This window comes from Anomalospiza imberbis, chromosome 5 (genome assembly GCF_031753505.1).
Source record: "Anomalospiza imberbis isolate Cuckoo-Finch-1a 21T00152 chromosome 5, ASM3175350v1, whole genome shotgun sequence".
Lineage (NCBI taxonomy): Eukaryota > Metazoa > Chordata > Aves > Passeriformes > Viduidae > Anomalospiza > Anomalospiza imberbis.
In genome coordinates, this window is record NC_089685.1 from 44,346,774 (window position 1) to 44,407,721 (window position 60,948).

Below are 60,948 nucleotides of genomic sequence, written 5' to 3' on the forward strand. Positions count from 1 at the left end.
GCAGTGTCATACAGATGTTGCAGAAAAGACCTAATTTTATTTATTCTAGGCTGAATCTGAAATAACATTAGACTTATTTGTTTGTGGAAGTTTGAATGTGATTCTGGTAAGTATGATAACTTTTACTCAAAGATGTGTTGAAACTTAGGAGCCTAACTTTTTTAAGGCAGTCACTCTTTCATTTCTCTTTCAACTACTGCTTTTTTCCCCAGCTTGTAACATCATTTAGGAATGCAGTATGTAGAAATGTTCTGGTTTGAAAGCAAAACCAGTGAGAGACTCCAAGTCAGAAATACAATTTATTAGGAAAAGAGAAACGAAACAAAATACATGCAATAATACAAAAGAAAAATCACTGACAGAGTCAGAAGACAACCTGACACCCTTTTGGCCAGCATGTTGGTAGCAGTCCAAACTGGAATGGCTGCAGTCCTCCTGGAGTTGTGGTTCTGTTGGAGCAGTGATCCTGTAGAAAGGTGTAGTCTTCCTCTGAGGGTCCAGTGGAAAACCCCAGATATTCCTCTTGGGAACCAGTGGAAAGGCTGCCTCTGATGTCCCCAAAACCCAGATTATATCCAGTTAGGAATGCTTGGCTCCTCCCACTGGGCAGAGCATCTCACAATGGGATGTTATAATTCTTATCAGTCACACAGTGACATTCAATAGCCTACTATCAGCAGATGTCTCCCCTGAGAGAGGATGGGTGAAAGAGATAAGGAAAACTGCTCACTTAACAGAAGACAGCTGCTACACAGATGGTAATGGAATATATCTTCTCAATCTGGGACAAGAAAAAAGGATGATACAACTCTGGAGAGTTTAAGCTTTTGCAGTATCTAAGCAGAGGGTTGGGAGTAGGAGGGTCTCTGAATACCCAGGGTCTAAGTATTTTCTTCAAATTTTAAAATGGATGATGTCTGCAGAAACAAAAGGGATTTACTTTCTGAAGGTGAAGTCATAAAATTGCACCTGACAAGCATGAAGAACTTCACATTGAAAGTAATTATTGATATAAGCAAGTGACATAACTCTGTGATACAGAGTGTTTTAGTGAACCAGACCCTTGAGGAAGGACAATGGTCTCATTCTGATGAACAGGTCTTTGAAAGCCATCACGAACATGTGTGAGCATTATTATGACCTTCTGATCTCCCTGAGCCTTGGGCACATCTGTTAACACCCAAAATCTGCAAGCCATCTCCTGCAGTATCTTTCTTCATGCTATATTTGATCCAGGCTAGCCAACCAAATCAGTTTTTAAAACAATGTAATAGCATTCCTGCCACCTGATGCGTTTTCCTGCAAGCAGATGCTGTACCAGATGTGGGTGTGGAACTTTGTTTTTATAAAGTTTGAAAGAACATCCCAAGTACGTGATTGCACAGTCCATTCTGCCCAAGACAGCCTTCATAAATCATGTTTATACAGGCATTAGAGAAGGCTGTTGGGGAAGGAGCACAGGCATTTCTTAAATGCAGGGTGCAGGCAGAGTTGTGCCTCTCAGCTCTGCACAGGCACAGTGCAAAATCTGAGTCCATGCTGCAGTGTGTGCTGGGGATCCCTCGGTCCCAGGCAGCCAAAAGCAGAGGTAAGTGGGAAGCAAGGCCCAGAATCTCTGAATTTTCTGAATTCAGAATTCTCTGAATGCTCAAGGCATTTGGCAACCTGCTAGGTTGCCAGCAGGCATGAGCACTCTCCTCAGGGCACAGTTTACCATGGCAGGTGTCAGACACTCAAAGGCAGCCCCACACTGATGCTTTGGCTGTTCCTTGCAGCATAGCCAATAGCCTGGGGAAGCTTTCAGCTTGTGCTGAATGCCCGTCAGCCAGATCAGTACTGCCCTGTCATCACTGCAGCAGGAGGTAAAATCCATGCCCTGACTTTTCCCTTGCAAAATAAAGCCTGTGCTGGAGGTCAGTGTTGTCAGACACAGAGCACACTCAGTCATGATCCCATCTATGGGCACAAGACCCCTGGCAGACAGGAAGAGACCTGGAGAGCCATGGCAGCGTAGTCTTGGTGCTATCGCCTCAGCATTGGTTCACATTCACTGGTCCTACACCTCATCTTCCCCCTTTTCTGGCCCCTGTGTTACCTGTCCTACTTCCAAATTAAGCTTTCGCTTTACATTTTCATCATCACACACATGACAGGAAAATAGATTTCTACAACTGTATGTGAAGCCTCAGTTTATTGATTGCAGGTGTGAGTCCCTAGCTCTTGGAAAGCTGCATTAAATGTAGTCTATCACCAGAATATATTTGTTCTGGAGCAATGATCTCCATAGCACATTCCTATGCACACAGCTTTCCTGATTTGTGAAGCACCTGCTCTAAAAATGCTACTGTTATACAAGAGCCTGTACCTCACATATGATCTGCAAGAGAGAAAAGAACTAAGTGTAAAGATAATCTTGCTTGTGGCAAAATGAAGGGGATCACAGCAGTTACCCAAAGGGGGAGAAAAAAGGTAAGAATATCAAACTTAGATTGTTTAGTATCATTGGCACTGATGGAGAGAAAACAAAAAAATGTTGACAAAACAAATACTGTTTTCATCAGGAGTCTGAATGATTTGTATTCAGAAGTTAATGAAATTCAGTCAAAACCACACTACCATGACAAAGTTGTCTTTTACACATGAGGAAAGCAGTGAGACTTTACTATCTATTTGTGCTTCAAGCTAGACAGTCAGGTCCTCTAGGTTGCCTGGAGAAACCATATTGAGTGTGAGTAGAACAACCATGCTCAGGTAAAGCTCTGGAAAGGAACTGCTCTCTTCCAGAGGATCACAACTCTTAAAGTTCATTCTGATGCCTGTGGTCATGACTATCATCTGCACCCATTCTCAGCCATCCCAGGGAGAAAGCTGTAGGTGAAATGGGTCTTGATTCAGGGATGTGTTCCCTCCTGTACTTTTCAATGTAAGGTTTAGCCACTTCCCACACCTGCGGAACAAGAATGTGAAACAACAGAGTCAGAGGCAAAGAAAAGGTCAGCTAAGACATCAATGCATCAGTTCACAAAACTCTGAAGAAAAGTTATGGTGTGGGATATGTTGTATGGGAGGATCAGAACCAGACAAGCAGATATAGCAAGGTTTAGGGAAAAGCATGTGAAGGTAGTTGACAATGGATGGGAAAGAATACAGCTCCAATGGGACAAGGTGAAAGGATTCAAGGCAAAAATACTTTATCTTGTCTTGTTACCAGGCTAATGCTCTGCGTGCAATAGCTGGGAGAGAGTCACTGCCACTTGCTACAAAACTACCTGACCATGAAGAGGGTTGGGCAGCAAAAACAGCAGCTAGCATGGACAAAGAAAAAGGGTTCTAGACAATCCTATGCACAAGCCAAAAGCCAGCACTCGCCTTCTGCTCCACGAGCAGCCTGTGAGCTGCTTCAATGTCTGGGGCCATGAAGCGATCCTTTATCCAGGGCCTGTAACGAGACATTGGGCAAACATTAACCCCCACTGGCAGCAGCTGCTCTCCAGGCAGGCAACCTCTGGGGAAAGTGTTTATCTGATCTTACCTCACCACGGAGCGCACAAGGTCGTAGACCTTCTCCAATGGGGTTGTCGTTCTCAGAGGGCGGAGGAATTCAATGCCCTGGCAGGCGGCGAGCAGCTCAATAGCCAGAACTAGGAAGCCAGAGCAGCCAAAGGGATGTTTGGCAGGTACAGCTCAAGGTGAGGTTTCCTGTCTAAAGCTATCCCTGGCCTTTGTTCTCACTAATATGATATGGTTCAGGCAATGTGCCAAACGAGTGGATCCACACCCTCCAGAGAGCCAGCTCAGTGGCAGGATCATTTCATGGGTGATGCTGAGGGCAGTATCCAGCATTTCAGCAAGCAGATTTTGGGTGTTGTTGTACAGACCTTTCAAGTGTACCAGGAACTCCTGATCACCAGAGTCTTAAATCCCTAGGAATCTCTTCTAGCGTAACTTGAACACTCAAATTAATGTCCATCATAAATCAGAAAGCTTCTTTTGAACTGAGAAAAGAGGAGCCTGAGCTAAAAATGAAAGTTCTCCCTCTAAGCTTGCCAGAGCGCACATGAAAACAGCAGGAAAATGACAGCGCTTTGGAAGAGAGTCTTCTGTCTGGAGAAGTTTGCATTGTATCTGCCCACCTTACAGCTGATCATTATTGGTATTAGCCCCTCATTTTCATGATTCAAAGTCTGTCCGGAAATCAGAATTTTAATTTTACCTTGTTCCACATGTTCAATAACTCTCAAAGCTTTTCTTGCAGCCCATCCTCCCATGGACACGTGATCCTCTGTAGCAGCACTGGTTGAGAGAGAATCCACAGAAGAGGGGTGGCACAAGGCTTTGTTCTCAGACACTGCAAAAACCCAACACAATGAATGAAGGACAGAATAGGCATGAGACAGCAGAAGCAATGGACAGCATGTAGATAAGGGCCTGTCCGTCACCTTGGGTCCAACTACTGCTCCTCTTTCGAGGATGCATCAGCATTTTACCTGGACTGAGTAATTTGCAATAACCAACTGAATACTACCATTGCCTCTGAAAACACTAACCAACAGCAGTCTTTAAATGCAAATATTAACCAAATATGGAACAACAGCTCACTCTTCACTCCCTTATCTCCAGTTTGAGTTGCTGTGGCTCAAAGGCCTGGAGGAAACTGAAGAAGAAGAGCAGACAGCATAACTGAAACACAGGCCTGGTTCTGCCTGTTGCTCTGGGGCAACTCTCTGTAAAGACCAAAAACCCTCTGGTTTTGGTCACGAAGATCACCCCTCCCCTGCTTTCAAGAATACAGCTAGAGATCAGCATCTGGTCTGCTCATTGCAGCTGAGGCACTTTCAGAACTTCCTCTAGAAAGATGGGGGAATGCAATACAAACCCTCTCCCTCCCTCACCTCACTACAAAGCTGCCCATGTCCCTGAGGGTGACATACTCCTGCTTTGAAAGCCAGGTGTATGGTCTGGAGTAAATTCTCATTCTGCACCCAAAAGCAACAGGCAAATGGTTGCAGGAGAGGCCTTAGGAACCATTCAATGACAATTTGAGGTTGAGAACTGCTCTTTAAAAGAGAAAAAATGAAGTCTGCATTCACAGCACTCTGGCTGCACTCGGCCTTTTCTTTCTGAAGCTCAGTGGGGTGCTGTGTAATGCTCTCGCCAAATTAGCGAATTCAGAAAAGCAACAGGAGCGACAGAGAGGTGGTGACACCAATTGCAAATAGGCTGGAGTGACAGTCTAGGACCAGAGCCCAGCTGGCACATTCAGGCAGGTGATGGCAGGTCCCAGAGAGGCTGCATGTGATCACTGCAAACAGCTCGGTCTGGCAGGCACAGAGCTGCTGGAGCGGGGGCAGACGGACACATCCAGTGGTGTTGCAAAATATCTGCAATTTTTTTCAGATTTATCTATTAACCCTGGGAGTGAAAAACATTAGCTGGTACACAAACAACCCAGAAACTGGTAGAGTGATTTGAAAAGTATTGGTGATTAACAAAGAAGTTAAGAAACATAAAAGGAACTCAAACTTCAGATAAAATCCTGGCTGTATGGATCAGGATGAGATGATTTTGACCCATGGACTTCTAGTGTCAGCGGAGGCAGGGCTGTAATTTTCATTTCCCACAGCAGAAATCACAAACACCCCAGAATCTGTCACCCCAGAATGCAGAAGTGTGCAATGAAATCTGAAGCCATGCAACCAGCTGAAGCCTGGAGCCATCCTAAACTCTCCCCAGCCAAAGGTAAAGCTTCCAGCCCTTAAGCAAGGGCAGGAGCATTCAGCTCTCTTCCAGACCCATTTCCCAAACCAGCCTCTAAACAGGGTTCCTTTAGCCCACTGATTTAGTTAATTCATTTGTTTTTCTGCAGAATGTTTATCTACACATTTAACTGATATCCTCTGTTCCTGTGTTCATTTGTAACTTTTAAAATTTACTCTCTCCTCATAGCATGTTTATATTGGCTCATGCTTCCCTGAACCTGTGAACTGTAGTATACCAGCAGCCAGCAGGCTTCTTGTTGCCTCAGCCATGAGTACTAGAGGAAAAACTGAAGTGATGTTTAATTTCAGTGTGCTCCTCTGCAAACTCTGCTCTTTTGAGGACTGTGGGGTCTGATACTGATGTGCAGACCAGGCTGTCAAGTGGAGACAGCCCAGTACTGAAGACATCAAGCCACCTTTGAGACAAGCCTTCATACCAAAGTCCACTAAGAGTTTGCATGCTTAGAGCACTGAACATGCCCCAAGGGTTGGTGCAGAATAAGGAAGGCTGAACTGAAATAATTGCAGCTACACCCAACGTTCATACTTGACAAGACAGCACAGAACACATGGAGAAGAGAGAGAAAACAGGAGCCACATACCTTTGTGTCTCCTATCAGACTGCATCTGTCTTGAAAAAAAATCAGTCTTTCTAGCTTGCTCTCTCTATGGTATTGCTCAAACACTCACCCAGGGCAGCTGCTGTGCAGTGCGCAATCATGAAGCCTGAGTTCAGACCTCCTTCAGTGACTAAAAATGCAGGCAGTTCACTGAGTGAGGGGTTGCAGAGCCTCTCAATTCTTCTTTCACTAATTGCAGCGAGTTCATGCACACCAATTGCTAAATAGTCCAGAGCCTACAGAAGAAGATCTCATTAAACCAGAAGAAAAAAACAAACCAGAAAAAGTTTTTTTTTCATTTCTTCAAATGCTGAATTACCTTTGCAGGATATTCACCATGAAAATTTCCTCCAGAAATGGTCTCTTCTCTTTCAGCAAACACCATCTTTAAGGAGAAGTTAAGGCCCACATGAGTGAAATACAGTTTACATGAGTGATATCTGCCAGTAATCAGAATATCTTAACTGAAAGAATGTTTGTGCCAATAGGCTTTTATTTGCAAGTACATTATATTGCATCCACACTTCCACTTTTCAGGAAGTGAAGACACAATCTCAATTTTGACATGTATTTTTTTCAAATAAGCTACATAAAACAAGGTCTTTGATCGAGGGTGCAAAAAAACCCAGCTGTTCAGATCCTAGCATAGATTTTCAGTTCCTTGATAGATTCTTTCCATGGAAGTTATGATTTTGGCACTTAATTAGTCCAAATTAGAATTGGACTAATTCCAATTCAAAGAATTGGATTAGATTCTAAAATGGTAAAAAGATGTTTAGAAGATTAAAAGCAATAATGCTTATCAGCAGTTGATATGATGCTGTGTACAGCATCATTACAGTGCTGACAGAAATGCAGCCCTGCATCACAGAGCTGACAGAAATCCTTCAATGCTGTCATAGGAAAAGGAAGAGAGGTTGCTGTTGCAAACAATAGCAATTATTGACCAAAGCCAGTTATGACATTTTTTGCCTCCAGTGTGAGTAACTATACTGAAGAAAAGAATAAAAAAGGCCAAGCAGAATTTAATATAGTAATAAAGTAATTGAAAAGATACAGGGTTGTCCGTGGCACTGTTTATTTCCGTCTTCATTATGTCCTTCACAAAAGCAATTGTATCATTTACAATTCCATGGACCTAGAACAAAGGACATTGGTATCTGAGCTTAGTATCTGCACTTAGTTCACCTTCAGGATGCTGACTGCACTGCAGGGACCCTCTTTCCCACTATCCCACTTGACTTTCACACATGGAAGACTGTCTTAGATTTGCTTTTAACATCAGGAGCATCACTGCCAATCCTAGACACTTCAAAGGTGGTATTTACTATTATTATGGCAGTTTTGCCAAAAGAGTAATCTGAATATTACATTCTTTATATATTTGGGTTGGTTTACCTAAATGGAAGGTATTTATTCAGTGGCAGAAATGTTATGAGGGAAGACGTATCCTTACAAAGACTCACAGAAAACAAAACCTCTTATTAGTTAATTAACTTTCATTAATTCCACTGGTTTAGTAGCTTTGCTCCTGTTAAAACGCATAGGATTGAGCTCTTCCAGTATGTCTGAGATACTACATTCTGTTGGCTTTTGGAAGCACCCAGTTCATGTTATTAGCACCAAGGCAGAAGAAAATCCCTACAAAATCTGCAAGCATGGAAAGCAGCAGTTTCCCTCTGCTTCCGACCTCTGGCCTCTTCCAGATCTGGACACAGCTTTGTTAGATGCTGCCTGATATGTACATGCATGTGATCAACAAATTGCATGTCTCCATTAACACTACTGTGAAGCAAAGAAGAAGCAAAATAAAGCCACTTCCTCTAACAGTGTCAGACAGCACATAACTGACTGTATTTCTGAGGTGGAAATTTCCCCATCATTTATCTATTGTTATGGAAGGATCTAAAAGTCAGTCTTTACCTGAGGGCAGCAGCGCATTGTGTACGCGTCCTGAACCCGGTCACAGAATCTATGGCTCTCTAGAAGACACAAGGAGGGCAAAACCCAAATATTGCTTACACAAAAGCACTGTGTCCTGTTGAAGGACCCAGCCTGTCCTGGTAACCTGAGAGGGTGAAGGTTAAGATTGTTCACCTGCTATTTCTGATGGATGATGGTCAGAATCTAGAAGGGACCTGAATCGAAAGGCCACTTCAGCCTGCCCTTGATGCGGGCGCACCGCATGGATATCTAGTAAGACAAGTTAGACTGTCAGGCTGTGCCTCTCTTGTCAGGAGCTGTTAAGCAAACAGACAGGGAGGGCCCAGTACCCACCAGTGTCAAAGGCCCTCGTTGTACCCTTCAGGACTTCCAGTGTAAGGGCAGCAATGATGTCAGCTTGCCTCGCTATAGCTCCGGCTCTTTCAACCGCCTCACATCCCAGCGAGGTGATCATTTGTGTTCCATTGATGAGGGCCAGACCCTTCAAAGGGAGAGCAGATGTTAAGCAAATTCATTGCAGCTATTCCACATGCTGTGACAATTCACCATGTCTGTGACAATTCTCCTTCTCACATGAAGGAGTTAAAAGATCTTTGCCTAGCTTTTTGGACCATCCTGAAATCATAAAATGCACAGCTTGCCTGAGCATCTTTGCTACATAAAGTGTTAATGCTCATAACCCCATTAAGTCACTGCCGACACCCTTGGAGCACCAGTAGTTCCAAGCAAGTCAGATACCCACTTCAAGTCAGTCATCTGACCTCCTGTTATGGCCAAAGGGCAGATAGGTACCTTGAAGATGCCTCTTAGACAGCTGTTTCAGGATGGTACAAAGTGCTTTCTGAAGAGGTCTGTCCCCACTGACCACAGAGCCAATCAGAACACCAAGCTTGGGTCTGTCATTTCAAGTCAAGTAGGGCGACACTAGGAGTGGTGAATCCCACTCCTGACAACACTTCATCATTATCTTTCTAAAGTTTGATTTAAAATTATTATTAATTCATGTAATGCTTTTATTGTACATATAAAGCACATAGTGATTGACTGTGCTCTTTTTCATCAGCTAGTGTCATTATACTTTATTACCTCTTTTGGTTTCAAGGTAATTGGTTTTAGTCCATGGGCTTCCAGGACCTGTGAAGGAGTTAAATGCCAAGAAAGTTAATGAAAAATACTTCTCAGTCCCTAAAGTAATAAAATTAAGTCACTATAACTTAAATGTTTCCATGAACAGAAATATTAACAAATTTCTTAAGTGATGGAAGAAAAAGAGCTTTATAGCACAAACATAACACATGTTTTTTTTCTGCTAGGCTAAATAAAGGGCTTCCAAAATAGCACCTCACTTCAAGGTGCCAATACAAGAAGGTAGCAGGAGTACTGAAGCAAGATATATGTCACTGTCACAGCCCATTAACATCTACCATGTTCTAAATAATGGGAAAGAGCAATAGGAAAGAAGGCTGGAAGCCTCTTGGGAAGGTAGTTCTGCCTACACCCTGCGTCATAGCATTTTGGCTTGGCATAAATTATTCCTTTTTAAATGATCCCTTATCCTTTCTATAGAAAATCTCTAATGACAGGAGGAGTCCCATCCAGTTTATTCTGTACATGTCTATTCTATAGGGCAATTGCTCTTGCAGGAAGTGGAGAAACAGCATAACCCATTTCTCATTTAATCCTCTCACCCTGTCCAATGGGAGAGGTAATGCATCTCAGAAGTGTACAGCTATACCTTCTGGTCTTGAAGGTCCAGGACACCCTGGTCTGCTTACTCCTTACTCCTCTCCCTGTGTAGTCCTCAATCTTTCTTCAGACTATAGTGATGTACATGTATCAAAATGAGTCTGGTGTTCAAATATTCATGGATAGGAGTTATAGGTGTAGCAGAACAAACTACCATGAAAGACTTTGGAGGGGCTGGACTTGGAGATACTTAACACAAGATCAATCTGCTGATGTGTTGGTGGCAGAATAACAATGGATTAAAAACTAATTTCATTGTAACATTTCCATCTTGTGAAGGAGAATGATATAAAGGCTCATTGTAACCCTAGTAATTCATCAAAAATGAAATATCCAAAGTGTGTATTTACTTAAAGCCACTATAAAATCAGTAGAAATTTTATCACGAAGATCTTGCCTCCAGTAAATCTCCAGGTACACTCAGCATTTGAGAGGTAATCTTGGATTTTTTAGAAAAGTATTGATGCTCATGGAGCTGAAGATACAGTAATAGTTCTTTCATAGTTGGTATCATATCCTCTCCATTTCTCCAGTTCATAAATTATGTCACTGTGGTATCTTGTATAGCAATACTATGGCGTGATATTTCTTTAGGGCTCAATAACATGCTGCTTATTTATGTCTGCTCCAGTGACATGTGGGTCAGCTCTTGCATTCTCCATGGATCCACCTTCCTCAAATTAGAGGATGAGCAGCTAAAGGCAAGCTAGTCCAAATTCAAACTGGTAGAGAAAATCCAAAGACTTGTACATTTACTAATCTGAGCAAAAGCTCTGTTTCTCTCAAAGCTATATGCAATTTGAAAAATGAGTCAGCAAGCTAAAAAAAATAAACAATCAGCTGCATGAATCTTACATATTTAGCATCAGCCCAGCCACTCTTCGGGGACCACATCTTTCCCTCTCCAATTAATCCCAGAGCAAGATGAGAGAGAGGGGCCAAGTCTCCGCTGGCTCCAACTGTCCCTTTCTCTGGGATATAAGGAAGGCAGGATGCTAGAAAGAAAACAAAAATCACTCCTTTTAGAGCCTTCCCTTGATAAACTCCTTGGAAAACAGAGAAGCCAACTCATAAGTGTGGTCACAGTAACAGCCTACAATCATGGACAATTGCACAAACAGGATTACTCTTGTTGCAGCTCTAGTCCTGATCTCTCACAACTACCAAGTTGAAAGACCAACATCTGCATCTTGACCAATTGAGCTAAACCCTTTAACAAAACAGTTAAAAGGGAAAAAAACAGAAAGGAAGATTTTCTTTAAACAGCTTTTTACCATTAAACACTTCAATAACTTGCTGGAGGGTTTCTAGGGATATTCCACTGTATCCTTTGGCTAGGACATTGATTCTCAATGCCAACAGCATGCGAGTTCTCTCTGGGGTCAAAGGTTTCCCCACACCTGAAACAGTAACAGAATCCTCTCGGTTACTCACCCACTACCAACAAGCGCAGAAAAGGGAAACACCAAGCAATCTTTCATTACCTGCAGAATGTGAACGAACCAAGTTCACTTGAAGCTCCCTACAGAGAAAAAGAAAATATGTTAAACCTCAAAAAAAGTCTCACCAGGTTTTATTTTGCACAAAACAGAAGGAATTTCTGAAGTAGTTCTCATTTAACCCCAGCTACAGGGTCAAATTGCTCCCTCTTCTTCCTTCCCTGAAAAGAAAAGATGGAGAAGGCTGCACACACAACATACCTCAGATTACTGTTTGGGATTACAGTCCTGGCAAACTTTCCAAAACCCGTGGTGATTCCATAAACAACTGCAAGAAACGTACACTACTGGTTAAGGAGGGAACCTGATGCAGTCTTCTAAACAATTAGTAGTTAAAAGCAAAAATATTTACCTGTCTGTTCCTTTACAATCCTTTCAATCACTTCTCGTGATTTTTTGACTTTAGTTTCAGCTTCGGGTGTGAGCTAAAACATAAATAGTTTATATATTAGTTTATTTGTCATTATTTAGCTGTAGAAAATAAACATGTAATTTTTAGCTGCATTTGTTCAGAGTTCTTACCTTTATCTTGTAGAGTCCCTTTCCTAAATTGACCAAGTCCTCCGTTGTTAAGCTGTTGCCATCTAAAGAAATATACTACACCAAAGAACCATCTTTTGTGATACATACAAAGTTGCTCAATAATTACTATAAATAAAAAATATGGTCACAACTCAGCAATGACAGGAAGCTTATTCATAAGACAGGAACCCGGGTAACAAAAACATAATAAGCACATTGTAGTTTAGTTTCCTAGACCCAGCCAATCTAATAGCCCCTGCTTTTGTGAATGCTGCACTGGCTGAACTCTCAGCATTTTCTGGTGAGTAGCAGGATTTGTTACTGAGCTGTAAAATCATTGGTGATTCTTACCTGTTCTGGTTCTCGGTATTTGCTGTATCTGAAAGTTTTGTAAAGGAAAAAGGGCAGACAGGATTTCACAGGCAGTGACCACTCAATTACAGCTGGCAATGTGTTTTAAGAATGAAGGAACTCTAAAAAACGCAGGCAATCTAGAAAATTATAAATCTGTAATTGTAAAAACTTCACAAAGCACTCAAAAAGGATACAAATGAACTCCTTCTGGCTGAGATGGTATGAAATCTGGAGACATTATATCTCCTTCTATAACTAGAAGAAATATGCAGAATAAACACATACAGGATTAAATTGCATTATTCACATAAGTTAATTTGTTATTTATTACAATTTACGACAACAAGAATTCTAATTTCCAGTTATCAGCCCTTAACATACTTTCATGCTTCTGGGAAAATAACAAGGAACTATGTATTTATTTAAGGTATTCCAAAGGCTAAGGCAGAACAGCTTACACTATATATGACAGCAGATACCGAAGATGTATATAGAATCCTGTACCTTCTAGCTTTTATGTAGATCTGTTCCTAAAAATTAAATATTCTTAAATTATTGGGCATTTTTCCATAAAAACTGTAGACAATCTCTTAGGTGCAATTTTAGACGAATCTAGATAAAGCCACAGTTTTCTGGCTCAGACGACAACACAGTCACTCTACAATGTAATTCTTAAGGCTCTGCTTACCAACTTCAACAAATTCATTGTCTTCCAGAGCATCCCCCACAGTATCATCAAGATCCAGCAAGCCAAGTCCCTTGCACCTTCGAATGTAAAACTTTACTTCTTCTGCTGAGGCAAATCCCCCATTGTCAGGTTTGTTTTTCATGTACCGTCTCACAGCTTCCTTTCCCAGCCACTCAATGGTGTTCATGGAGCTTAGGCATGGCACTGCCAGCCATTCTCCTCGGACATGCACCGTGTACCTCGGCATGCTTTCTCTCCAAAAATTGTTCCTTGACCAAGAAGGGCTGCAGTGTGCAGCAGCCTCACATTTACCATGTGATGATGGCCTGAAGAGCTGTGCCTATCTAGAGCCCAGTGTTGCAATCAGATAGAGGCAAAAACCCACCCTCAAAATCCTCACCTTTGTAAATAAATGAGATCAATGTGTTTGGCTACTTCGTCCAATCAAACCAAACCCAGGGAACACACCCTTTTCACAGAAATGGCACACCCCCCTACCTATTGCCACAGGAATTTTACTCCAAAGATCACATCAGGAATATAGAAATGAAAAACCAGGAGCTGAAGCTTATGTACTAGGAATAGATAAATTGGACTAAGATGCAGTGCAACTGTTCTAAAAATGTAAGGGTTTAACAAGAATTAACAGCAATCGCCCAGCAGTAAATCACAGTAACAAAAACCGAGGGACAGGGCTGTAAGAGAGGCACCTTGGGAATATGGGTTGCTCATGGCTGCTAGGACTGAAAGAAGATTGTATTATACTTTCACAGCTCTATCCAGAGCAGGACAAAGGTAGTAGAGGCAGCAAGCCTGCTTTAAACAGTCCCATGCTCAAGTTGAAAACATATTTCTTTATTGTAGGAAAGAAAAAGATTAATTAATTTCTACAGCCTTTTCCCTTATGCTCTGGAAGATGTTACAGGAACAGGTATCAACAAATACTAGGCCACAGCTGCACACTATCAAGCCTGGTGCTGCTGTATCATGCTTCCTTTACAGGCAGAAGATGCAAAGAGGATAAGATATGGAGATAGCTGTTGAGATGGTGACAAAAAAAAAAGTTTAGCAATAATCATGTACACACAGAATTTGAAAATACCTCTGGTTTTAAAGGCAAAATGGTAACAACACTCATAGTCCATACTTGCCACACTAGTGTTCCTAAACAAAGGGACTACCTAGGGTTTAATTATTGTAGGAATGTCATCTTGGGATGCATTAGTCAGAGACACTGTCCCAAGCAGAGCTACCTAGGGCCATGCTAGAGAAAGCCATGCCTGACACAATTTTCTAACTCTGACAGCGAGAAAGCAGGATTATTTGGCAGCAGGAACTCTTAACTGCCAAAGCATTGTATATGATAAATGGGCTTTTACAACAAAATGCAAGTTACCCCAAAACTAGTGACATAAGGCATTTATAAACAAAGGACAATTTTCATTGTCATCTGGTAACTCAAGCCAGAGCCTGTTAACATCATATATCCCCTCCGCTGACCAGAGCTCATGCTCACATATGGAGCTGTGGGAAGAAAGGAGGAAGCAGGGGGACTTTTGGGGTGATGGCATTTGTCTCCCCGAGTAACGCTGCTCTCCTGGAGATGGCTGAACACCTGCCTGCCTATGGGAAGCACTGAATTAATTCCTTGTTTGGCTTTGCCTGTGTGTGCAGCTTTTGCTTCATCTGTTAAACTGTCTTTCTTTATCTCAACCCATGAGTTTCTTCAATTTTACTCTTCCAATTCTCTCCCCCACTCCATCCCATGGGGAAGAGAGTGAGCAGCTGCATGGGGATTAGTTACTGCCTGGGTTTAAACCACAAGTTGAAAGCTTATATGGATCAAAACTCAGAAGGAAATCAGCTGACAGGCTCCCCTCTTATCCTAAGTGCTAGGATTAAACCAAATCTTTTGCCACAATTATATTGCCACTCTCCTCCCCTAAACCAGCACCTTTTGGTTTTGTTTGTCATTCCTTGATATTTGTTATCCCTATGCCAACATATTTAATTTATGCAAACTGTTCTTATCAAACTTGCTGCAAGATTCAGCCTAGAGATGGCAGCATTTGCCACAGCATCATCTAAACCATTGGCTAGAACTGCTGTAACAAATACAGGAAAAACAGCTCTCCCATTGCTTTTGAACTTATCTCCAGTTGTTATATGAGCACGAGGAGTAGTGCCCAGAACTAGTTAAAAAATCCAAATATTAAAAGAATCAAACTGGGTAAGGAAAGACTTGGGCTTTAGCCCCCATACAATAATAAGTTTTGAAAATAAATAGTGGGTTGAAAGAACATTTGGTCTTCGTAGTCCTCTTGGACTCATAATAAAAATTTCTCCCACAACAAAGATGAATAAATAAAACAAAACTATTAAATCAAAACTTTTTGTACATATCAATATACAGACAAGACAGACAAGTAATGAATGAAAAGATTTATTTTTTAGATACTTGAAGTTTCAATCACTGTGCTATAGAAATGAATGCTGTGCACAAAGAGCCATACCATCCACCAATTAATTTTCCAAGTTCTTCAATTCTATCACTGACAAATGACCACATCTCAGAACGGTTTTTGTGTATTCTAAAAATTGCTTGTAATGAAAACATTCTCTCAATTCCGGAGATGTAGTCATTTTGCTGCTTTAGTCAGAAATGCAAAATAGAAAGTGTAGGAGAATGGATTGCAAGCAACCTTGCCCCTGATGAATTACAGCTGTGCTATTATCAAAGAGGAGGAACTGCCTTGCCCTTAGTGGGACATGGCTGCGTCCAATGAGGACGGGTGCTATAAAATAGTAGATTAGCTGGTCGAGGTGGGGAGACAGAAAATGAGAGAGACAGAAAGGAAAGAAGTTTGTTTGCTGGCCCTGCTGTGAGGGGCTGTTGTTGGAGCCTCCTGGCATCAGAGTCTACAAGGGAAGCCTGCAGTCAGAGTCTGGGAGTAGTTGGAGTCTGCTGGCAGTGCTATCTACTGCAACAGTACTGAACTTGATTTGGAAAATTAATTTTAAGTGACACAAGTACCAAAGCAGCAGAGCATTTTATGGCATAATCAAGCACGCATATCAACAGTTTGGGCAATTAGTCTCTTCTTTCAGCAACAGAAAAATCTCAAAGAAATAAGAACATTTGTCACTGGTCCTGCTTCAAGTCTTTGCCCACAAGCATTGAAGTGACTGGGTGCATAGAGGCCCTATGCTCCAGAAACGTCTTGACAGCCAGATCTTGACTCTTGTCAAAATTGTAAAGGTCCCTGTAAAAGAAGGAGCGGGGGAAGGCACCATTACAAAAATCCAGGAAAATAATACAACAGATTTTCCTAATATTTCACTTTTCCCTCAAAAGCCTTGCCTTAATGTGCATCCTGGGACTAAGCTTTCTTCTATGCAAAAAAATGTCAGCAATTGGAAAGAGCCTCTGAAGAGAAGCTTGTTCACAGTACAAAGAGAATTCTCTATTATGCCACTTGAACATGTACAATAAATGCATTTCAAGTATTATACATTCCATTATACCAGAAATGACAACAGCATGAGCTTCTGCAATTTGGAGATTACTTTTACCTGAACAATGGTCGAGTAAACTTCATCCTGCCCTGATCTGTTGCCATTTTTAAAGCCAGAGGAATAGCTTCTTCCCACTTGGACCTGATACAGAGGCGCAGCCATCTGGAGGTGGAAGAAAAAATTTGCACTTATAATTTCATTTGTGGTAGTGTGGTGGTTGGTTATCTAACGATTCTGTTCCCATAAATACTTTGAGCACTGCTGTGTATCATGGGAATGAGATTCTAGCTGAACATAAAATATTTAGTGTTTGACTAGCACATTACATACATCAACTTTTTTGTACAACAGGAGAAGATTGCAGTCAAGTTCCTCCAAAATGGAGGATTATTTTCTGCAGCTATGTATTTTTTTATATTACAGAAGTGTCCAGTTGCATCATTCAGAACTGAATTATACAGCACTTGTCTCATTTGCCCAATGGATTAAACAACCAACCAACCAACTGAAATGTCACCATGGGTGCATGTGCTTGTTTTGCTTTAAAAAGAAATTGATCTTGTTACAAGAAGTAGAAACCACACAATATGTTTAAAATACTTTGTTATCAGGTCATCAGGTTCTTTTGCTAGCATGCCAGATTAAAATAAAGAACAGCTTATCTGCTGTCCACTGAGTTATTCTACTAGACTGTATTTGCTCAATTCATGAATAATAACAGGATACCACTCTAGTAAGCATGATGCCTGCACATGCATTTACAAAACCACAACAATAAAAACCCCAAACCCAAACTCTCCCCCAGTTCTGTAAAACAGGATGTCTCAGGTGAAGCAGGACAACTTGTTTTATGAAAACATTTAATATTTCAAAAGTGCCTATAATGGAACAAACCTGAATCTTATTTCAGAGTTGTTTATAGCATTGAAGTTATATACTTCCTGCATGCGTTGGACATGTGACAATGGAAGAGGTGCCTGAAAAAGAAATTGCACAGTCAGAATAAGCCAGAGGAAGACTTCAAGCCAGACATTTCAATAATAAACAGAGTGATTCAAGAAGACTGATGCTACAAAGAAACTGAAGTCCTACCATGGCAAATATTTTATTTGCTCCTTTTATCTTTTCAGTGTATGGAAAGGGGCAAGGAATAAATATTACCTAATTCCCACATTCTGTACTATTGAAATATTCAAGACAAAGTATTGTTATTCAATTTTATTTATAGCTAATTTGCTATAAATTCTGGTACAGACCAATTCAAACACCTCATGGTTTTGTTTTTAGCTTCCAATCCAAAACACTTTGTATGTTGTTCATTAGCTGAAGAGCCAGACACATTAAGGGAGGCAAGGCTGTAGTTTTCAATAACTATGCATGGTGAGAGCAGATTAATTTAGCAAAACATAAAAGAGTAACTTAATTTCAATGCACAGTAGAGCTTCTATGTCTGCTTTTGTGATATCAGAATCAAGTCATCCCAGATGTGCATTTACCTCCAAAAGCAACAGTGCCAGGAACTCAATTAACTGATGCGATGACATTTCCTTCAGGTCTGCTGAGCTGAATGAGCCCAAATCACTTTCTTTTGCCTAAAAGAGAACAGTTGCTTAATTTTTAATAGGTATTTCAAAATACAATCAGGTGTAATTTTCTGGTTTGATATCCACACTGTTGAGTCATTTTACTTAAATAAGATACTGATTTGTATCTGTACAGGATGTTACAATAAGGGGAAGGGAGGGACTTAAACTGCTGATGTTTGTACTCTTCACTTATTTTCTCTCCACTGATCTTTTTATCCCCACTGTCTTTCTATTAGCTAAGTGAAAAATCAAATACTTTTTTATAAAAATTAACATTCACAAGAAGAAAGATAAACGATAGGATGCAAGTACAGTGAAAAGCTACAGAGGTAACAAAAGGAGGGTATGCTGAATTCTCTATTAGTTGTATGACTTTTATGCTTCACACTAGGAGAAAATTATGTGGTATTAACTAATATACTTTTCGTACCAGTTTTTGATGGGAAATACATACTAACTCCAGTATACCATAGATGAACTACTGCTAATACAATAATCAGTAATGTAGAGGTATCCTGGCATTTGTTTTTAAATCAAGCCATAATATCAGGGTTTCAAAAATAGTATTTTCTGTTTGGTTACTACATATGTATAACAAGAAGTTGGCTCTGTACCTTGTTAAAATATGGACTGCACTTCACAGACAGAAGTTATAGCTAATCCCCTGACTCTACAATGAAGGTCTAGTCTAGGAAATGCAAAATCCAGGGCAGCCATACTGTGACTATAAATACACACAATCTCAACAAATGAGAGATTTCAGAAGAGAATAGCTCTTTTTGTGTAACAAAAAATATTAGCTTTTCAAGATAGGGACACTTCAGCATTCTTTAACCACTCACTTGGATCCATCTTTGGCTCAAGGCAATGCAAGCATTTGATAGTGTCATATCATACCTGTCAAATATTAAAAACAAAGGTTCACATAATGAAATAACCATAGAATAAAAGACTGAAAGCATTAACAGAGACTATTTTTACTGTTATATACACCTACATAGTACTAGGGCATTTTCCAATAAAACATTTATAAGACTTTCACCCTGTTTACAAACTGCTTTATCACCGTTAGGAAAATCATATGCAATCTGGAGAAGGAAAAGTTGAACTACAGAAGACTGCAGCTTACGTAGGCTTCACTGGTGGCATTCCTGGAGCATGAAACCATGAGTTCCAGTCAACTTTATCGAGAATATCTACCTACAAAGCAACACAAAACCTTATTAAATTTTAAATCTGACTTTAGGATTTTTTTGAGAAAATGGAATCTATTTTCAATCTTTTTATTTGTTTTGATAACATTCCTCGAATTACCCCAAAGAATCCTACACAGATTACTTCAAAACAAAGCATTCCCATCTATGAAAAGAAAAAAAAATAAAAGGCATCATAATGCAAACCCATCTTCATAAAATCCCAGATTAGATCATATTAAGTTCTTGAAATAAAGAAAAGAAATATAAAGAACTGGTCTTTAAATAAGTTCTGACCTAAGTCAGATTTTCACATAATTAAGGGGTTTCAAGCAATCAGTTTTAAATATTACCCAACCTTATCCTTGAAGTAGGAGTACAAGAACTTCTTCCAGTCCTCTGTTACGATGCTCTTATAAGCAAACTTCTGAACATAAGCCTTCAAGAAGCCAATGAAGACATCTAACAAAAAAGAAAATGTTTTAGTGTTTGAAATTAAGGTGGAAAACAAAAACATATAAAATCTGACTAATGCTTACCTGGTCCTCCAAGGAGCTGTTCAAGGTAAAAAAGCAAAGCAAAGCCTTTCTCATATGGCATGGATGAATAAGCAACATCAGGATCTACTTCATCCAGATTAATGACGAGGTTAGTTACAGGATTTTTATCTCCAAGAGTATTTATCTGTGCCAAAGACAAAAGAACACATATCAATCTAGGAAAACTGGCACTCCTGAAGATCTGTACTAATTCTATTTATAAAGGTATAAACCATCCAAAACTGAGACAGCTTCATTTCAAAGCATTCTCCTTCTTTTTCCTGAAGTTCTGAATCTGCACAAACCTTAAATTACTATAATTTAGAATCAACCACCCTGTGCTCCAGATGTCTTGAAGCAGTTAATTACTATCATGCCTTTCTAACCATGAGCACCTATTAGCCTGGCTATATTTATCCCCTTATTAACAAACTATTTCAACTATGTCATTAAGCCTTTGAATTTAAAACCTCTGTTGACAGAAGGAGCCGTGCCAGCAAAACTTTAGCTCTTGATATGGGCAGAACAGACTTTAGGCTGCTCAGGGAACTAGTAAGATATCACAGACTCGAAATCTGAAAAGTAAAGTTTGATTATGCTACCAAAACACAAAACTAAACAACCCTCTTAGACAGTAAGAAATCAGTTGCTTGCATGAGGCACTGGAAATTCTGATGGTCATGGAAGCAGATAATTTTGATAAACTTTCAGCTGCTTACCAGTATGCTAACAGGTAATACTGCAATTTAGTGATACCCAGAACAACCAGAAGAGTCTGTAAAGATGTTCATCCTTACAGAAAAGCTTAGAACAATTCAAAAAGCTTTATCTAATCTGAGTACATGAAGCTATAACCTTGGGTAGCAATCAAACACCTTGGAATCAAAGTTGTTTATCCTCTAATAAGAAAGCATTAGGAAAGCTGACAAGACAAATTTTATTTGTGGGAAACCTGTATGATGACTTTAAAACTGTTTACCGTATTCTGCAGTTCTCGCCAACCTCCTAGAGCCTGAAAGTGCCTGAACTGCTCACCAAACAACCGACCACCGATCCTGCGTTCCAGGTACACAGTATGACCCTCATTCAGCCTGGAAAGACATTGATGAAGTTAGCACTGGTAGGATGGTAAAATGAATTTAGTTAGTCTCTTTACATATTAAATTTAAAATATGATTTGCATTGCACTGGACATCATACCCACCAAAAATGCTCCCATGTTTTGCTGGTTACCAAGTTTCCTGTCCAGCTATGAGATATTTCATGTGCAATAACCTAAAACACAAAAACAGATCCACCATTTAGGCTCCTCTGGAAAAAAAGCATCAGATTCCGACAGAAAGAATAAAATGTTGATGGGATCTCATTTGCTATGTTATGTTCACAAAGTCAGTTAGCATTCACAGTTCTGCAGATCTATCCATACAAATTTTAAGCAGAGTACCAATGCTACCCTAGCTAACAGAAACAATTTTCAATGTCCAGCCTGCAAGCTGTAGAGCCATACTGATCAATAGCTTGGTGTAGATAACTTGTTTATGAAATCACATTTCAGAATACAGAATACCAAGTGATGGACTAGTACTGCTTTCTCACCTAAGCAACTTCTGCAGTGGGAAAGCTAACGATGCATGATACATTAAAAAAGTACCCATGTCAAATATTTCAGTATTCTTCGTTTAAGACAATCTTTTTTTTTTTTTTAAGTTTAGCAGTACATCAGTCTAGTAAAAAGACATTGGCAATAAAATTGCATTCAGAGTATTCAACTTTGCAGAAAAAAAAGGACTTATTCAAATTGTACTCATTATTTCCACTTTGAAGAAATCTATATATTATATGAGTTCTAGTGCACAGACACATAGAGGAAGAAGTTATCTCCTAACGATTTTGATGAGGCCAATTCAGTTGTGATTTTTAAACATATCTATACATAGATGTTGTGGTTTAACAGGACAAGAAAAGAGTTGTGGAGCAGCTAACCTCAGTCAGCTCCCTGTGTATACAGGCATCCATGTTATTTCCATCTGTCCTTTATACAAAATAGACTTTACAGAGTTTACTTAAAATTAACACTCGCTTTTGTAAGAGTTCTTGAGTTACTGCCTTAACTTTTAATTTCCCCAATGAAAAGAGACCAAGTTTTCAGGTATTTATTATAAAGGAATTCAGATGCATCTTCAAGTTGTGTTCTACTTGAAGAGATGAATCTATTTTTGACTTACGTTTGATAGAGATCGATCACCTGCCTAAAAAGAAAAGGGAAAGCCAAGTTAGTTGTTAGGTTCAAGTCAGCCTCAAAATAGATCACTTCATGCAGTTTCTTGTATGATCCCTAACTCCAAAGGAGGCAGGAACATGTACAGGTCTTTCTAGGAAGAAGACTAATCCAATTTGTGCATTACTATCCATCACCTGATTGACATGCAAGCCCTAAGGAAAAGCTGACATTTATCACTGCTATACTTACCAGTAGTGTTGGAGTCACAAAAGTAAGACAAGGATTCTCCATACCACCATAAGGAAAAGAAGGTGGTAAGACTAACAAATCATACTGTCCCCACACATAAGGTCCTGCCAAATCTTCTGCTGTTTTCAGCATATCTTCAGCCTGAAACAAGAATTCACATTAGTTTCTAAGATGATTTCTGACTATAAACACTGATCAAATAATAAGCTATTGATCCCATATTTCATTCCTTTTCACCTTGGCAAGTCTCACATGTAAAACAAGTATGGGACTGTATCAATATGTATTTTCAGTACTAAGTTTGTACCGCAATAGAATAGCAGCATTTTGTGGGGTGGGAGGTAGACAAAGGAGAACTAAAGATGACCAAAACAGAGAACTGTAGTCTGTTTCTTTTCCAATAATATGTGCATTAGTTATCATACAACACTGGTTTTTGTTGTTGTTAATTACTCACCTCAGAAAACTCATAGGCTGATTTATCCACTAGTTCCTTTTCAGCCCACACCAGTGTCCTTGGGCCAATCTTTCTGTTGAAAGTAAAAATAAATGCCAATAAGATGGTACGAACCAGAAGTAATTCTATGGGAAACTAATATAGACAGTGTATGTGTAACTGTAACCCACAGCTCTTGAGTAACCCACATTGCAGAGGAAACTCATTAGAGAATCTTTGTCTGCATTTCCTCTCCATTGCTGAAGCAAAGCCTTAGAAAACAGAACAAACATGCATGCATTATTCAGCAAAAAGAATAGGAAAACCACTTACAGATTTTTAAACGCTATCAAGCCCTAATATAAAAGCATTATTGTGGCCTAGACTAACACAACCTTGTGCCAATGAGAAATGAAGCTGAAGCAATACTTTTCTGCCTTTGACAGAAAAGGCTTATCTGTTAACAGACAAGGCTTATCTGTTAACCAGGAAAGAAGATCTATTCCCTGTACTAAATTTTAACCACTAAGGGCTTTTTCAGGTCCAAATACTTTATGCTGTTTTTCTAATTTACAGCACAAGTAAAAAAATTATTCAAGAGCAAATCAAGATATGTGCAGTTTGATACAAATAAACAGGTTAACTGAATCTCTAAGACCCTTTACATTTAGAAATAAGAAAAGAAACAAGCTTTAAAAAAGCTCAAAAGATTTATTGTGGTTATTAATATTTATACATTGTACAGATTCACTCACCTACTTTCTAAAGCTCCAACCACTAAAGCAAACAAGTAGCAAGGTATGGGAACCTAGTGGTGAACATAGGAAAAATAAAGAAATCTTACTTGTAATGTCAGTTATCAGACTACTGACTCAGAGAAGAACAAAAGTATATAAATAAAGAAGTTTTCCTCCAGAGCTTCCTGCCTTAAAGGCAGGTGCTGTTTTTTCAAAAACATTGTTCTTCCTCCCCGAATGATACTCCTTTATCTACAGGATGTACTTGCTTCACAGATGTTTCAGGCAAAACCCACAAAACCCTAAGTATTTTTCAAACTCTAAGTTTGAAAAAAATCTGCATACAAAATTCCTGCTGGTTTGGTATCTCTTCAAAAGAAAGCCAGTTTTCCATATTCATTTCAGTTCCACTAAATTTTATGGAAAGAGAAGTTAAGAGATACTGCTCAGATAAAGGGCAGTTTTATCACACAGAAAGATGCAGAAAAAGCCTTAATGAAGTAAACAAGAATATTTATGGATATAAATATATTAAAGAAAAAAGATTCAGGAAAAATCAAAATGTATATATTTGATTTCCATGTTTGGAATTAAAAAAAACCTCTAAATATTTGTTATTTCAATGAAAAAAACTCCTAACTGAAGTATCTTTATAGAGAATTGCTTTCTCCGAATGCTCTGGAAAGAAAATGGGATAATACAGTGATTCCTGTAAAAGTTCCACTTCGTCTGAATTTAAACAATGTTAAATAAGTAAGACTTAAAATCATAATTAGTTGGAGACACAATTTCAGAAAATTTTATTCCACTATTATCCACAAACCATTTAAATATTGTTTATTAAAATACCCATGTCATCATCTGTGTTTTAATTTTACCTATTAACCCACAGAACATATTATTGAAAAGAACAAAGTCCGTTAACTTATGTTATAGATGAGTTAAGAAAAAGCTATCAATACACCTCCACATTTTGATGTCCAATTTGCTAATGTGACATTTTGAAATTCAAATGTCAATGACTGTTGTAAACTCATTTTTACAGAGGTTGCTCTCCACTGCCCTTCTTTCCAGCCTGGCTATGCAGGAGCAGAAAAAGGAGTTTTAGGTAAGCCTCAACACATATACATATCCAAGAGCTTGATGCATTTGCCTTTTAATTTGTTTAACCTCTTCTAACAAATCAGTGTCAGCATGAGGCAACATCCGTGTGCTTTTCCATGTCTTTTTTCATTTATATATTTTGTGCTTAATGTGTTTTCTTTAAAGAAAAGCATGTCTTTGTAAAAAAAGTAATGGTTTTCTGTATCAGAAAGTGTAGTATAATTTCAATTACACTAAATGTTATTTCTGGTACAGGTCCATCATATTTATCAACAGTGTATTCCTAGATAACATTCATCTCTGGATTACACAGACAACATAGAAGTCTTCTGTACTAGACTGAGAGTGGCAAATGTTTTGGCTCCACAGAGAGGGCAGAGCACTGCTTACTGATGTGCTCACAGATAAGGGAACTGTTTTTGCCCCTCTCTCAGGTTTCATGCAGCAGCCAAATCAAACCCAAAAGCTGCTGCTGCTCAGAGTACTCTAAACCCCTCTTCTCCTCCAGTCACATCATAGCATTCCTCCTTGCAGTTATTCAGTGTCAACAGCCCAGATTTATGTTAATTTTATCTGCTTGTTCAGCAAAATGAACTGGGCTCACCAAAAGAGCTCATAAACACCAGAACTGTAATCCAAAAAGCTGTGAAAACAAAAAATGCTAGAAGAGTAAATCAGGACTGCTGCTTTATGAGCAGTGGAATCATTAGACTAGCTGCACCACTAAATAAAATTTCCAGAGAACAGTAATCGTTAACTGGCTGGAGATTCTTTCCATAGAAACCAAAGTTTTCATATTCCAAAAAAAAATCTTAAAATATGTTGTCAGAATTTGCCTAAATTCAAGCTAAAAATTGCTTCTGACGCTGAGTTTCACTGCTTAGATGAAAGCTCTTGGTGAGCTTAAAATTTGCAGGGTCTGTTTTCCAAAACTTCCTCCCATATTTGCATCTGCACTATTTTCCAAAAATCAGTGCCAACAAAAAGCGTTGTGACAGGACTAGTTTTGAGTATTGAAACATTTTCAAAACTTGAATTTGGCTTTTCTGGGAATGCCAAATATGACCAGTAAACACCAGCAGCACCAGCACTTACTGGTTGTCTTCTCAGAGCTGGAGTTCCATAGTGCCTCACATTTCTCGAGTGGCAAAGACCTATGTGAGTCACACAATTTATCCATGACATCAAAACCACACCTGAGGCGCTTGTGAGCTGCACAGGTGAGAATAAGACCTCGTGCAGCCATTTCCCAGCCCGGAGCACTTACGTTCTGGCTGAAGCGGTAAATCTTGTGAGTGCTGTCCTCTGGGTCGGGCGCCTCTCCATCACGATTCGCACTCATCAGAGCCAGTAGCTCCTTTGGGACTGATATCTGAAAGGGCACCCAACCATAAGCAATGCAGCTGGCACTCAGCATTATACTCCATATTACAAGCAGCTGATAACAAACAGTAGCCCAGATTTGTTCTGTTGTTAGGTCATCTCTGTCAAGTAGAACATAAGGCATATGGAAAATGTTGTCTTGAAGACAGGCAATATTGAATTCATCAGAAGAGTACCTCCAACAGAAGTTAAAAGGCTCACTTTCTTCAGACAACTGAATTGTAATGTCACAGTGCACATCTATCTTGCTTTTTGCTTCCTTAAAACTATTTACACCAGGATTGCAAATATCCCCTAACTATATACCAGAATATATTACTTAAGGCCTTTTCAAGTGTTTTTTACTTTACAGCACTTTTTGCTGTCTTACTGGCAGCTTTTCCTTCATCTTTCCATCATCTTTCTTTCTTACTACTGCATTTTTACTTCCTTTCGCAAATAGGTACATAACAATGAAAAAAGAGCTGACATATACAAAAAGGAATTGGTAAAGTTAGAGAACTGCCACAGGGAAGATCAGCTCTTTCACATTAAGCTGAAAGTCAATATTCTGGTTTTATATTGGGCCACATGCTGGCAGCTACCAAAAAACCCTGACCAATATAAATTCACCCACTGTAGCAGCTGTCTTCAGTTAAGACACATGACTTAGGTTCATCTACCTCTGCATAGTAGGTTAGTTTCACAGCAGGTGTGTCTTGGCATGGAAAAATGGCTCTGCAGTGGATAGCCTAGAAAGGGAGAAAGGAAAGGAAGATAAAACAAAACTGTCTTTCTAATGCAGAGGACTAGAAATAAATCAATTAATACACTATAGTGCAAGTCTGTACAGCTCCTCCAGAGAATTCATTATCTATAATCCAGTACTTGTATCACTTAGAGCTTACAGGCCTTTGTAAAAGGAATAATAGTAGGTAAGGCAGATCAATAGACAAAAGTATTGGTTGTAAAGGACCATAGGTTCTTTAACAAGGATACTGGAGTGAGTAAAGTAGTTACAGAATTACCAAACTGTAAACATATAATAAAATCTCAGCAACATCCTAACATTAAGTGTTTTCATTTAGGACCTTTGACACACACAGCTAAAAGTTACAGGCTACTGCCCTTCCCCTTTCTAGCCTTTCTCTCCAGTTCTTTAGAAACCAAGGGAAATTACAGTGGTATGTCAACAAGTTTGGAAAAAATGAACTCAACCTGGCACTGGCTGAAGAGAAATGGGTATTTCTTTCCAGAAGTTTGCTCTGGAGTAAACCACTGGAGAGCTGAAGACTGTGGAGAGCTTTCAAAAGAGATTTCAACAATTGCTTCTTGTCCCCTGTATAATAAAGAACACAGTCAGACTGTTTTGACACAAATACTGATCATATTGAAATTCCTCTGCAAAGATGTCTGAAAAACAGGTCTGCAGCACTGTCTCAAAAGCATTAAAAATGAGAACAAGCATCATATTAAAAGCAATAATTCCCTTTCAATTATGGTATTAAAAATGGTTAGCTTATTTCATTTTTACATCCCAAGGCACTTTTATTATTGTTTTTACTAACCAAAAATTTTCCTCTTCTCTCTTCAAGGAGAGCACAGACTATTTGGGCCAGCTACATGTATATAGTTTTGTCACAGCTAAGTTACCTTGTACATGCAAGTATAAAAAACCCTCTGCAATACACAAACAAAAAAAAACCCTACATAAGTGCAAAACCCTACATAAGAAGAGACATGACTGAAAAATGTAGAATAAGTATTCTGTACATTAAAAATTTAGATTTTGTGTCTGATGTTAATGTTCTGTAGGTATTATCCTCAAGAAGAAAAAAACACCCTGAAAATTATTAGTAATTGTAGAATTAATTCCTATTAACAGTAGGGGTTAACAAGAAAAATAAATAATGTTCAGATTTTATTCAGTGTTTCAGAACTGGTGTCAAGCAAAAACTAACAGTTATGTGTAAGACAAGAATCAGTTTGCTAATGAGGGAACACACATCAACCTGACACATTCATACTCTTATTTATTAAAAACATATCTTAACCATCACTGACACCCAAAGTACATGGAATACTTGCTTCTGTTCTCAGAAAGTTCCAGATTATACATGCAACTCTTGGAATAAACAATCCAGCCATAAATCAGAACAAACTTTAGCTAATCAGAGGAGTTGGACACTAGATAAGCTGACCAGGTGTACACATCTGGTTTATAACCAGTATTCCAAAGTACATATTAGACAAGAAAAGAGAAAATAACTGGTATTACCATAAGGCACATTGCTTTCTGAACAATCAGACTTCCAGTTGTAACTCCCACCCTTTCCTATCGCTGTTTCATTGATAGTTACATGGGGGACTACATCTCACACTAGATTATTTATTCTTACAGTCAGAAGTCATACCTCCCTCTTTTTTTTCTTACCAGGAAATTTAGAACTTAAAAAAAAAAAAAAAAAAAAAAAAAAAAGCAGCTGAAAGTCAAATAAAAGAAATGGGCCTATATTTCTGATGTTCTGATGTGGCCTGTTTGCTCAAGTACTTAATTTGTTCAATTTCATAAGAGACCAGAAGTGTTTCTCCAGAAGGAACAACTATTTTATGACATTCCTTTCTCTTCCTCATTATTTGTGTTTCTTAACTGCACTAATTCAGAGAACAACATTAAAAAGAAAAAAAGGTTAAAAACCAGACTTAACTGAAAGAGTTTTTAGATGTAGCAGTAAGTTCTAAAAACCAAACAATAAGAAGTAAGAAGCAACTTAATATTAAATTGTATGCAAACAAGGGAACTTCCTTTTACAATCACAGCTTTCAGCTTTGGCACCATGGAGGACTGGGATACCACTGAGTTACAACATACAAAGCAAACTGACAAAAACCATACTGTAATTTGGCAACAGCTTTTTAATTCATGCACCTTAAGAGGTAGACCATGGTTAGTTCACTCTCCATCATGCTGCCAACATGCATTAGCGTAGACAACAAAATAAAACTTTGATTATTGGAAAACATGCTCGTATCTAATCATAGTGGTAACCTGAAGTTCTACAGAAATGCAGAACCAGCCCTTGTATAAAAGAAGACCCAACGGGGATTGTAGCTCCATGTTCTTTACACTGTAACAATTCTGAACCAGGTAGTTAAAGCAGAAACAATATTACTGATGAAGCACTGGAAAAATTTCGATACATTTCACATCATTTTGCTACTCAGTTTAGGAAGTAATTTTGTACCTGATACAAGGTCTGGGGACAGATATAAACACTCTTTAAGTTCTGACTAATGAAAGGCAAATATGACATTAATCTACAAGATGATACAAAAATAATGCAATGCCCTGATTCTAATTTATAAGTCCCTTTGCAAGCTTTACTCAACAACCCTACAGGCAGACAAGCAGCTTATAGAGTGTATTTTGAAAACCACCTAAAGGAGCAGGGAAAAGTGTGTACCTTCTTAGTTCATTTGGAAATGTGATTTCTAGAGGGGTCCCCTTGAAACTGTGCTTTTCTCCAAAAGCAAATTGTGCATCCTGTCCATTTACAGTCACTTTAAATACCTGTACATTTTTTGTATCCAGGACCTGTGATAAAGAACATATTGCATACCAGTTAAATAGTGTAAAATAATAAATGTAGCACAATGAAATCTTAAACACAAGTTCCTCTGAAGGAAAAAGTATTTTCTAAATAAAACCAAAAAAGCTGACTAACTGTGTTGACCACTGGGAACCAGCATTTTAAGAGAGCAGCACTGAACTAGGAAAGCTGGAGGGGAAAGAGGAAGAAAACCAACTTCTAACCATAGAAGTAATTTTATTAAGAAAAACTACAAAGGTAACAACTCCACAGTACTGCTATGAAGTGAGAACGGTATAAAAGCCCTGCTAAGGCTTCTGTTGGAACATGCCACTGCGAATCCAGACCTTCGTGCAATGGAAAGTGAATTAAATAGTGCAGTACTCATTTTTAGCACGAACGAGGCGTTACTCTTTTTACTAATAGGATTGGGCTTTTTCCCTAAAAAAATAAGCGCCAACCACAAAAGAATTCTATGGAGTCAGCATGAGAAAAACCCAGAACACCCAAACTTCGAATATAATGAGAAGTTTAAGAGGTTCACATGCTTATTTGCAGAGATAACAGAGAAAGCAGCTGGCATAACGAAACACACAGGCGAAAAAGCCCTAAATTTAGATTTCCAGTGATTTATTCCCATCTTTTCGGCAGCATGCTCTTCGCCGCTTTAAAGGGAATACACAGTCTTGCCCTTCCCTTGGGCACCGCGCCGGCTCTGGTGGGGCTAAGCGGGAACCAGGGGCTGCGAGGCGCTGTCAGGCTCCAGCCGAGCAGCAGGCATGGGCGGGGGGTCCGGGAAGGGCCAAGCGGCGGCAGGGAAGGAAGGAAGGAAGGACCCGGGACGACGGCCGAGGGAAGGACGGGGGAGAGGGAAGGCGGCCCCGGCGCGGGCTCCGGGCTCACCCCTCACGCCCCGCGGGGTCCCCTCGCGCCCCAACCCCCCCCCGCCGCCGTTACCAGGCAGCGCAGCGCCTCGCGCTCCGCGCGCGCGGTGAGCGCGGCCGTGCCCCGCAGCACCCGCGCCTCGAAGTCCGCGCGGCAGCGCAGGTGGAGGTGCCGCGTGAGGCAGCACGCGGGAGACGCGAACGAGCTCGGGTCCGCCATCGCTTCCGCGCCGTCTGCCCGCCCTGCCCGGCCGTGCCACCCCGTGCAGCACAGAGCCCGCCGCGGAGAGGGGAGGGGAGGCCCCTGGGAGGTGTAGTGCCGCCCTCCGCGCAGAGAGGGCGGGGGAACGGCGTGAGAACTACAAAACCCATGGTGCGTTGCGAGAGAAGGGGTGTGTGAGCCGAGAGACTTGGTTGACTCAGTTGACCGTCACCAGGATGCGAGAGACTAAACAGAATGTGAGCCCTACTGGAAAAATAATGAATGTACAGTTCCTCGTTAGTATAGTGGTAAGTATCCCCGCCTGTCACGCGGGAGACCGGGGTTCGATTCCCCGACGGGGAGGTACAAGTGTTTTTCCTTTTTCCCTAGCTGCTTCTACCGTAAAAGCAAAATCAATTTTTTGGGAAATCAAAGCTGTTTCCATACAGCCGTAATAAAACTGTTCCGACTCTAAAACAGAAAGAACAGAGCAAAAACTATCCGGGTCTGGCTGCCTACCTGCTCCAGGGCTGAGGTAGCAGCAGGATCTCAGAAGATCAGCTGCAAAACTGAGAGCAGACACAGGGAAATCATTTTCATATTTTAATGGCTCAAACAGCTGAACAAAAGGGTTAAACCTTTCAAAAACATTCACCCTTTTTCTTAAACTGGGATGGAAAAAACCTAATCCAGCCTCACCTGAGTCAGAAACAATGGGAACGGGGACAGGTCAAACAGGCACAGGAGGAGAGGGAAGGTGGAAGGCCAGAGGCCATGTCCTGGCTTGCAGTAACACAGGCTAGCATTTTTGTCCTCAAAAAGAGAGCTTTGGCGCCCTGAGGCTTCACTGGATACTGCCCGGAGCACACTTAGCTAAGTGCACCAGCTAAGAGTAGTTTGCAGAACAGCTGTGAGACTCCAGCATCCCTGCTTACCTTTACTTAGTATCACTGAAAATGCTTTGTTAAGCACCCCCTCTTTTTTAATCCTTTTGCCAGAAATTTATTTGCCTATTTATTTATTTCACAGTTCAGCACAAAGGTACTAGGAGAGATCTCCTGTCTGTGGGAGGTCAGCAGATGCTGAGCAGTAAATATGATTGCCCAAATTTCTGTTTTTCCAAGTCAGGAAATAGCTCCATGGCCAATTGCACATAAAAGGAGTAAGGAATTAAGACCCAAGGCAAAAGGCCAAGACACCCAGCTGTGAGGATGCATGTGTCTGGTGTTCAGAGCACAAGGCTGGTGAGCCCTGCTCTGGCCCTGGCTTTGTGCTCTCTGGCAGTTTCAGTAAAACTAATTTGATGCCTGAACTGCACACTGAAAGCAGACAGTTCTGTGCCATGAGCAAATTTGCATCAGCCCCCCAACCAGCAGCAAGCACTCGTGAGAATATGCACAAGAGAAATTTTCTCTGTGTAATAAGAGCTAAGAGGCAACTTGACAGAAAAGTATGGCAACAAAGGGCAATTACTCTTAACACAGCATTGCTGGAAACCATGGACATGTAATGCCAAATCCAAAATCTAATCCCTGTCACCTCCAGAAATTGGTTTCCGAAGTAGCACACCTTCAGCCCAAGTGTGGACAGCCATGGGAGCAGCACACCAAGAGCTGTGGGGAGTTGAGACTACAGGAGGAACGCTAGGCTTGATGTACTGTGCAAGACCAAGAGATGGTTTCTGTGTGCTCATCAGCTGATGGCAAAGCCCATAAGCCTCTCAAGAGCACCCCACCACCCCAGCTGTCCCATCTGGATGTGAATCTGAGATGGCAATGTGAGAAGTACATGAAGAAGAGGGGATGTGAGCACCACCCACAGTGATACCCTGGAGCTTTATATAAGCTTCTAGACTGCTGCCACATGCCCAGACAAACTAGGGCAGGACTAGGAAGGAGTTTCAGTAGGTCTGTATTATAGAAGGGAGAAAAAATAACCATAACATTTTCCATTTCGTGATTTCTGAATTTCCTGCCAACCTCACTTCTCTTTCTCAAAATCCACATATATATGTCATCAGAAAATCAAGGGAACTTCTTTTGCTTAGTAGGCAGTTTATTTCAAAACAGAGATCAGACCATAGTTGTTCATGTGTGTTGGCATCCAGTCAGGCAATTTCAACTGTCATAAAACAATAAGGGATAAGAAAAGCAATTAATTCAAAACAGAACTCTGCTGACAGTGTTTTTAGTCATAAAAAAAGAGTCTTGTAAGCAATTTCATACCTGCTTAGTCATGGTTCTTGTTTTCAGATTTAGCTTTCACGGTGCTCAAGCCACTACCCAAGAGGCAAAGTTTTGCTCTAAACATACAGCTTCTGAAGTCTCAGAAAGGCATTCTCATTGGTGCATGGGCAAAGGTGAAAGGAAGAGGAACAAGGAACTCAGGGCACTGAACAGGGTTTTATAAGGTCAGCCTCTCTCCACCTGCAGGGTACTTTGTTCTCACCTAAGTCATCCAGGTCAGCTCAACCTCTTTCCCTTCTCCTGTGCTACCAAACCCTTCCCACCCCACGGTTCTGTTGTTCCCCAGTTGGTAGTGTGGAGCCAGGACAGTTGGAATGCCAGCAAGCCCAGACACAGCTCCCCACATGTTTCAGACCTTCCTGAGAATGCTAGTGCAGTTCAGGATGGCTTCCTCATGGGCAGTGTCCACAGGGGGCACAAGGTGAGGGATCCCTTAGCTGGAAGACTTCTGCAGTTAGCAGAAGCGCAATTTGAATGAGCACTAATGAAATCTGGAGATGCAAACAATTGTTAATAGTAGAATTCTTTCTCAAATGCCTCTTTAATTATCCACACACAGCTTTAAACCTTCTTCTCTTTTGATGCTTCTATTCTTCCCACTTAGCTTGCCATCATGTGTGTGATTTATTACCCTCAATTTATCAAAAGCTCATGGAGAGCCAGTATCATGGCTGGTCTGTGGCCAAACCAGCAAGACAAGAGCAACTTGGAGAGCAGATTACCAGTTCCATTCTTGCTGAATTCATAGGCTGGTAGCAAAGCAACACTGCGGGGAGGTGTGGGCTGGAATGTCAGCATAAGCATGTTAATGGCATCTTGCTAAAGCATCTGTTTTAAGTGTGTTCAAGCCCTGGGGACTGTGTAATTTCAAGCATTTTGTCCTCTGAGGGTGGTATTCATAGGTGCATTTAACTAAGTCCATTTTATGTACCCTTAACTCTGCCAAATGTTTCAATTAACTGTTTTCAAGGTGATTTTTGAAAAGCAAAATATTGCTTGCAAATGTTAAAAGACCACTTTATGTCATTAGCAATGATAAAACACAAACTTACGAGAATTGAGTATCTTGGAAGTTTTATATTGGTGATTACTCTAAGAACAAGGAAAAGAAGCTAGGACCCCTTCTCAATAACTTATGTTAATTGTATATCCCTTGGAAGTAAACGAATCAGTAAGTAGTGAGATGAGGAAGAACATATTAGAAAATGTCTCTATAAATGGTCATCAAGGGGCAATAGCAGGAATAGACAATGACAAATTGTTTGCAAGCTTTCTTGCAGGTCAGGACATCCAATGTAAACATGTTGAACTGGCCATTTAGGAGGATACAAGCCCTTTACTCCACCTTGGTTCTGCTACAGAGACTCCCAGTGCTAAACCTTTGGCTGCTAGGAGAAAAGGGGTATCTTGGCCTGTCAGAAGGTGCTGAAACACTTTGCAGCAGTAGCTGCTGTTTGCTTCTGATCCCTGCACGGGGTTAACCCGGGGATCATATAAATAAGATAAGCAATGTAAAATAATTTAATCTTCATTGGAGAAGTTTCGGCTTGTAATCATTAATATCCACAAACTTTTGGCCCCAAGAACCCCAATTTGTTCTGCAGTCTTCTCTCTCCACTGAGGAGTCTAGCTGCCAGTGGCCCGGGCCAGCTCTGTGATGATGCCAGCCTTGGATCAGCTCCTAGGAAAAGAGCTGTATGAGGGCGACAGCTGGGCCATGGCTATCCCCAGTCTCTGCTGCCATCCCTGCCCCCCTCACCATATGGAGGTGCTGTGGTCTGTGCCCTTGCTGGTGGCAGCCTGGCCCCAGTGCCCCCAAGGAGCAGCCCACTCCTGCAGCTGCCTGGCACACAAACAATCGCAGAGCAGCATGTGGACCTGTGAGCACAGAATGCCACCAACAAGCTGGCAGTTGAGTCCTCTCATTGAGAATTTCCAACATCTTCACACAGGTCTGGGCATTCAGGTGCTGTGTGTTCCTGTAACTCCACTCAGGCCACTGGAACAACAATAATATAAACTAGATGGGATGCTGACCTACCTGTCGATTAAAATATACCCAGGCCACCATCAGGCATTCGACCCCACTGCATTGTGGTTTTATAGCTCCTCCAGACTACCCTGGCATTTTTTCCACATTCACTTATAAGAAAGGTAAATTAGATGTCCACTTTTTCTCCAGTAGCTCTTAACATCTTGAGCACTTAACACTTGAGCATAATGATGTACAAGGTGCTGTTCCATTTTGTACAGGAATGATCATTAATGAATCCAGTCTCCTGGGACATATAAATGGAAAAATTTTTAAAGCAATATCTTACTAGTACTTTATTCTCCTTTTATTTATTTTTTTACACTGCTTGAGAATGTCCATTCTATTTATTTTATTTTTCCTGATCAAGACAGTTCCTCAGTGCTGTCTTCTTTGTAGTAGTGAACAAACACTTCATACAGTTCTATCTCTACCTGTCAGATTGTCTGTTAAATATAATTTCCATGTTGCTAAACATGCACACAGATTATACCATCAGAAAAATTAGCCTCTACTTTTAGGCTGTGTTTTTTAGGATATGTTTAAGCTACTAGAGAGACCTGATGATCAGATTCACTCATATTATTTCAAAAGGAAAGCATCCAAAAATCACAATACTCATCTGATAACATTAACCTACAACTTTAGAATATACTATCAAGTAACTAACGTTAAAATTTCTACTTGAACTGACTATATTTATATTTCTACACAACTATGGCACAATTCCTTTTTACCACTTTAGGCTGTGTAGTGTGTTTTCTTCTCCAGAGGATGTCATTTAACTGTGCATGGAGATCTGGCAGCCTCAGGATGTCATCATGACTGGTTCAAGTAAGGATAATTCCTGCCCCAAACCCAATAATCTAGATGATGCACAGTTAACTCTTCCACTAATTTGATGGTAAATGACTATTACACTATTTTGCCTATTCAGGATTTTGCTTTGTCTCATATTTTTCCTTTGTTAAATATTTTGAAATACCATGGATGGCAACACTTCCTCTTTCTGGTCGTGTTACTTTCATGTAGCAGCAGTGGGTTACATATATCCTTCTCTATCTGAAAACCCTAGTGTATACAAAACTTTTTATACAGACAGAATTGTGGTATATGAAGAAATCATCTGTGTTTTTCTATAGCTGTTACTATCTTCACAATCTTCTCAGTCATCAATTTTAAAAACTTCTGTTTCTGGGTGATTGGGTCCTTTCTGTTCCATGACGTACCAAACAAACAAGCTCATACTAACTTTTAAGCATCCAAGATCTAACACTGCAACAAAAGAGATGGTATATAGGTTTCACACAAAGCATGCTCCCTTGAGTAGTTTGCAGATGCTCCTCTTCATGCAGAATAAACTCAATGATCACAAAAAGGATGATTTTTTTCTGTTGTTTAATATCTAAAGCTTTCCAAGAGGAGATTTCATGCCTTTTTACTGATGATTCAGCTTTGAGAGACCTTTACTCTGGAGATGGATAGAAACTGGCCTCTGGATAAATTTGGGATATTGTTTTAGAGTTAGGAGCATTGAAAGATACAAATTGTTGATAATTCTATTAGTTATTTTCTTTCACCAGCAGATGCACAGAAAGGCATTCATCACCTCCTGTTTCTGCACCAGGCCATGCCATCTGGTGACTGTAACATGCAGCAATTGGGCTGCTCTTGAGTTCATTGTCAGGCCTACTTCTGTAGATCAGTATCTTGGACTTCTCTTAATTACGCTTGATATTTTTTTGCTTTTAGATTGACTTCTTGGAACCTTTCTTTGATTCTTCTGGGAAATGGAGAAAGTAATTATTTGGATATTTGTCCCTCAAATCCATATTCAGAGCAGGAATGCAAACCAGAGCAAAAACACAAGCAGAAAGAAAAGAATTGTGCAGAAAAAATACTTCATTACTCAAAGACTTAATCAAAAAGCATAAGTCTTATACATCTCCATTAGAGACATCTTTATTCAAGAGTGGGAGCAGAGTAGAAATAAACAAAACCAGCAAAAGCTTCTATTACAATTTTGTAAGAAAAGTTCAGTCATATGCTTTCCTCTTTTCAGTTAGGGCAATAGTATCTTTTGAGATTGCAGAGGCATTGCTTATTTCTTCTGCCTAGTTTATTACAGTCTTACCATCTGCAGCATTCTGCTGTTGCTGCAGCACCAACCAATGGAAATTTTTGCAAATCATTTGATATTATATTTCTGCCCCTTCTTATGCATAGACTTGGGAGTGTGAGCTGAAGACTACTTATTAGAGCAATGTTTACATGACCATGCAGCCTTATGTGATGTTATCAGTCTCTCCAAATTAAAAAAAGCTCTGTGTCAGATACATAAGAATTTAATATTTTTAAGCCTGAATTTCCCTCTGTGACTTTTCTGTTAGGTTTTGCCTGGCAGCAGCATTGGCCTCAATTTGTAGAGTTAAAGCTAAAAAAATAGAGTTATTCTATGGCAGTAATTAACAAACTCTACTTTTTCACAATAAGCAATGAAAGATGTTTAATCAAACAATATTATAGAGGAGAAGAAAGAAAAAAAAGAGAAAGGAAGCAAAAGAATTATCAGAAGAATCAAAGACAAATGTTTTCTCCAAAATCACTGAATGATAATGGGAATCTTTATGACTCCTCAGTGAAGTGCTCTAAGGTTGTGAACAGCAGCTGCTTGCTCACAGTTTGTTGTCTTCCATTTCTCAAACCCAGGCAAGCCTTTCCTTGTCCTCATTTCAGTTGCTGGTCAATAAGTACCACTGTTGACTCTGCATGAGCTGCTCCCTGCAATGCTCTTCATTACTTGTCTCTGGTTTTTTTTTTTGCTCTGGATATCTCAGCTCCTTTGCAGAAATACCCACAAAGCCCCTAGTGTTCTGACCATAAAGTGAAGTGTCCCTAAAGAGATGTACTTCCCCCTTTCTCTGTATGTGGATGCCCCATGTCTGAGAACAACTGGAGACCCTTACCACAGGCACAGCCAGCTGCTCACAACAGAGGAAGTAATTTCCATACTTCTTGCATAGTTATTTTTTACCAAGGTTATTTCACAAGGCAAAAGTGTCTTCCTACTTCTCCCACAATTTATTGCATAACATGGAACATAATACATGAACTGATTAAATGTGCTATGCAGGTGGAAGTCTCTCCCCTAAAAATCTGTGAAACATCCCATAGATCCAGGTTTCCACACATGGGGTGCTCTCAGTGGAGGCATTGATCTACTGTTTTTGGCCCACTGTGCATAACCTCAGCCACGTGACATTTCTACAGCGTGATGCCTGCAGCCCTCTCTGTGCACAGAGACCTGCAGACCTGGGAAGCAGGTCCTTCCTGGGAAAGGCCTCACACCAAGAGGAAAGGTCGTGTGCAGGTTTGATTCAGGGCCATGAACTGCAGACCTTTCCACTTCTCCCTATTTCTGCTGAAATAGGTGGGGGATATTGCCAGCACAAGGGAAAACCTTGGAGTTACATCCTTACTCCCTGAGTCTGATTAAGTTCAGATAACCAGGGGTGGATTTTTCACTTTACTTATCACATGACCTCAAGGAAAGTCTTTGCTGAGTTGTCCAAGGCCATCTTTAGCAGAGAAGGTTTAAGGGAGCCCAAGAGGCCACAAGGGAGCCCAAAAGTCTGCCTGGACAAGTATTGCACTGAGATATAGGCAGTCCCTCAGGCATGTCAAGAAATACTTCCTGTAACTGTTGGGGCTCCTCAGAGGTGTGGGATCCTCTTGTCCTGAACACACACCACAGTGCTTGGGCAAACACTGTGCAGACTGGACTGAAGAAATAGCATAGGTAGCTCTCTTTGGCAGAAGCTGAAGTAATTTTGGCTCAAATAATCTCATTAAGGGGAAGTAATAAGTCTGAAAGACTTGGGCAGAAGACATGTTCAAATACATTTATTTTGCAAGAGCCTGACCTCTGCAGGTTTCTGGCTGAAGTCCCAGGGAGCACATTTAGCTGTCTGTGATTTGTTTTCAGGCACTCGGTGTTGGCCAAGGGGGCTGCATCCCCTTTGTAGTTTTGGGAATTGGCATTTACCAGGATCAGTGGTAAGACCTTCCATCAGCCATGCCCTCTGTGAGCCAGAAGAGCCAACACTCAGGGGTGAAGGATTTGTGATTTTGTGAGGAATACAACACCCCAGCTTCCCAGACTGACACCTTTCACTCTCTTGCCCCCCATTAGCCAGGGCTGGGCTGTAAGGAGCACTGTGGCTGTAAGGCTGATGGGATAACCCAGCCACTTTCCAAGGAGCCCATGGACCCACAACCTTTTCTAAGCCAAGTTCACAGTTTAAGGGAGGGCTGAACACTTTGAGAGAGTAAAGTCCACAGTGTTAAATTTACAGTTGTCCATGGAAAAAAAAAAATCACCAAATCTACCTCATTTCACAAAAGAGCTCACTAAGGATATTTCCTTCCTCTCTTCTTCCCTGAAGTGCTCACATGCTAAATGAAACACTGTAGAATGTACAAGGAAAAAAGGTCAGACAGTAATAACAACAGAGGAGACATCTGCCTCCATTTTCCTTTCCTGAGAATTTTAAAGTTCCCATAACTTCAGTGTGCCAGAGCCCAGCAGCACAAACCAACACAGCACCACCAACTTGGGTGAAGCCTGGGTTTATTTGCAAAAAAATACTGGTGCCAACAGAGGTGTTTCTGCATGGTGCTGGTTTGAAAGAAGAGAAATAGCACAATCATCATGCTGAATTCCATCAGCATATGTAGGGCCTGGAGGAAGAGGTGAGGTAGGACAGGTAATTTATGCCGTGGCCCCAGCACAAGGCTTCCAGCAGTGAGATTTATCCTCTGTTCTCAAAGACAGTGCTAACTGCAAAGCTGAGGGACAGACAGAGGCAAGAGATGCCAAATTTTACCCTCAGATGTTGATGTCAGCAGGGGTTGCATATGAGAACAGAAGTCAGCCTCAAGTCTTTCTGTTCACAGCATTCAAGGTGTCTGTTGTGCCAGTCATGACTCACCTGCTGCTCAGCTACAATAAGACCAATTATTATTTTTTCCTTGTTTATAAAAGCTCAAATAGACCTGAACTTCATTGAAATAGGCAGGCATATGACAGTGTGAGAGCAGAGTCCAGGCCTCTTTTACAAAAGCAAATCCAAAAATCTCTCTAAAAATAGAGAAATGTGGTATGAGAAGCCAGATCCAGAAATGCTACCAGAAAAGAGAAGACAGAATGAAATCCAACAGTTTTGACCAACCCTTTCTTGACTGAGCTTTTTCTGAAGCTCTTCATCTGCTGCACTTTTTCCACATATTTGCTAGGCAAATTTTGCTCTCCAATACACTGGAGTCAGACCAAAGCTACTTTACTTGTTTCAGGGTGGTTACTCCAGACTTAAACTTAGTACAGAATTTAGCCCCAACTAACACATCACCAGCGGTCACCCAGCACAGAACATTTGTTTAATCTGCAACCGCTGTTGTCTCAACATTCCTTCAGTAATAATTCTCCTTTCCTGAAGACTCATTATTGCAGTGCAAGCATTTCTGACCCTTGGTGCTGCCAGAAATGAGTGTAAATGTGTGAGATAGGGAAGATAAATGAGACAACACAGCCTCTTAAAGAGTCACCATCTCCTCCAACCAGTCACCAGGAAGGCCTAATAGGCAAATGCAGGACAAAAATATGTTTCAGGGAAACCTGGTCGTGGTTGGCACTGTCATTGCATGGATTCAATGATTGCATTGACAGTCTTGACTTCACCACCCTCTCAAGGAGAGAAGCATGTTCCTCCAAAGGGCAATGACCTACCCAGTTAGGCTGTTACCGCTCTTTGATTTAAAAAATGGGGCTTCAAACTCAGATGTCCGAGAGGGAGGAGGCATGAAAAGCCCCGGTGCAGAGATCCCCATGTCTGGGGGCTCTCTATGCGGAGCGGAAGGTCTGTGCGGGGATGCTGGGGGACGCGTGAAACATCCTCCGGCGCGCAGATCCGGGGCCGCGGGAGGGCAGCAGCGATTTGCGATCCGAAAAGGAGGGAGGTAGCTTCCTTCTTCATGCAGGGAGCTTGGTAAAGACGAACCGCGCGGAACTGCTGCGGGATTTTGTCTGGGTGAATGTGTGAAAAGTTACAGTGGCGTGCCACTAAGGAAGCATAAGTGCAGTCTTGGCAGATTTTTGCTGCATCTCTCTTCTAGTTTATAAACCCTTCGGGTCAAATTCCTGATGGTGGAGCCATCTTGGCCAGGGGGTTGGGACAAGGAACAGATCCCTTTGAACATCGTTTTCCCAAAAGCAAGCTAACTATAGACAGTAAATGACAATAACCACCTTTGGCCACTGTTTTCTCTGTCTCTTTGGAATAATACATTTCTCTTTTGTACAGTTTTATTAATGTGAGTATTTTCTCTGCCATGATTGTGAAAATCCATTGGGAAGATAGGGGAGAGGTGGAAGTCCCTGTGATGTGCATCCTTCTCTGTCCTTCCCCCAGGCAAGCTGAGAGCTGCCAGGGCCCTGCTGGAGCCACTTCTAAGAGCCACAGATGTCTGTGAGCTCTCCCAGCTCGAGGAGTAAAACCTGAACCTATCCCAGAAAGGATTTAATGACCTGGGTGCTCCACTGATGTTGAGAGAGGAATTCACATCCTGACACAGGTGTCACCACGCCAAATACCCCTGCTCTGTGAGGTCACTCTGCGTTCACCACCCACCAAAGCCTCACTGCCCCCCGGGCTTGACTCAGGGAGAAAGCTGATGCCCCCACAGCCACCCCCACCTTCCTGCACCATCCCATTCTCCCTTTGGCACTGGGATTAGGTGTGCAGCTACTGCTTCACCCAGGGAAGACAAAAGGTCTGAGTCCAGCAGTGCCACTGCTGACACTTCAAAGGGTGACTCCATTTAGGCTGCTCCCAGATAGAATTCAAACCAAAGGCTGGAATACTTCATAAATAACCTCAGCTCTCTGCACAGTGGGGGGAAAGAAATTACCATATCTCTTCAAGTAAGAAAATCTGGTGTCTCCAGTGAGTGACAGGTGATGGCTATTTTTATAACAGACATGTATAATGGCCTCACAGCCATGTTTAAAAGCAAATTCAGAGGTGAGGGGGGGAAACAGCCAATATGTGGCAAAGCCTGGTGTCCATTCTCGGGGCTTGTTCGTCATAAATTTTATTTTTGTATAAAATAAGTTGTCCCCTCCCTGTCCTCTCCCCCTCCCCCACTTTTTTTTACATTAGTAACGTTAAGCCAGAAAATAAGTTGACTTTCTAATGTCACATTAGGAAGCCTTGTGGCTGGAGCACCTCTCATATTCTTCCAGAAATATATTTCACAACATTCAATCCACCAACCGAGCATTCTGCAAATGCCAAAAATCATTTAAGTGAGTTTCCAAACGTTGTGCTCGGCTTTCTGACACAGGAGTTGCTTGTTTTGCTAACTGAGATTCACAGTGATGTGTCATTTATAAGCAGCCCATAAAAGGCTGGATAAGCATCAGCAATCAGCAGCATTGTCAGGGATTCTGGGAAAGCACTGCTCATGGGTGGTCTATCAGTTGTCATAAGCAACCCTTTGACTTCTGGGACTCTGCAAGAACTGACTCACTGGTTATTAACCCTGTAATAAGTTATTTTTGTAAACAACTTCAGGATAAAGCCTGATCTTTGTGTAACTCAATAGATGACTCCAGAAGAGGAGATTACCTCCCTCCTGAAGTCAGGGGGAGCCTTTTTAATGGTTTTAGTGAGATTGCCATCAGGCTCAAAGCAAACACACCTGCAGTACTTCTTGGGTGTATTTTCCTTGCAGAGCCACTCTATTGCATCTTTTGGAGGGAACAGATAGACCTGGTTTTCTAGCCATCAGTAGCAACCAGCCTTGATCAGAGTGTGAACAAGGAGAGCTGGAGCACATGGTATTCCCAAGCTCAATGCCAGATTTGCTCAACAGACTCTATCACAGCATAGGCAAGTGTCTTTGTGTTTAAAAAGGCAGCATGTGGCAGGATGCCTTTATGTCTGCAGCAGGTCTGTGTGACACAAGAGACAGCTTTGGGGTAAGATTATGTGTTTAAATACCTGTCCTTCTGAGGTCTCTGCCCATGGCACTGAGCTAGCCTGAGCTGCTGTGCCAAGCTGGAGCACACACTCAGGGCTGGACATAACCCTGACCCGACCAAGGGCATGTAATTCAACAGCTAAAATCCAGCTTCTCTCACTCTCCACGTCCCTGGGAAACCAGATCTGCTGTTGGGAAGAGTATTTCCTTTTGCAGTGTGGATGTAGAGCCAGTTGCCACGTCTGCAGGCCCTCAGGTGAAGCTGCTATAAAGCAGGGTTGGCACTGTGGGGAACTAATCCTGCCTATTGATAAGCATGATAAACTTCTGGTGGGGATAGGTCTCCCAAGGAGAGCCATGGAAGCCTGCAGATATCCAGGTTTCTTATCTAGATGTAGGCAGATGAGAGCAATTCATAAATTTGGGGTTTGGTGGGGGTTGTTTGGCTTTGGTTTGGTTTAAGGCAAGCTCATGATTTACTAAAATAAGAATATCAATCTAATATCAATATCCAACTGAGACAGACAAAACACTCTCTAACAGTTTAAAGTTAGAAAGTGTATGTTTATTACAACAGCCGGGCAGCACATGGGATAATTCCCTAATGTGCACTGCAAAAATCATAGGTATTACAAAGCCCTTTTATTTACAGAAGTCTTGAATACATAAAATATAAATGCATATTCATATCCCTGTCACTTCCTCTGCTCCTCTTCGTATGTAAATTGGCAAAAAGGCTATTAAGCATGCGTAGTTTGGTTCCCTGAAATGAGTCAGGGGTCCATTTTGGGGAGGGGTCGCCAAAATGACGAAGTAAAATAAGTCTTCCTCATTCTGACCTTTCTACCTTTCAATGCATACGTGACAAATGAATCCTTGTAGTTTTCCTGTGTTCAATGGATTCCTCAAGTATGGGAAGTCTGCAACTGTTTTTGTGTCCCTGAAATCTGTTTATCATATTCTGTTTTTCATGATAAGCACAGCCACCCAAACATAAAGTTGACAAGCAATGAGTTAATAGATCCTGGATATCTTATCTAAGATCCAGCTACTGTTAACTATGAGCAGAGCCTATATATCTACTTCTGCTAACTCAGCAACATCTAATTTAATTATCATCTGAACTTTCCTAAAATTCTTAATTCTTCAAAATTAATGTCTCGCTCACATCCCCAGTTCTGCTCTATACAAGGCCTCCAAACTACGCAGACCACATCTGAGTCATCCTGGGTTCTCTGGCCCTATCAGGAAAGTAGAATAGATTTTGTTCTGCTGGGCAGGAGGTAGCCACTCCAACAATCAAATCAGTCATGTTCAGCCAAGAGTCTTGTCTTAGTTTAAAAAGACAGGTGTCTGCTAAGGAAGGCAGGACCTCCCCTGAAATGAGAAATGTAAACCCCCTCCCTCCAAATTGTTATAATTTAGGAATGTAAGGGGCTCTCAGACAAAGATATGAGATGCGGGAATAACAGTTCTTTATTAGGGAAGAAAATAAAAATAAAATAAACAATGCAGTAATACAAAACAATACTGACAGAGTCGGGATACGACCTGACACCCTGTGGGTCAGGGCAATGGTAGCAGTCCAATTGAAATGGTGGCTGCAGTCCTCCTGGCGTGTCAGGTGTGGTTCTGTTGGAGCAGTGATCCTGTAGAAATGGGTGTAGTCTTCCTCTGAAGATCCAGTGGTGGTGTAGATGGGCCTGGTCTTCTTCTGGGAATCCAGTGGAAAAGGCTGCTGCTCCTCTGGGAATCCAGTGGAAAAGGCTGTCCTGGTGTCCCAAAATCTCTGATTATATCCAGGTAGTAATGTTTGGCTCCTCCCCCTAGGTGGAGCATCTCACAATGGGATGATGTAACTTTTATCAGTCATGCAGTGATACTCAGTGGCTCATTAACAGCAGATGTCTCCCCGGAGGGAGAATTGGTTTGTGGAAGAGATAAAGAAAACTGCCCAATTAACAGAAGATAACTTCCACACCTCTAATAGATGGCAAATAGAATACACACACTGGCTTGCAATCTAGGACAAGTGTGTACAGGCTGAAATAATAAATTGTGACTCTGTTTTCCTTAGCACTGGATTATCCATGTTTCCTGTTCTTGTCATGGCTCCTTCTGATGTTTAGGATTCCCTGACTGGCAATCCTTTCTGTCCTCAGCCTCTTGACCTGACTTTGACATCACCACATGATGGTGATCACCATCACCACATGTCATGATCACCACAAATTCTCTCTGAATAACAGGCAAGGGATCAATGTCTCCAGGGAATGAGTTCCTCTTTAAAGTTGCTACAGGTCTTACTGCCGCTTCGCAATGAATGGTTCAACATCAGTCCTGCTCTGTTTCAAACATAAGTATTTAATTCAAGAATGCAGGAGCTGTGGCAGCCTCAGCCACAGAGATCTGACTCATCCCAGCTGCTCTATCTGGATGTAGGTCATATGGAATTACATCCATCAGGATGCACAGTACAGTATATTCACTCCAAGGGCCAGTGACTCCTGCTTTGCATGCAATGCTTGGGGAGGAGGCAAAGTAAGCGGGTTCATAACAAGCTTTATTTGAACACAAACCTAGATATCTCCCTACTTTCCCAAACACCACTGAGAGTGAGTCATATTTCCTGCAGGCAAGTTGCTATTTTCCACACAAAGCTCATGCAAGGTGTTCCCAGAGTTTGTTATCCCATAATTTTACTTGCTTTTCACGTGTCTGTGCTCAGATCCCAGAGGGGCAAGGTCAGACTTTTGAGGGGTCTGAGCACAGCTAAGAAAAGATATGGTTTTCGCTCAGCTGTGGGGCATTTCTCACTACTCTGTGAACCACTGTTGGGATTTAAACAGGTGAAAACAACAAACAACAAAACAAAAAGCCCTGCTCTTGGTGGGCTCCCCTTTAGTGGCACAATTCACACTGAGGGATCCTTGTTCATGCCTGAGACAAAACCAGGCTGAAATGCAGCGTTCTTAGAGAGCCTGGAGTCATTCATGCACTGGTCCAAGTTTTTGAGGCCCTGAGCCAAATTCAGCCCCAGGACACCTAGTGGAGATGTGTTTAACCAGTAACAGGTTGGTCTTTGCCATGGGGCTTCAGTGGGCAGCAGCCTCACTTAGACCCAGTGCAGATTCTCCTGATCACTCTTTGCCCCAGAGATGTTAAACAATGGATCCAGAACTGCACCTCTGAGGCACCAAAAGAGGCAGGAATTTTAGACAGACTTTTTCTGGTGCAACCCCAGAGCTGCCTCCAGCCTCCCAGGGCTGATGACTGTGGTGCATTGAGCCCTAGACTCTGATCCCCTTGAACAAAAGGGAAAACTCAGCATGACAGAATATCCTGAGTTATCCTGAGAGGAAGGGACCCATAAGGACTATCAAGGCCAGATCCGAGTCTAGTCCTCTGCAAAAATGACAATGATTTCCCCCTGCCTGCTCCTGCAAACACAGACTCCACATGAAGTTGCACCCCAGGGAGTAAGTCAGCCATAATGATCCTAATACATGGAAGGTACAATACTCCATACATTTTAATTTGCACCTATTATCTCTCATCCCTTCATAGGATTTATTGCTCTGCTCCCTCTCCCCACAGCAAACTTTCTGGTGGTGAGCCCTTTTGTCACTTGTCAAGTGTCAGTTGGGGTACTTGCCATCTTTGTCTGGGTTTGTCTCTGGATTCACTGGCAGGAATAAAAGCTTCCTTAATACCAAGAATGTGACAGGTGTAAAAAAAAATGTTTAAAAAAATCTGAGATATACTTCCAGAACTGGTAAAAAAAAACCCCACACAATAAAATCAGATCAATGCTGAATGAAAGTAACTTTGCCCTGCAAAAACAGTTCCAAAATAATCAACAGCAACAGTGGCTCTGGCAACAACTGACATTCAAATTTGGAATAACAGGAGTGGTTTGAGAATTTTATAAAAGCTTGACCAATCCAACAGCCACTGGAGAAGATAATGTAAGCAAAGCTCATGAAAAAATAGAATCACTAAATACTCCAAGCCCTCATCCTTATGTCTTGGGGCAAGTAGGAGAAAGTGAACCCCAAAACAACTGTCAGGGTTGTTTTCTTTCAAAACATGGTGCATTTACAACTGCCAAAAATTCCACCCCTGAACTGGAGGAACTGAGGTGTGAGTCAGTCAAGCAGCTTCCATCTCCCTGGGAAACACTTCCTCAACACAGATGTCAGACAACTTTCCTCTACCCTCCTGCACTGTCAGGAAAACCAAGCTGGAAAGTAGGCAAAAATTAAGATTATCTTCCTCTAACACTGACAGTCACAGAGAGGAAAAGAGAAAAAACAACAACAACAACAAGAACAACAACAACAATAACAAAAAAACACCACAAAAACAAAACAAAACAAGAAAACACCCCAAACATAAAACCCAGCTTGCTGGGAAAAAGCCCACCAAACTTTGAAAAGCACTCTGTGAAGTCCCTGGTAATGAAGCTAGTGTACAGCCAAGCTGCCATCACTATTGCCATTCTCTAACAGGGCAGAGGCATATTGTAAGTGTATTTAAAAAGTCACACTCCCAGCTCCTTCATAAATTATTGGCTTTTTTATCAAAATACCTTTCACTGGACCTCAGTACAATCCTTTCTCCAGGAGTTTTCCCAAACTCCAATGCACTGAGCTCAGATGATTTTCTGAAAGCAATATGTTTTATTAGTTTAGACATTTCAGTTCTATTTGGCATTTTTCCTAACATTTGTTCAATCTCTCCTCAATTTCACATCAAATTCTGCACCCATGCCATCCTTCAGCAAGGAACCCCAGGAGGCTGCACCCACACTTTGAGGAGCTCCCCTCTACTCCCTTTCTTCATGTTCTGAGCCAGGTCCCTTCATCTGATGCTCTCTTACAAACTCTTGCACTGGAAGATGAACAGACAATTCTTGTTGACACTCTCCATGTCATTCAGTCAAAAAAACTGCCCACACCTTATGTATTTCTAGCCTAGTCTATTATTCTATGTTTCTGACCTGATTCCCAGGGTGCCCTCTCCACTGTTAGTAGTGTATCTTAAAAGTATAAAATATAGGAAAATGAGCTATACCACTGCAATTAGTGGGGGAAAAACCACATTGATTATTTCTTCCTTGACAGTATTTTTAATAAAAAAATGTACTTTTTCTCCACTAAAGACACCTAGTAAAAACAACTATAAAAATATACTTGGAGTTCTCCACTGAAAAATTAGGGAAAACAAAGGAGAATACCTAGCCTTTATTGGTTCAGTTTACCAATGCATTTCAAGTCAGAAATCCTGAAATAATAGAAATCCATACTGCAAACAAATTTCTTGCTGAGTTCACAGGTAGAAAGTTTGTCAGGACCGTTGTAATTCTGCAGGAAAAACGATTGTGAGAGAGGACTGATGAAGATTCGGGGGGTGGGGGGGGAGGAGGGTGGTTGTTATTATTCCAACTTGCTTAATAAAGTGTATGTGACAGAGAACATAAGGAAATTGGGCTGGTGGCATTCCTCAAAAATAAAAAAGGTGCCGAATTTTAAATCGGGAGCAAAGCAGGGAAACGGACAAGGTCGTCTGAGTTTCAGTATCCACATGGGAATTAAAAAAAAAAAAAAAAAAAAAAAAAAGGCACAAATTCCCAGAGGAAACTAGTTAAATATTCTCTCCACCTCCCTCCTCTTATTCATTCGCTTCTTTCCTTTCAATCGGCGGGGTCCCATGGCAACCATGGTGGGAGAAAAGCATCCTCTCCAGCCGCCGCGCTTGCCATGGCAACCGGCACGTCAGCGCCGGCGGCCGGGCCCCGGGGGCGGCCCAGCCCCGGGGCCCTCCCGGTGTCCCCCGGTGCGGCGGCCCCGCCGCTCCTGGCGCTGTCCGTGGTGCTGATGGCCCCGACGGGGCGGGAGGCGCGCCCGGGACCGGCGGTGGGGCGGCCGCATGATCCGCATCCCACATGACACAGAAAGGAGCTGGGCAGCGGCCACCCCTGCGAAACGTCATTTTTTCCTCCGGTGCAGAAGAGGGATGGAATACCCCGTCCTTCCCCACCGGCGGTTTTGTGAACAGCCGGGCAGAAGCAGTTGCAGCCCTGGAGGTACCCCGTGGTTCCCAGTATGACCGGGACCTTCCCCAGACGTGGCTTCACTTGGGATAACCAGCAGAGCAAGGAGCAGACCAGAGCCTTTGAGATTATGCTTTGGAGCAGGTATGTGGATGCATGGGGCTGTGCTGAGTACTGCTGTAGCTAAAGGGGTAATTCTCCCTGCAGAGGCAAATAACATGATCTTTCCCAGTAATGTATCTTATGAGTATTTACTTATGTGCATTTAAATCACTTGGGGACTAGCCAGGAGGACTCATTTCTCAGGAGAAAATGTTCTGTGGGGCTTGAATTTCAAGCTTATTCTGCTGAAAGCAGGGGGGGGTGTGTAGAATTACTGCAGAATAACTACCTATATTTTCTGGACAAATCTACAGTCTCTCTATCTATATTCATTATCTTTCAATTATGTTACTTATTTGTTTGAAACAATCTCCTGACATCAGTTCAGTGAAAAAAGAAAATTACTTTACAGCAATGGAGCACATCGATCTGTTTATCTGTTTTTTTCTGTCTCTAAATAGATTCAAGCAGCTTCTTCCTTCCTCATGTTATTGCTATGGAACAGCTGCTTTTGTATTTTTCAGTCATTAATTTGGAAACATCCTTTCTGAAAGCGCTGTCTTCTTTTTTCCGTGTGGGTGCCTTGGTGCAGCTACTCAGGGAAACCCTACAGGCAGAGGAATATTTGTTTATACATAGCCATCACAGGCAAGAGGGCTGTTCTGGTTTAGCTAATTCAGGCACAGACTTTCTAAGAATGCATAGCAATATTTCTCTTTTATCCAGCTGGCTTCCAGCATGTCAAACAGTATGTTGGCTCCACAGAGTAACAGGGAAGTAAAGCTGCTTTCTGCTTTCAAAAGGCCATTTGTGTGTATGAGGCAGGATTCATAGCCAGTTCTTTCTGGCAAAGGTTCTCAGACGTGGTTCTTGAAGGTTTGTTGTTAAAGTCACTGTTAACCACTTAAACAAGTGGCTTGGTTTGCAGAAAAATTGGTTGCCAACCCAGAGGCATCCTGAAAAGCTTATTTGGGTGTCTAAACATGGAATTTTTTGAAATTTGATTATGAGTAAGCTTGATTTCTGTTTTATTTTAAGCATTCTGGTCTCAGATGAGTCAGTAAGGGGAGGAATCTCTACATCTTAGACACATATGGGGAGCTGTGCTCCTTGTCTCAAAGTAAGAGCTTGCAGACTCTCCCTCCCCCGCAGCTCTCCTGTGAGGCTTCTGTTTGCAGACCTGTGCAGTGCAATTCCCTCCAACTGCATTTTCCTTTGCAGCCCCACCGGGCACCCTCTCTCAGGTGTTTAAGAGAGCAATTTCAGTCAGACAATGCAGAACAAACCCCAGCCTCCTTAGGTGGAGTCAGTTCACCCTCCCTACCAGTTCTCCCAGCACCAAAACATAACGCAACCCTTGTGTGTTTGGGATTTCTACATTCCAGCAGCTTCCATCTTTTCCTAGACTTCCCCTTTGGCAGGCAGCAAACACAGTTCTTGCAACTGGCACCCCGTCCATGAAGGCATCTCCAGATCAGGGGCTATCAGCAGGCTGACACCTTGCCTCAGTGGCTTCTCCTGGGCTGCTTTTATCCTCCCTGAGCCTTGCCCAGCAGAGGGACTCCCTTCTCACAATCATCTCCACATCAGGCATTTCCAACCCAGCTTCAGGCAGTGCATGGCCTTCAGCCTTCCCAGCTTCTCTAGCCCAGCTGGTGTAGGAAGACTGAAATGCTCTCACTAATGGCTGTATCCTCAGGCAGAGGCCCACTCGAGTGTTGTTCTACTGCTCATGCAGGTCTGCTCCTCTTATTCCTATCAGATTAGTCCTCCTGGAAGCACCTCAGGCATCTGTGATTATAAGCCACCACTGCCACCCCACTCTCTGTCACCATGTCTGACACAGGGACCTGTGCCCTATGAGCACCACTTCCATGTTACCAAGAAGGGTCAAGAGCCCTGTGACAGGAACTCTCACATCCCAGCACAAATGTTTGCACCAGTGAAAAAATCATGTTGCCACATGAACATCTTGTGTGACGAGAAAGCCATTTTCACAAGACTTCCTGTCAAGAATTCCTTTCTACATATCCTTTCCACACAAACCAAACAAAAAAAAAAAAAAAAAAATTCCTCAGGTTCTCCTAGGGGGAAAACTTGTGCTCCCTGCTGGTGAGAGGGTGAGCTGAGCTGCCCAAGTCTTTGCTGCAGCTGCTGCATTTTCCCTGTGGGGGAGAGGGTGCGAATTTCCAAGAGATGGGCAGAGAAACCAGCCAGGCGTGAGATTTACCACTGCTTATCTGTCAACACCCACCATGGCAAAGCAGCCCTGGTAAGTGCCATGTTCCTCACACCAAGCAGAAGAATGTGCTGTGCTGTGGGCAGGGCCTGGCGTCACCAAAAATTAATGCAAGCACATGGGAGAGAGCATCTATATTTTTACCTCTGAATCACAGAAGGGTACAGGCTAGCCATGCCTAAGGACACACTCAACCCCCATTAGGGAGGACAAAAAGCCTCCAAAGTTGTATTTCAAGCTTCTCTACACTATTCTTGGATGATTCCAGTAGGTGGAAACTATTGTGACAGCAGAGTTGGAAATTAGGTCAGTTCTTCTTCTGCTTGCTTGACTTTTTCCTGTCCCCACAGTCACATTGGGCACAGATTGGGGTTCTGCCACCATTTATATATATATATATATATATATATATATATATATATATTTAGACATTTAGGGCTAATCTGGAGTTTTGCATACTAATCTCAGCAGCGGGAGGATAAAATAAAGCCCTGAAACACTTAAACCTGAGGGACTGTCCTTTGGGAGCAAGAGTTACATCTCCAAGAAGAGACTTGCAACCATTGTGTACCTGTTTTTAAACTGTGTGGTACCCTCTGAGGAGGTGAGAGTGTCTATCTGGGTAACACTGAGCGCAGATATGGCTCATATTTTACCACTGCCTGTACCTAGACCAGAGCATGATGTTGGGTGTATCTGCAGTTACAGTAAGGGCTCCTTCTCAGTGCCAACAAATAATAAACATCTCAAGGTTTAGGTGTATGAATGATTACTGTGTTTTAGCAATTTACCCCAGGTTAATAGACCTACAGTAACTTCCTCTAGGTCAGTCTTAATCCCCAGTAAATACATGAGAAAAATTCACTGCCTCCAGATGCAGGGAAAAGCCATTGCTCTCAGAGCATTTAAAACCACAATGAACTTCAAGAGATTGCAACGTCTATTAAGGAGACTCAGCCAAAATGCAATGACTTAGACTTGTGTAGGGGTTTGAATCCTACTTGTTCATTAAAATCATACCTTGTGGAATTGTCCTTAACAATTGCTCCAGGTCACAGTAGTGCTCCAGGTGCAAGCTGACAGACCCAGAAGGAAGAATGGACCCTGTTCTTGTTCCAGTTAGCTACCGCATGTCTCACTCCTTACTAAGCTCAGTTGGAAGGATGAAGTTGAAAAAGGATTCTTCCCCAAGCAGCCAGTACAAGAAATAAAAATTTATTCCAATCCCAGCAGCTGTTGCAGTATTATATCTTTGTCCTCAGTTTCAATATCTTGTTAAAACAGTTAGAAAAGAACGTGAAGAGCTAAAGAAGGTGGATGGCTAACAGTCTGCCTGTGTGCCCTGAATTTCCTCCAACATGCAGCAGATATTCATTAGATGTGTTGAAAATTAGAACATTTCCTTCTTTTATTTGATTCCATCCATACTTCCTGCTCCCATGACCTCACCCCTCAATACAGGCTAGGCCCTCAGATCCTGATGTAAGATGCAAAAACACAGATCAGCTCACTCAATCAGTTCAGCTCAGAAGCTTTCACCATCAGCTGAGCCATGTCCACACCAGCACTGAGAGCTCCATCCATGAGCCAATCCTTGCTTACAGCCATGTCATCCTTGGTTGTCCATGATGTGGGACAAGGATCTCCACCAGCTGGGTGAAGCCAGAGCGTAGGCAGCAGTACGTGAGGTGTGGGTACAGATCTCAAAGGCTTCGCTGCACTCAAAACATGCTATTCTTCAGATAAAATAGGGGCAGATATTTCCTATCCCCACACACTGGAATACAGAAAGTGAGGAGGAACATACTTCACCTCAAGAGATTTTCAGGCCTTGCTCAGAAGAGCCACCCAGAGAATAGAAACACCTTCATAAGAGGAGCAGGGCAAAGAGCTGAGGATTTTTATGAGCACCAGAGCAGAGAAAAGGACTGGCAGGGAAACTGTGTACTTACAGAAGCATATGCTTCCGCATTCCTCCATTGGAAGCAGGAGGACTAAATGGCCTCAATATGCACAACAGTCATCTCTGTACATCAAGGGACAGAGAGAGGCTAAAACACTGCACTCTTCTACAAAGGGATTTCTACACTGGCGCATTGCACGCACAGGGCAGTTCATCTGAATTTAGGCAGGGTGGATGTCATCTTCTAGCATCTTGCAGCCAGACAAAAGCCCCCCTCCCCACTCCCCACTGAATCACAATTTGCTCACACTCCTAATGTTGATTACACTCAGTTAGATGAAGCATTACTCTTCCTGTCTGGCAGCTCTTCCCGAGATACTCTCCAGAGAGGGAAGTTTATGGACTAAATGATCAGCTTAGTGCTTTTGAAATAATTTGCTGGGCCAATGCTTGTCTGGTGTTTTGCAGCTATGATACAGAGAGGTAAAAAATATTGAATAAAAAAGCCCCTCTGCTAGTGCTTAGGTCAAGTAATGTACAATGATCTGCTTATTTGCTAGATTTCTAATATTGAAAAACACTACTTGGGAAACAAAATGCTTTTTCTTTTGATGAAACATTTTTTAAATCCCATTTACTGCATTCCTTTTTGAATCTTATTAGTTTTGCTCTAATGGGCACTGCATTTTTAGACAGGACAGTGAACATGCAAACACACAGTGACTATGCCATATGGGCTTTGTGCAATAGCCAAGTGTACGTGGCAGTGATTTCATGAAATTTTTGTGGCTCATCTCTAAGTAACAGGTCTGTTATAGAGAGCTATCAGCTCAAAATGGAGCTAATTGGTTTCCAAACAGCAAATTAAGGTCAGTAAAATGGAACTGTGGCACAAGGAAATACTTCTTCAATTATTATGAGTCATCTTGCATGCTCTTTCTTTTCCAAAGCTAATGCATGAATTTCCTAGATTGAAAATCAAGATGTATTCTATTTGCCATCTGTATGGCAGTTGTCTTGTGTTAAGTGGGCAGTTTTTCCTTATCTCTTCCACAATCAGTCCTCCCTCGAGGAGACATCTGCTGATAATGGACTATTGAATGTCACTGCATGACTGATAAGAACTACTACATCCCATTGTGAGATGCTCTGCCCAGAGGGAGGAGCCAAGCATTCCTACCTGCAAATAGTCTTGAGATTCTGGCCCACCAGCACTTCTTTTTCTGCACTGGATTTTCCCAGAAGAACAGAGCCTCTTCCGCTGCCTCTTCAAAGGAAGACTGCACCCTTTTCTGCAAGATCACTGCTCCAACAGAACCACACCTGACACTCCAGGAGGACTGCAGCCACAATTCTAATTGAACTGCTACCAACACCCTGAATAACAGGGTGTCAGGATGTATTCTGACTTTGTCAGTGTTGTTTTGGTTTACTGCATTGTTTATTTTATATTTTTATTTTCTTCCCTAATAAAGAACTGTTATTCCTGCTCCCATATTTTTGCCTGAGAGCCCCCCTTAATTTCAAATTTATAACAATTCAGAAGGAAGGGGAATACATTTTTTTTGTGCTTCTAAATTTTTGCTTATGGACCTTTAGGGCAGAGGGAGTTGAGAGAACTCATCACTGGTGTTTATGGACCTGATATTTGCAAGTTGAAGGGTTCATTAACACTTAAACCATATTTCAGCAAACAATGTAGCAAATATAGACATGGGAATTGGGGATAAATACTGTAGCAAGCCATGGTATCTCCAGTTATTTGCATTTCAGATCCATAAAGAGTTGTGCCTATGCTGAGCTTTTTATGATCCTGTTTTCTTTTGGAGCATTACTCATAATGCAAAAGTTAAAGTCTCCTCTATAAAAAACAGGCTCATAAAAACCAGAATGGTTCACTGAAGAAAAATATATGCTGGGCCATAGACACTCAGGTTCTTAGTACTAAATCAGGGCATGATCCTGATCTCAGTGCCACATAAGGAAAATAGGCTTGAATAGAGATAATTTAAAATAAAAGAAATTAATTTCTGGTCCATTTGAAGAAAAAATTACCTATGACTAGGAACGCAGGAATGTCAGAGTACAGTGGTTAATCAGATCACATTTTACTTTTTTTGAAAAATAAAAGAAGTAATTGCTGTACAACCAGTGAAATCCTAGGCTCAAGTTAGTTAAACTCCCTATAATTGCAACTATATTTTCACCTGTGCCTCGTGGGCAGTGGGCTCAATGACCTGGGGGTTTTCCGAAGAAGAATCAAAAAATTCAGCATTAGTTGTCCCTCTGGTGGATGCCTCTCCTGTTCCACTGACAGTGAAGAAAGCAGCAGCACACAAGAACCATCTGTGCATGGGCAGCTCTTCCCACCCCCATGTTGTTTCCTCTGCCAGGAAAGCACTGACACAGGGCAGCTGGATTCATCTCCTGGAATCCTCCTTCCTTTGGACACCCACTGGTTGCTCTCCACCGGGGTCACACACTGCTCTCTGCCCAGGCCTGCTCAATTCCTGTCTCCTCCAAGGCGTGTTTGCAGGTAACCCAAGCTCTCCCGTGAACAGTGGTTGGGCTGACTCTTAGACAAGATGCATTAGAAAAAAAAGCCAAAAAGTATTATCTAGGCATTACAGCCCCATAACTGTTTTGGGGCTTACCCACCTGCAAAACTAAATGTGTCAGGTCTGAGCAGACTCGGAGAGAAGATTTGGCTCACAAGGAGAAATATCACAAGAACAGTGTTAGCAACTCTGCCTATTTTAACAGCTTAGAAAGGCCATTTCATTCTTGTACCAGACTTCCACTGCTCTTCAGTACTGGCCAAGACATTTTATCTGATTATTCTTCTATGAGGCTTAATTTGCACAGCTGGCTATTTTTAAATGGCACATACTTCTGCATGGCAAGAAGGGAAATTAAGGAAGAAAATTTTCCCATAATGTTCCTTTCTATCTAGTTAATAGCCTCCACATGTATTATTTTATTACAGATAATTCTAACAGGTAATTTAGCAGGTTGCACTAACATTGCATCCTGCCACTCTGCCAGACACAGCAGCCCAAATGCCCTGCCAACAGCTGGTGACAGCAGGATTTCTCCAGGGGGGAAGAGCCATCCAAAGGAGGGTGAGGAAAGACAAGCAGGAGCCCTCTGAGAAATCAAGAATCATCTGCCAGGCAAAGCCACTAAGAAAACAAAGAGGGAAGGCAACCAAGGATAAAGGGGAAGGCAAGGCCAGGCTGGGCAGCACCCACAGCCCTCCAGCAGAGGAGGGGACAAGGGGCAATGTATGACCTGCTGACAATGCCCCCTCACATAACACAAACAGCCACAGTAAGTACAGGCTCTAAAAAAGTTAGATGGAAAAAATCTTCTATAACCACCCCAAGAAATTATTACTTCTTTCCTTCTTCCACATCTGACACTTTTTTTGCACTGCATTATTGATGGAGACATACAAAGCAGCACAAGGGGCAAGATCCCAAATTCATCCTATGGCTCTGTGCTTTCAGGCTTCTCTCTGAGTAGGAAGACAAGGAGAAAATAATAAGCAGTAGATGCAGAGCCAGAGTAGTCACAGCAAAAAGCATCAGTGAAGCATTGGGAAAAGCCCATCAGAAGGCAAACCTGGGAATCTGGATCACATGGAAAGCTGAGGAGGATGGTGGTGGCTTTTTGAGCTTGTTCATTTGGCTTCCTCTCGGATGTCCCTCTAGTGCTGAGGTGACTCCGGGATGGTGGAGAAGGCCTTCACTGGCCTGCACTGACGAAGGAAGACACAGCAGCCGCAGTATTCAGTCTCTGGATGATTTATTTCAAATTATCAGGAAGCTTGTCTCTTTGGCTGCTGGCCGAGAGAAGACGCAGACTTCTTAACAGTTGTTTACTATTTCTTATCTATCAATTCTCTCTGTGCCCTTGCCAAGGTCTGTCCAGCAAGGCAGAAAGGGAGCATCTGACCTTGAGAGGCAAGCACAGAGATTAAATACTACCTGCTACGTACTACATGTTTACTATTTCCTGCCAATATTTAGCACCTATGTTGGACAGTGTGTTTTCAGTAAAACCCAATTAAAAGATGCCAACATCACCAAGAAGATGGAGGATAAGAAGAAGGAGGAAAAGGACAAGCCACACCCCAAATCCTTCATGTTGGATTTTTCATACCCCCCCCCGTACCAATCCTGACCCCCCCGTACATCGGTCAAAACCCCCATGAACATAATGTAAAAATACTCTCCTCTAACTTATAACTACTTTTACTTTATCTACTGTAAATTCTAGATTTTTGTCTCTTCTTGCTCTTCTTGCAGAGCTGGTAACTCATTCCATGGCTCAAAATCAAAATCACAGCTGTCTCCAGCTGTCTGCCAGGGTCTCTGACCCACAGGAACACCTGAAAATGTCGGAAAAGCATCCTGGGTTCCGACAGCTTCCCGAATTAACTTTTTGATCTTCCGGTCATAAACTGAATCCTGAATTATCTTGTACAGTATCAAGCTCTGGAGTTCAGCATTCTCACAGTAGACCCATAGAAAAGGCTTTGTATGTCTAGTGAGTAAAAGGCTTTGCATGTCAAGATGATGACTGAAAGAACATCAGACAGAAGCAGGGTGTTTGAATATGTATAGCCACTAAAATGAGCTATTTTTCCATTTTATCCCTGCGACAGGCTAAGGCCAACCCAACCATCTTGCTAAACTCAACACTGGAAACTATCAAGCAGTATAGGCATAGAATGGGAGGCCACACCCATCACAATCTGTGGTGTGTCTGCCAGGAGGGTGCAGGAGAACAATTTCACACAGGTAACACCCTGAGACAAACTGTAATTCACAGGTAGTGACATTTGACAGGTGATAGGTTTGGTGTCACCAGTCAGGGACATTTTTCCTCCATGGACAGGAACCCAAAGTGCACACCCCAAAGGCCTCTCACTGAAGGACTCCCAGAAATTCAGCTCACTTCGTCCACAAGGGTCTAAGGATCACTCAAGATCAAAACAGTCATTCTTCCAAAGGTGTGGGGCTGATGGTGAGTATGCTCAATCCCGGGAAGTCTCCTTGGGCAGCACCCCTGCCCCAAGGGAAGAGCTTCCCACCACAGACATCCTGCTCTAAGGAAAACCACATGAAAAAGGGGGCTATAACCTGGTCTGGTCAGGGCCTGTGGACATACATGGTAATGGTCCAGAAATTTCTCTGGACTGAGCTCTCTTATTACCTGGGGACCCTCTGTGTTGGCCAAGGGGTCCTGCCCTTCTCGTCCCCCCCACAAAGGCAGGGTTGGGGTCATGGTGCACACAGTGCAGATATGGAGTGGGACTGTGAGGAAAAAAAGTGAAAGGATGTGAAAGGGCATGAAAGGCTGGCAGCCACCTCAAACCAGCCAGGGAATGGGGTGGGATCCCCCTGACACAACTTGTTGTACCACCAGCTACAGTGGAACCCAGAAGCTGTATTTCAGTGTTAGCCCAGAAATACAGAAGTTACAGTATGTATTTCTACTACAGAGAATATTCTTTTGTAGGTTAAGATGGGCTTTTCATACACAGCTATTCAAGAGAACCTTTTCTCTCCTTTCTGTCTGCAGCCTGAGCAAAAGGTGTAGCCGAGTTTTCTCACAGCATGGATAACAGCAGTGGTCCTGTTCTTCTTACCTTGCTCCTGCTGCAGAGCATGAGCAGCCCCAAAGCCTCCTCCCCTCCTGCTGGCTACGACATGTCAGAACCTCCAGCCCCGGGAGCCGGCCCCAGCAGGAACCACTCTCTGGTAGAATATGGGCTGAGGCCAGGGGAAATCGCAGCTGCCAGCGTGGTTTGGGGAGCACTGTGGCTGATCTCTGTCTTGGGAAACTTCCTCATTTGCTTAGTAATCCACAGGAGCAGGAGGACACAGTCCACCACCAACTACTTTGTGGTGTCCATGGCCTGTGCTGACCTCATGAGCAGTGTAGGGAGTGCGCCCTTCCTGCTGCTGCAGCTGAGCTCCGGGTGGTGGTTGCTGGGCAGCGGGGTGTGCCGGCTGGTCAGGTACATCCAGTACCTCACACCCGGGGTCCAGATCTACGTGCTCCTTGCCATCAGCATGGATCGATTCTACACCATTGTCTACCCCCTGAGCTTCAAAGTGTCCAGGGGTAAAGCCAAAAAAATGATTTTGGCCTCCTGGCTCTGTGGTGCTCTGTTTGCATCACCAGCCTGTTTTCTCTATGGCTCCAGCAGCGACCACCACTGCAACTTTTTTCTCCCCAGTTCTTGGCAAGGATCTGCCTACAGTATCATCCATCTCCTCTTGGTATTTATGATCCCATCCCTCTTCATTATTGTTTTTTACCAGAAAGTCATTAAGTACATTTGGAGAATAGGCACAGATGGAATGACTGTCAGGAGAACAACAAATATTGTTCCAAGAACAAAAGTGAAAACCATCAAGATGTTCTTAATGTTAAACTCGATGTTTCTCCTGTCCTGGCTGCCTTTTTTCATGGTACAATTGTGGCACCCACAGGAAAAAGACTACAGAAAAAGCTCTTTGCTTTTCCTGGCCATCACCTGGATCTCTTTCAGTTCCTCGGCCTCTAAGCCAACCCTCTATTCCATCTATAATGCAAACTTCAGAAGAGGGATGAAAGAAACTTTTTGCATGTCTGCCATGAAATGCTACAGAAGCAATGCATACACCATCACCACCAGTTCCAGGATAGCAAAAAAAAATCATGTTGGTATTGCAGATATTCCAGCTACAGCCAAAAGTGTCACCAAAGACTCCACCTATGATGCTTTTAACAGAGAAGCCAAGGAAAGAAAGCTTGCCTGGCCTATTCTGTCCAATCCCCCAAATACATTTGTTTAGTGGGCTGCATTGTTTTGAAAAGTTACTCTGTACCCCGAGAAGAAGGAATTTTCTCTCCATTGGAACCAATGTATAGCTGCATATTTTTAACCTAGCTATTTTTTTTTTTTTGGTGGGGGGGAGGGGGCAGAAAAGAGATGTTTTATTTTATTAAATGGCTTGGGTTTGATGCATTTGTTCTATTTCATTTCCGTTACTACATTCTGCTTTGGGAAACTCCTCTCCTATAGTCATAAGCAATGTTTATCTGCAAAAGAAGAGTCCTTCTCTATCTGTAGGGAGAAAAGGGAAAGAAAGAAAAACTGCTTGTTTTAATCCTTTTATAGGATGGTCCATGGTGCAAAAGCCTAAATCCACTCAAAGTCATCTAGGCTTCCTTCCACTAAGTCCCTGCAAATACAGTTGCACTGGGGTTGTCCATCCTGTTGAGATCCCACAGGTAAGATGTCCATATGGGGGCCCTGTTTGCTTCAGACTGAGCCCATTGGCCTCATCAGTGACAAAATTCCCACTGGCCCAGGAATGCCAGCATTGGGCCAGCACTGGATGCTTCTGCATCTTTGTCCTTGTGCCTCTCTGGAGGTCTCGTGGTCTAAGCCACCCAGGAAAAGTCTCCTTCTTGGTCTCACCTTCCCCAGTCTCTCAAGCTGCTTCTAGCCCCAGCCTGGTGCACCCACCCAGAGGTGGGCACAGCCAGGAAGAAGAGCTGCTGAGCAAAAGGGGCCATGT

At 42.0% G+C, this 60,948-nt stretch overlaps 3 protein-coding genes, 2 long non-coding RNA genes and 1 other non-coding gene across 8 annotated transcripts; 3 read left to right on the forward strand and 3 right to left on the reverse strand.

Annotated features, from left to right (window-relative positions):
- Positions 1-2,657: 2,657 nt before the first annotated feature.
- On the reverse strand, positions 2,658-13,494 carry HAL (histidine ammonia-lyase). The gene is made up of 20 exons (XM_068190428.1): positions 13,133-13,494; positions 12,639-12,699; positions 12,442-12,469; positions 12,091-12,165; positions 11,921-11,993; positions 11,770-11,836; positions 11,554-11,591; positions 11,344-11,469; positions 10,925-11,064; positions 9,410-9,457; positions 8,657-8,804; positions 8,477-8,572; positions 8,303-8,361; positions 7,437-7,517; positions 6,699-6,764; positions 6,450-6,615; positions 4,214-4,348; positions 3,533-3,641; positions 3,370-3,439; positions 2,658-2,947 (listed from the first exon to the last, which is right to left on the reverse strand). The coding sequence occupies exons 1-20, from the start codon at positions 13,377-13,379 to the stop codon at positions 2,798-2,800; spliced, it is 1,983 nt and encodes a 660-aa protein (XP_068046529.1). The 5' UTR covers positions 13,380-13,494; the 3' UTR covers positions 2,658-2,797.
- Positions 13,495-15,574: 2,080 nt separating this feature from the next.
- On the reverse strand, positions 15,575-30,849 carry LTA4H (leukotriene A4 hydrolase). The gene is made up of 19 exons (XM_068190430.1): positions 30,623-30,849; positions 29,540-29,670; positions 27,294-27,414; positions 26,759-26,827; positions 25,981-26,085; positions 23,628-23,680; positions 22,894-22,966; positions 22,437-22,577; positions 22,192-22,215; positions 21,171-21,241; positions 20,946-21,057; positions 19,967-20,111; positions 19,786-19,889; positions 19,364-19,434; positions 19,077-19,131; positions 18,145-18,240; positions 17,543-17,625; positions 16,706-16,810; positions 15,575-16,395 (listed from the first exon to the last, which is right to left on the reverse strand). Exons 1-19 carry the CDS (start codon positions 30,767-30,769, stop codon positions 16,275-16,277), a joined length of 1,827 nt encoding a protein of 608 aa, XP_068046531.1. The 5' UTR covers positions 30,770-30,849; the 3' UTR covers positions 15,575-16,274.
- A 139-nt stretch (positions 30,850-30,988) lies between these two features.
- On the forward strand, positions 30,989-34,398 carry LOC137475005 (uncharacterized). Of its 2 annotated transcripts, none has more exons than XR_010999625.1 (3): positions 30,989-31,059; positions 33,004-33,161; positions 34,278-34,398. It is a non-coding gene; the product is annotated as an uncharacterized lncRNA (long non-coding RNA). The 2 variants fall into 2 exon arrangements; XR_010999624.1 differs by having other exon boundaries at positions 33,004-33,212; positions 34,278-34,395.
- On the forward strand, positions 31,043-31,114 carry TRNAD-GUC (transfer RNA aspartic acid (anticodon GUC)). Its single transcript has one exon. It is a non-coding gene; the product is annotated as a tRNA-Asp (tRNA).
- A 12,456-nt stretch (positions 34,399-46,854) lies between the features above and the next one.
- LOC137474131 (uncharacterized) lies at positions 46,855-48,827 on the reverse strand. The gene is made up of 3 exons (XR_010999164.1): positions 48,733-48,827; positions 47,661-47,735; positions 46,855-47,312 (listed from the first exon to the last, which is right to left on the reverse strand). It is a non-coding gene; the product is annotated as an uncharacterized lncRNA (long non-coding RNA).
- A 317-nt stretch (positions 48,828-49,144) lies between these two features.
- On the forward strand, positions 49,145-60,255 carry GPR19 (G protein-coupled receptor 19). Of its 2 annotated transcripts, none has more exons than XM_068190416.1 (2): positions 49,145-49,268; positions 58,958-60,255. In XM_068190416.1, the coding sequence occupies exon 2, from the start codon at positions 58,993-58,995 to the stop codon at positions 60,217-60,219; it is 1,227 nt and encodes a 408-aa protein (XP_068046517.1). In that variant the 5' UTR covers positions 49,145-49,268; positions 58,958-58,992; the 3' UTR covers positions 60,220-60,255. The 2 variants fall into 2 exon arrangements, with proteins under 2 accessions (XP_068046517.1, XP_068046516.1); XM_068190415.1 differs by lacking the exon at positions 49,145-49,268 and adding an exon at positions 57,853-58,173.
- The last annotated feature ends 693 nt before the right edge of the window (positions 60,256-60,948 follow it).

What these genes read in the sequence shown, in the direction of transcription:
- HAL (XM_068190428.1), bottom strand. Translation starts at nt 13,379, where the DNA reads ATGCCGAGGTACACGGTGCATGTCCGAGGAGAATGGCTGGCAGTGCCA. An exon ending in TCATCCATCAGAAATAGCAG is followed by an intron (nt 8,362 to 8,476) that starts GTGAACAATCTT and finishes TGTGTCTTCTAG; the next exon opens with AGAGCCATAGATTCTGTGAC. An exon ending in CTGCACAGCAGCTGCCCTGG is followed by an intron (nt 4,349 to 6,449) that starts GTGAGTGTTTGA and finishes GGGTTTTTGCAG; the next exon opens with TGTCTGAGAACAAAGCCTTG.
- LTA4H (XM_068190430.1), bottom strand. Translation starts at nt 30,769, where the DNA reads ATGGCGGACCCGAGCTCGTTCGCGTCTCCCGCGTGCTGCCTCACGCGG. An exon ending in TTCTCTTCAGCCAGTGCCAG is followed by an intron (nt 26,828 to 27,293) that starts GTTGAGTTCATT and finishes CTCCCTTTCTAG; the next exon opens with GCTATCCACTGCAGAGCCAT. An exon ending in TTGTGACTCCAACACTACTG is followed by an intron (nt 22,216 to 22,436) that starts GTAAGTATAGCA and finishes TTTTCTTTTTAG; the next exon opens with GCAGGTGATCGATCTCTATC.
- GPR19 (XM_068190416.1), top strand. Translation starts at nt 58,993, where the DNA reads ATGGATAACAGCAGTGGTCCTGTTCTTCTTACCTTGCTCCTGCTGCAG.